At 36.9% G+C, this 53541-nt stretch overlaps 1 pseudogene across 1 annotated transcript; it reads right to left on the bottom strand.

Moving 5' to 3' along the window:
* Positions 1-4912: 4912 nt before the first annotated feature.
* LOC114266152 (TMV resistance protein N-like) lies at positions 4913-53297 on the bottom strand (annotated as a pseudogene). Its single transcript, XR_014341463.1, has 10 exons — positions 52863-53297; positions 52125-52209; positions 20676-21176; positions 17109-18240; positions 16719-17027; positions 15718-16605; positions 6392-6667; positions 5838-5925; positions 5715-5731; positions 4913-5521 (listed from the first exon to the last, which is right to left on the bottom strand). The product of XR_014341463.1 is annotated as a TMV resistance protein N-like (transcript).
* Positions 53298-53541: the final 244 nt, after the last annotated feature.

Raw genomic sequence — 53541 nt, 5'->3', positions numbered from 1 at the left:
GTGTAGAGTTCAAATAGTTCTTTGACCAACTTGGACTTTCCAGAGAGGCAATGATAGAAATCACCAAGGCTATCATCAATATAGCCGAGGGACACCATGAAGAATGCATGTCAACTGAGGGATCCATCCCAAGGAAGGTAAAAGAGTAATCTTGTGCCCTTACTTCCTCCGAGGTAAACCGAAATATTCCTTTTCTCATAACCGCCCGCTTTTTGTGACTATCTATATTAATGAGGTTGATTTCAAAAAGGCCTTTCTAAATAGTGGAGCCTCTATCAACATTATAACTCGGGGTACTTTAGAGAAGGATGAAATTTCTGAAGATCGCATTGTGAAGCAATCAATAGTTATCACTAGCTTTGGGGAGAAAAGAGAGTTACTATGGGATATGTAACAGTTGATCTAGCCGTCAGAGAGATTCGCTCGGCCATCAAGTTCCATATTATCGACTTTGAGACAAACTATCACATCATTCTAGGAGGACCTGGATGCATAGATATGGGGCTATCCCGTCAAAGTCATCATCAGTGTGTTAAGGCTAAGTAGGGAAAAAAGACAGTGACGATTCAGGCTACAGAAAAGCCTTTTGAGATTCATAAAGCTCATTATTCTGATGCTATCTACTTTACCGAATTGTCTGTTGAAGAAAAGCCTACCACTTCTAAGTTCTAGGGGGTCAAAATTCCTTGATAGAAGGATATCAAAGATGATAAGGAGCCGAAGGCAGATTCAAGTAAGCGGATGACATCCTAACCAGAAAGTCCTCATGTGCCTTAGAAGATGATGAAAGTCTGAGAATCAGGAAAGATGTTGTATTATTTATGAAGGTGTGCGAAGTCAGTTTCTCTTGCAGCCGACTCTAAGTCAAAGGAAGAGCCTCCTGGTGAGGATGTAGTGATAAAACCCGAAGTGGCTCTAGAATGCGTGTAGGATGGGCCAAAACCTCAACCCGAACAACTTGTTGAAGTAGATCTAAGTGACGGGCAAGATGCTCTAAGGCCGATATTCCTAAGTTCAAGCCTTAGCCCAGAAAAGTGGGAGCAATTGGTAAAGCTGATAAGCCGGTACTCAGATGTGTTTGCTTGGTCCTATTAGGAAATGCCTGGAAGTCTCCCATTATCTTGATGTGCTCCCAAACTCCAAACCGATCACGCAAGCTGCTCAAAAATATCATCCAAATCTTGAAGAGAAAAGCAATGAGGAGATTGAAAAACTCCAATATGCAGGTTTTATAAGGCCAATATAGTACCCTACGTGGTTAGCAAATATTGTGACGATAAAGAAGAAGAACGGTCAAATCAGGATGTGTGTAGACTTTCGAGATCTGAATTTCCTCTACCTTATATTGATACTCTCGTAGATTCCACCTCAAGACACCAGATGCTCTCATTTATAGATGGGTTCAATGGATACAATCAGATCAAGATGGCCGAGGAAGACGCATAAAAGATTGTTTTTAGAACACCTCTCGGAAACTTCTTCTATACAGTCATGCCTTTCAGGCTTAAGAATGCCGAAGCAACCTATTAAAGGGCTATGACTGCAATCTTTCATGACATAATCCACTATAAACTGGAAAACTATGTCAACGATCTGGTAGTGAAATTTAAGAAAGATGAAGAACATCTCCAAGACCTTAAAAAAGTATTCAAGCGATGTCAAAATTCAAAATGAGAATGAATCCTCTCAAATGTGCTTTCGGAGTGACGGCCAAGAAGTTTCTCGGGTTCCTTGTGCAAAGACATGGTATTGAGGCAGACGAAGACAAGGTCAAATCTATCAGAGCAATGCCTCCCTCATATTCTCAGAAAGAGTTAAAGAAGTTCCTAAGGAAGGTGTCCTGTATTCGGAGGTTCATTCCAGCACTTGCGGAGATCTTCGCCCCTTTCAGCTCTTTGTTGAAGAGAGATGCCAAGTTCGAGTGGAACCAAGAGCACCAAAAAGCCTTCGAGAGAATCAAGGTGACCCTGACCTTGCTTTAGACCATAATAGCCCACAGCCCTGGGTACCTCTAATGTTGTATCGAACTTCAACCCCCAAGTCCATAAGGGCATTATTGGTCCAAGATGTAGATGGAGTAGAACGCTCGGTGTACTACATTAGTCAAAAGATTTGAGAAGTAGAAGTTTGGTATACCCCAGTGGAGAGACATTGCTTAGCTTTGGTATTCACTACCCAAAAGCTTAGACATTACTTCTTAGCACATCAGATTCAGATTGTCACCATAAGTGATCCAATTCGTTACCTTCTCAGCAAGCTTGCTCTAATTGGGAAGGTGCAAGATGATTGCTAGCTCTGGGTGAATTCGAGATAACATATGTGGCTTCTAAGGCAATCAAAAGTCAAGCCTTAGCCGATCTCCTTGCCCAATTTCCAAGTGATGATTGCGAGCCAGTAAATGAAGAATTGAGGGGAGAAATATATACAACCATAGCTTTCGATGAAGGTTTCGGGACATTGAGCTTTGACAAAGCACAGCTTAAGGGAAAGGTGGAATCGGGATAGTCCTTACAAGCGAAAGTGGAAAAAAGTTGTACTTGTCTTACAAGCTGGACTTTTATTATTTGAACAACGAAGTCGAGTATGAGGCTCTTATTTTGGGCTTGATAGCAGCTGAGAAGCATAATAGCAAGAGGATTTAGATCCGGGGGGATTGAAAGCTGATAGTGAAGCAAGTTTCAGGACAGTTCGCCTTGAAAGAACCTGCTTTGGCCACATACCGAACGACGGTCCAAAGACTGCTTGACAAATTTCAAAAGGTTGAGATAGAGCTTGTGCCTCGCTTTGACAACAAATTTCTAGATGCCCTCGCAATGCTAGGGGCAAGAGTTGACATCCTAGAAGACGAGGCCACAATTGTTATCAAAAAGATAACAGAACCTTCAGTAGTACCTAAGAAGAAAGACATTCCGAAGGACTGGAGAAGAGAAGTCCTCGAATAACTCAGAGGCATAGTCAGAAAGTTGACTATGGCCAAGCTTGCATAATTCATCATTATTCAGAGTGAACTTTACTTCCGGGAAAGTACCAAATTCTTGGCCTGGTGACTAAGAAAAGGCAAACTTCCGGGTAAGACAAATTCATGAAAAGTCTTGCGGAGATGGGGATATTAGTTTGTACTGAACGATCCAAATACAGGGCTACTACTGGCCCAAGATGGAGAAAGCCTCAAACCAAGTACAAAAAGAATTCCCCAAGTGCTAGTCATGCATCCAGGAAGATGAGAGTTGTTTTGAGATTGATACCCTCGACTAGAGACAAGCCTATATCGACTATCTCAAGGAGGGGACACTACCAGAAAATCTGAGGGACATTGCACACCTCAAGAGAATAGCGAGACGGTACTTTTTTAATCAAGACAAGCTTTACAGAAGAAGTGTTGAGAGCACTCCCCTAAGGTGTCTTTCTAAGGAAAAGTCAAATCTAGTCCTTGGAAGAGCTCACAAAATTGAACATCAATGAGGGGCTTGACTGTTCGAGCAACTAATACATCTCAGGTATTATTGGTCGACCATGGATTCAGATGCCTCCCATTATGTGAAGAGATGCCAAACCTGTTAGAAGTACGAAACTTGATCTATGCGCCAACTGTAGACCTGCACAACATCCGAACACTGTGGCCATTTCATACTTGGGCTTTCAACCTTACAAGGCCAATCTCCCCACCATCCAAGGGATGTAATGGGTCCTTGTAGCCACGAAGTTGAGTAGAAAATGGGTCGAGGCAAGCCCTTTGAAAAATGCAACGGGGCCGCGATTGCAAACTTTATCAAGGAAAATGTCATCTGCAGGTTTGGAGAAACACCATATCCTTTTAGACAATGGCACACCCTTCATAAACAAACATGTAAAGAGCCTTCTAGGAGACTTATCAAGTAAAGCATCACAAATCTACTCCCTACTACCCCAAAGGGAACGGGCAACCTGAGGCCACAAATAAGACCTAGATCAGAATCCTGAGTAAAATGATGGATAAGTTCAATGGGACTTGGTTTGAGCAATTAATAGTAGCCCTATGGGCATATCATACCTTGAAGAGAAAGCAGACTCAAGAAACTCCTTACTCCCTTGTTTATGGGTCCGAGGCAGTGTGTTACCTATGGAGCTGGAGACGCCATCTGTCAAGATGCCCCTTGCCTCGGGAATGGTGCTTGAGCCTCGAACTACCAGACTTGAAGCATTGGAAGAAAAGCAAGACAGGGCTGCGAAAGTCATGGAAAGATATCATGAGTCCATCGCCCGAGCCTATAATCAGACAGTGGTGCCAAGAAGGTTCGAAGAGGGTGATCTAGTCTGGAAGATTGTAGACCCAATCATGCAAAGACAACCTCTACCCAAGTTCTCCCCAAAATAGAAGGGGCCCTATAGGGTGATCCGAGCAAGCCCGAGCGGGTACTACAGGCTCGTGAGAGTTGAAGACGGCTTCCGAACAGGCCTGCTCAATGCAAAGTTTATCAAGCATTATTACCCATAAATTGACTCATCTATGTTAATGCCCACTTTCATTCTCTTACTTTGTCTAAAAGTTTTATCTTGCTTATGTTATGAAGAAAGTTGGTTTCCATTCTGATTTATATGTCTGTTGCATCACTTGAGATGAAAATTTTGTATTTCTATTAAGAAAGTTGAGAAATTAATGAGAATACTTTAGTTTTTTTTATTATTATTATAAAAAATGTGCTTGTGATTGTTCTTTCCTTCGCATCATTGAAGATAAATGTTTTATTGAGTAGGACGAGAAAACAATGAGAAAGCTCCCAGAACTTTGTTATTCCAATACATTGTCCTCGATAAAACATTTTTATTGAAAGGGGAAAAAAAACAATGAAAAAGGAACAAACAAAAAATAAATAAATAAAAGAAACATACAAGAACTCAAAGGAAATCATACCTACATAATACTCAAAGAAACTCAATCTCTTCTGAAAACGCCATCGAAAAAGCTGCATGTCACATCTACATCCGAAGGACAGGCAACAAAGTTTTCCTCTAAAACTACCAAGGCCTGAGCATATCCTGCCTCAAGCTCACGAAGAGTCGCCTTTGTTTCATCTATAGAAGTTCGATAACAGGCAAGCACAGACAAAACCTCCACCCAGCGACTGGCATTCGAGGCTATATCTAGGCGCCTTCGAAGCCATGATAGATCTACCTGATGACACTCCATATCTGAGATCTCCTGATATGCTGTCTCGACTACCTTCTCGTTAAGGTCACATGATCGTTGTCGATCTAAGCTATACAGGATAGTAACAAAAGACTCGAGAAGAGTGGTCTGAATCAATGGGCATTGACAAGCAAAGGAAGCAAAGGTCTTAGGGTAACTCGAATGCACAAGCTGTAGAGCTAAGGCAAACTCAGGAGCTACCCAATAGTAGAGAAAAGACAATTTGCCAGAAATCAGGGGTCGAGCTGGGGCCAAGAAGATATTAGTTTCAGGAACCTCTCCAATCTCTATCAAGTAAGATGAACCATCCGGAGGGGCAACATCGAGGAGAAAGCTCAAGCTCGAGAATGCGGTCTAATGAGGGGGAGGACCAAAAGTATAGTTATCAAAATGAAAGTCGCTAAGATTTCGATACAAAACATTTGGGGCACTTGCAATGGAGAGCCCCTAGCAATCGTCTCAAAGGCAGATGTGTCCCCTCGGGAAGGTGAGCCATAAGGAGTCACAAAGAGAGTCAGAGTAGAGTCTGAGACAGGTGAAGGCAGACCTCAGTAGCGGTTAACACTGAAAAAAGAAGGGAACTCTATTAGAGGCAGGGAATAATAAGACCATTTGAGTAAGAAACTCTCACAAATGAAAATACTTAACAAGTTCCAGAGAGCAGGATTACCTAATAGAGGATCATTAGGCGGAGCCAGGGCAACCAGGGCCGAATCAAGTGGAGCATGAGGAACCCCAACATCAACGAAACCACTTGGCTGTACAGAGGGATCCCAGCATGTAAATAAGAATTTTTATATTTTTTTAATTAGTTTTTTGCAAGATATGTCATTTAAATTTTAATTTTTTCACTATTGACATAAAAAAAATTATTTATTAAATATTTAAATTTATTTATTTTTTATTTGGGGGGCAAATTGATTTTTAGGGTATAGTTTGGGAGTAAAATAAAGTTTCAAATGAAATTTGATACCACGTCAACAAGTTCCGTTTAATTATAGACAGAAACAAACAATGGAGGTTAAATTGATCAAATTTTAAGAAGTTTAGGGATCAAATAAAAATAATGCGAAGGCTGGGTGTCAATTTGAAAAACGCGTAATAATTTGTGAGCAAAATGATATTTCCTCTTTTATTTTATAATTTGCAGAGGGAGTGTGAGTTGATGACATTTTTTTTTTTTTTTTTTGAGCAAACTATAACTAAGTTGTAAGAGATATATACTTGCCTAAGCCTTTCTCTGTTGAGGTTGTTGAGGTGGTCCTCTTGATCATTAATTCTAGGACTTCCACTGAGTCCTGCTGCAGCTGCATCGTAGTAATTGTCGTTGAGGTCATGGTCGTGTTTTCTCTTGGATGTAGTAGCACTACTACTACTACTCAATGCTTGTTCATCAACTTCTCTATATACAACATGGACACCGACCTTTTCGACCTCTACTTTGGATACGGGCATGTAGACTTTTTCTCCCAGGTTTTCTTCTCCTCCAATTGAAGAAAGCTGAATTAGTTCATGTAAATAAGCTTACATTCAAATCCACCCTCATTTAATTGCTCTATATCATCTTCCGTGATTCCCGAAAATGCACAGCGTGGGATACACCTGACCACCATATGTCCAAATTTGACAAATGGAATGTGGTTACAACATTCTTCGACGATCCTCTGAGTAATGTGGCACTTGAAGTTCATTTTAATATGACAATAGTCCGATTTAGCCTCTTTGAATCCAACAGCGACGTAAGCAAATCCCAAGAAGCTGTTGTTAAATCAATGTGGAGGCAACTGAAAAGATGTCGAACACCCCCTACTTTGATGGCTGAACCACTTTGGAATCTCTCTCCCAGGTAAAACAATGTCCCAAGGACTCCCCATTGCACGAAAATTTCTCTGTACAATAGAGATTGGTCTCAATCAATGGCGGGCGCCTCCAAAAATTTTAGGTTTTTTTTTTTAAATAAAAAAAAATGTAAAAATGTAGAGAAGTAATGTAATATAAACATATATTAATAAATTGACTTTTTTTTTTAATTCAGTCTAAACCAACCCAAAGTTAGGTACACGTCCAAAATCTTAAATTATGATTTATATTAAGTAATATTATAAGAATAACGATAAAAAAAAATAAAAAAAAGAAAAAAGAAAAAAGATGCATAAAATCTTATCGCTCAAATGGTAAGAATATTCGTCAAACCTTAGTCACTTCATAATATAATTTTACATTTTTAAGACCTCCCTTTATATAATAGAATAAATAGATTTAAAAAACTAAAAAAATAAAAATGATAAATGATACTTTATCCTTTAATGTTGGGCCACTTTCTCACTTTGATCATTAATTTTTTTTTTTTTTTTTCTCACTTTAACCCTTTATACTTGAAATCTTTTCCACTTTACTCCTAAAACTAATTTTTGTTAAAAATTAAATAAAAAATACCACAATAACTATCACATAACATAAAAAATATAATATTATATTAGTCATTAAATTTATGTCAGATGCGTGAGTTATATATAATCAAATATTTTTATACTACGAGATTACTACTATGTCATTTTTTGTCTAATCTTTAACAGAAATTAACTTTAGGAACAAAGTGAAAAAAACTTGAAACATGACTTGTCAAAGTGGGAAAAAAAAAATTAAAGACCAAAGTGAGAAAGTGATCAAATATAAATAAGGCAAAATATAATTTACACAGAAAAAATTCACACTTATGTATAGGACTATGCAAAATACTGTTAAATCTGCTAAAATCGCATCAATCTGCACCGATTTATTCACTAATCACAGTTTAAACTTTAAACTTATAATCCACCTTCGAAAAAATGAGTGTAAGAGAGATTTAATATGTGAAATTTATAACAAATTATTAGTTATATATATATATATATATTATGTAAAATTAGTTTGTATTATATATATGAAAAATATTATCCAAATTAATTTTATATACTATGCAAAGACTTAATAATTAATTAGAATATTCTTCAATTCGCTAATTCACCCAAAACCTCTCAAACCATAATTTGTCAATCTGCTATTAGAATTATAATTCTACTCTTAAATTGTTTGAATCGTATCCACGCACATCTCTATTTATCTATATCTATCATTTTTCTTTTTTTGACAAAAAGACCCACAAGCCACACACTGGGCAATTGTTGACCAAGCGAGAGAAGTGGCCCATTAAAATACACACACCCAAACTCCCCCACCGATGTGGAAAGCTTGCCCCAAACCTACCCGGGCCAGAGAGCCCCACCCCGCAAATCTATATCTATCATTCGCTTTCCTTTAATCTATTAATTTAGACTTTGGTTTGGTTTCTCTAATATGGGAGAATGTGAGAGTTCTGTCCTTACTATCAATAATTAGAATTATTAATTTCATAAATTTTTTAATTTATATTATTTATGAAAAAAGATTAATTTAATATGATAATCGTAATATTTTTATTTTATCATATTTATTTCTGAAAAAATGAACAATAAATATATTTTTAAAAATAAACCATTCATTTTTTTACAGACAAACACGATAAAATGAAAATGTTACTGTTATCAGATTGACATAATTTTTTTTTCATGACATACATTAAGAATCTTACAAAATAAATTATTTGGATTATCAAAACATGACCCATGATGGATCTCACGAGCTCCTCAAATTTATGTTGAGAGTGAACATGAGAGAAATTTAATCTACTTTTTTGAATAAATTATAAATACACCCCTTGAATTTTGTTTAAAATACAAATCACCCATATGGCTTTGGAAATTATATTCCACCCATTGAAATTTCTAATTTCATAATAAATGGCTCATTTTATTAATAAATTATCGAGTCAATTAATAGTTTTTAATGACGTTAGAAATACATTTAAATTAATAATTCAGATAATTTTATTATTGTACAAGAGAATATTTAGAAATTTTATTTTTCAGTTTATTCTATTAAATAAAAAATTTTGATAAAAAATTATTTATAATTTTTCAAAGTACAAAGAGTAATCTGTATTTTAAATAAAATTCAGGAGGTGCACTTTAAATTTTTATGGGATTTTTATTGATAAATCCCATTTAGAAGTGTTTTAACCCAAGAAGTCCATGAAAGCATTTTTTAACCCATTTAGTCTCATGTATGTATAGTTTTATTCCATAAAGTCCTTTTTCTTGATTTACATTATTTTTTTGGACACTTATGCCCTTATATTTAATTTTGATACTCTTATAAATATTTTTTGAACGGTTAGCAATTTTATGATGTGAACATTCATATTTTAAAATTTACATTGGTAGGAATGTAAAATTGACCCGTGGGCGGCCCGAAACAAGACCGCGAGCCGGGGCGGGCCCGGCCCGTTGACAATGTGAATATTCACATTGACATGTTAACATTCACATTAATACGAGTGTAAAATTGGCCCGCGTCCCGTGGCAGCGCAAAACCCGCCTGCGGCCCATGGGCGGCTCGGGGCGGGCCTGGTCAGGCCCGTTGACAATGTGAATATTTATATTGACATGTTAACATTCACATTGATAAAAGTATAAAATTAGCCCGCGGCCCATGGGCGGCCAAAAGCCCGCCGCGGCCCGAGACGGGCCCGACCCGGCCCGTTGACAATGTGAATATTTATATTGACATGTTAACATTCACATTGATAGGAGTGTAAAACTAGCCCGCGCCTCATGGCTGCCCAAAACCCGTCCACGGCCCGTGGGCGGCCCGGGAAGGGCACGACCCGACCTGTTGACAATGTTAACATTCACATTGACATGTTAATATTCACATTGATAAGAGTATAAAATTGGTCAGCGGCCCAGGACGGGCCCGACTCGGCCCGTTGACAATGTGAATATTCACATTGATATGTTAACATTCACATTGATAAGAGTGTAAAATTGGCCCGCAGCCCGTGGGTGGCCCGAAGCCCGATCGCAGCCCGAGGCGGGCTTGACCCGACCCATGACAATGTGAATATTCGCATTGACATGTTAACATTAACATTGATAGGAGTGTAAAATTTGCCCGCTGCCTGAAGCTTGCCCGCGGCCCGGGATAGGCCCGGCCCGGCCCGTTGACAATGTGAATATTCACATTAACATGTTAACATGCACATTGATAGAAATGTAGAATTGGCCCGCGGCCCGTGGGCTGCCCGAAGCTCGGCCACGGCCCGGGGCAAGCTCGTTTGGATCCGGGCCCGGGCATGTCCGAGACCCTAGGTTAGGGCCTAGGCCATCACTTTGAAGCCCGGCCCGGCCCGGCCCATTGGCCCGCTTAAGGCCCATTCAAGGCTCGGTCCGAGGCCAGCCCGCCCGAGGCGCAATGTATTTTTTTGTGAAAAATAATAAAATTTTGGTAGAAAAAATTAAAAAGAATTAAAAAAAAATGGTCAGGCTCGCCCAAGCCCAACCTAAGCTCGAGGCTAGGCCCAGGCCCACCGACCCGACCCGAGGCTCGATACATCGGCCCGTCAAAAGCCCGAATACCCTTGTGCCAGGACTAGGGCCTGGGCCTAATTTTTTGGCCCGTGGGCTGGCCCGGCCCGACCCAAGAAAGGCTCGTTTGGTCCCAGGCTCGAGCCTAGTCCGAGACCCTAGGCTAGGGCCTGGACCATCACTTTGAAGCCCGGCCCGGCTCGGCTCGGTTAAGGCCCATTCCAGGCTCGGTCAGAGGCCCGGCCCGCGCCGAGGCCTAGTGTCTTTTTTTTGTGAAAAATAATAAAATTTTGGTAGAAAAAATTAAAAAAAATTAAAAAATATGGCCAGGCCTGCCCCGGGCAGCCCACAGGCCGCGGACGGGTTTCGAGCAGCCACAAGGCGCCGGCTAATTTTACACTCCTATTAATGTGAATGTTAACATGTCAATGTGAATATTCACATTGTCAACGGGCCGGGTCGGGCCCCCCCGGGCCGCAGGGGGGCTTTTGGCCGCTCATGGGCCGCTGGCCAATTTTATACTCTTATGAATGTGAATGTTAACATGTTAATGTGAATATTCACGCTGCCAACAGGCTGGGCCGGGCCCGCCCCGGGTCGCCCACGAGCCTTGAGCGGATTTCGGGTAGCCACGAGGCTCGGACTAATTTTACACTCCTATCAATGTGAATGTTAACATGTCAATGTGAATATTCACATTATCAACGGGTTGGGCTGGGTCCGCCTCGGACCGCAGGCGGGCTTTTGGCCGCCCATGGGCCGCGGGCCAATTTTATACTCTTATCAATGTGAATGTTAACATGTCAATGTGAATATTCACATTGTCAATAGGCCGGACCGGGCCCACCCCGGGCTGCCCATGGGCCGTGGGCGGGTTTCGTGCCGTCACGGGACACAGGCTAATTTTACACTTCTATTAATGTGAATGTTAACATGTCAATGTGAATATTCACATTGTCAACGGACCGGGGCGGGCCCGGCCCGACTCGAATTTTTCCGGGCACCCACGAGGATCGACATGGGCCGGGCCCCTACACATTGACGATATGAACATTCACATTGACGGTGTGAACATTCACATTAGGGGTATTTTGGTAATTATGTCGCCCATATGACTTATTGAAACACAAGAAAATAATGTAAACTAAATGGAACATAAGTAGATGAAAAGAGTATTTTGGTCTTCTTATCTCAAATAGGACCTAATGGAATTGTCAAAAAGAATATAGGTTGGATGGAATAAAGTTCTTAGAAAGTAGATTTATCAAAAAAGTTCCCAATTTTTATATATTTTTTTGGATGGGAGAAGATTAACCCTTTAAACTTCACAAATTATAGATAGTTTTTTTTCTATAAATATATTAATATTTCGGGACAATTACAATAATAATAATAATAATAATAATAATAATAATAATAATAATAATAATAATAATAATAACTTGTTATAAATTAATCCTAAATTTTTAATTTTGTCAATTTATATATTAAAATATTGATTTGTTTTCAATCTAAACTATTTGCCTAATTTTCGTAAGTAAAATCAATGAAAAAATAAATATTTTAATGTACATTTTAGACATTTTATATATATTTAAATTGAGTTTAATAATAATATTTTTTTGGGTCTGTTTTACTGAATGAAAATAAACAAATTGCATAAATTAAAAATAAATCAAAAGATTATGATTTAAATTGACAAAATTAAAAATTTAAGATTATTTGTTACAAAACTCAAACTCTGAATTTTTTTATTTTTTGTAATTATCCCTAATATTTTTGTTTCAATCCAACAAAATAAAATATGTAAATTGTTTTTGATAAGTTATACGACTCAGACCTAGTCTGGAGCTTAAAAGACATTTCTTTTTGAAAGTTTATAATTTAGTATAAATTTAAAAAAATAATAATTTCAAATTCATGAAAAAAATTTAAAATTTTAATTATTAATATTTATAAATTTATCGCTAATTAATAATTATTTTTAAAAAAATTATTAATGATTTAAGTAGTTAGGTCTTATAGAAAAATAGTACATATAATTATCCTTATCCTTAGAAAGGAACTCTCCAAGGTAATCTTTTGAATTAATATCACCAAAAAAAAAAAAAAAAACAGATCTAATTAATTATAGTCTAGACGAATTATAAACAATGGCGGAACAATAAAAAAAAAAATAATGAAATGAAATATAAAATAATATTAAAAATAGCCAAAAATCAGATAAAATGGATAATTACATATTAGAAAAAATAAATAATAGTCGAATAGAAATAGAAGAAGGCCTATATAAGTTGTGAAAAATATACTAATTATAAAAACACACGTGCAAATGATAATTAAGTTAGTAATAAATTAAAATCTAGGCCTAATCACAATTTTTTATAACCTTTATGTTGTGTTTGGTTCATGAATTTGGGGAGAAATTTGGAAAAAGAAATGAAAGATAGGTAAAATATATATGAATTATAATTACATTTCACATGCGTTTCACACATTTTACCTTTCTTTTTTCAAATCCCTTTCTAAATCAAAGACCAAACACAACCTTAGGCTTATGTTCTATTTTATATTGTCTTTAGGACTGAATTAATTCGAATTAAATACTTTAGAGACTTAATTGACAAATTGAAACTATAGGAACTTAAATGAAAAAGATATAAAATACACAAAGAAAAACGAAAACAATGAACTCAAATGCCAGTGCTCCTACATCATATATATATATATATATACACTAGTGAAAAAGGTCAGTGCTATGACCACTTGACTTTAATATTTTATTGAGTTTATTAAATGAAATAGAATAATATGATATTTTTTTGAAAATATTTATTTTATATTTGATTCATTCAAAAAATAATTAAAAAAAAGCATGGTAAAAAAAATAATTATTCCATAAAAAATTTAAAAAAATAATCATTTCATTTTATTGCACTTTATTTCATTCCACTACCAAAACTTTTTCTCGAAAAATAAGATTAGTTTTTTACAAAATTTAATAGAATCAATGATAAAATATATGATCAAAATTTTAATTTCTATTATAAAGTACAATTATGGAATAAATAAATGAGATAAAATTTTAGTTCAAATGAGTGAATTATTTTTCTTTTTAGGATGGAATAATCGAATGGTGATATTACATGCTAATGATCATATGGTATCACTGTTAAACTTTGATTTGGTTTCATTTGTAAAAAAAATATTTTTAGACCCCTGCCAGACACAGGCTATTCTTGTTATAAATTTATATTTCCAAAATACAAATCTTATAACAAATTATTTTGTTTGATTTGATTTTTTAAAATTATTTTTAGATGACTTTTCATTTGTTTTAATAAAATTTTTCATATTATTTTCAAATTATTTTTTTTTTACAATTTTTTTTCTATTTATTTGGTTAAATTAAAATTTTAATAAGGAATAGTTGTCATTTCTAGTATTGTAGGGACAGTTTATATTTTGAACAAATCTCAAGAGTGTAGTTGTATCAAAACCAATATATATTTATGTGAGCAAGAATCTTTGCATTATTAGGTAAACCCTTCACTCAAATTAGAACCACTAATATTGGTAAATATTACCAAAGAAGGGGATAAAATGAGAAAGTCAAATTATAGGTTACCATTAATAAATTATACAAAATGAAATGGCAAAATAGGAAAGAAAACCTTAGGGGTATATTTGTAATTTATCTAAAATCAAAATATTTATGTTTTATAACTGACCAAGATTTTTTGCATAATTACGAAAAAATCTTCATCCACATTAGTACCACCAATATTGGTAAAAAATACAAAATAAAAGAGTAGAATGGGAAAATTGAAATGTAAGCATCTATGGACAAATTACACTAATAGTCCTTCTAGTTTGGGACTCGCGTCACTTTGATCCCTGACTTTTCAATTATGACACATTTGACCCTGAACTTTGAATTTTGATCCAAATAAGAACAATTGAAGATACCATTGCTCAATTTCAAAGGCAAAATCATTGATTTGATAAAATCTAAACTAATTTGACAAAAATAAATGTTAAAAAAATATTTTTAAAATTTTAAAAATTATTTCTATCCACCAAAGATAAAATTATGTAAAATTGATAAATCTTTTACTCATTTATTTATTTATTTATTTTACTAAATTAATTTTTATTATGTGTTTGTATGATGATTATGTAATTGATGGTTGTTAGTAATCAATATATTTAATATATGAAATGTTTTTAGTTTTTGATTTTTTGATTTAATGGATTGGTTTAATAATGATATCAAAGTTGTCTCCATATTTGACTTTTGAAAAAATAGAAACTAATTTAATGAAAATAAAAACAACTACTCATTTCATGATTATCATCCAAACACATAATAAAAATTAATATGATAAAAATAAATAAATAAATAAATATGCAAAAGATTTATCAATTTTACATAATTTTATCTTTGGTGGATAGAAATAATTTTCAAAAATTAAAAAATATTTTTTTGACATTTATTTTTATCAAATTAATTTATATTTTATCAAATTGATGACTTTGCCTTTGAAATTGCGCAATTGTATCTTTAATTGTCCTTATTTTGAATAAGATTCAAAATTCATGGTCAAATGTGGCACAATTGAAAATACACAAGTCCCAAACTATAGGGACTGCTATTGTAATTTGTCCTAGTAAATAATTCCAAACCAAAGGGAAAAATCAAAAAAAATAAAAATAAAAATAAAAATATGACCCTAAAAAAACCTTCATCCAAATTAGTACCACCAATATTGGTAAATAATAAAAATAATAAAAGGGTAAAATGAAAAAATTAAAATGCAAATCTCTAATAGTAAATAATTTCAAACCAAAGGGCAAAATCGGGAAAAAAGTACAACTCTCAAGCAGGTAAGCACTTCTTACATATATATATATATATTAAATTCAAAAAACTCATTGTTGGGTGTTCAAAGTAGGAGTGACTGGGTGTTCAAAATTACAATAAGTGAACTTGTTGAACATATGTATTAGTATTAAAAAAATTATAAAAAAAAAAACTCAGGGTGTTTAATTGGCTAAAGAGTAGAGATGTCGCTTCACACAAAGAGAGAGAGAGAGAGAGAGAACCTGAAATATTTTAGGTGAAATCTGTGGCAATTCTTGAAGCTTCTTGCAACCATTCAAACGCAAGCCCGATAGCCTTGAAAGTTGATTTATGCTTGCAGATAAACTTTCCATATTGTTTCCATTTAGGAATAAAAATACCAATGAGTAGATGCTACAAATGGCTGTGGGGATAGATTTTAAATTACAATAACTAAGATCTAGTGTCCGTAAAGACTCCAACCTTGACAAAGCTGCTGCTAGTTCAGAAGTCATGGAATTAGATGATATTCCTTTACACCCTTTTAGCGTTAGTATATCAAGCTCCTTCAGACATCCAATGGAGGATGGGAGTTGTCTAATTGCAGTCCAATCTGCACGAAGCTCATATAAACGGTACAAAACACCCAAGTCTGGTGGCAATTTGTCAAGTTTGGAGCAACCAGAAAGGATTAAAGTTCTAAGATCTTTCAACTGACAAATGCTGTCTGGAATACTTCTCAAGTTTTTACAATCGCTCAGACTAATCAAACCAAGATTGGTAAGATGTCCAACTGAAGGTGGAAGTTCACTGATATCAGTCCCATCTAAACAAAGCTTTGATAAACATTTCATATATCCCAAGCTGATCAAAACGTTATCAAGCTTTGAACACCCAGAGACAATAAAAACTTCAAGAGATTCCAATTGAATGCCACATGGAAGACACTTGAGACTTTTGCAGTCCTTCAAGTTCAAACAAATAAGCCTTCTAACAACTACAATGGATGGATGAAGATTAACCAGACCTGTACAACCTTCAAGAATCAGTCTTTCAAGATTTAAGATCCCTATGAAGTCAGGGCTCTTCGTCAAATATGTCGAGTGACTAAGATTCATGATCCTTAATTTGCCAAGATGTTGTTGAAGAAAAATATAAATACAAATAAATTACAGAAATTATATAGAAATAAATTATGGAAATTATATTGTGTCACATACTTTGCATCTTATTCAAAGTAATTAAAGAGAATGCATATTCAAACCATTGTTCCCTCCCAAAGTTGTTCAATGCTGCTATAGGTTAAGTGAAGTTCAACAAGATGCTCTGGTTGAAATGTTGGAGGCATGTATTTCATAGGGTATCCTAACCAGTCAAGATACCTTAACTCGTTAGGAAGATATTTGAGTTGTTCTGAGAGGTACATACAACAAATTTTGAGAATCCTCAAGTTCGACATCTTTGCAAAAGCTTTAGGCCTCAACTTCAATTGTTTTAGAAACCGAATGTCCTTTGGATCTAGACCTCTTAGGTCACTATACTGCATAACTATGCCTTCCACTTTGCTTGTTCCCTAATAACCACAAGCAAATAACAAGAACACAATATTAGAAGGTTGACAAAATTATGCACAGCTAGCTTTTGTTAATTAAACAAATTTTGAGTGTTCATGCTTTTCTATAAGACCTCTTACTGTGTTGTCCATCAATACATGTTTTATATCTTCATCACACCATAACCTAGTGCGCTTTCCAGGCTCTTTATGTGATTCCTCACAAACAATATGCCACCCTAGTTCTTGTATCAAATCATGCATCAACAACTTATTGCCTGAGATAGTTATAAGAGACTTTTGAACAAGAACATCTATTCCAATAATTGGGTGGAAGCCACAACTTTCTAGTATTTTTGTTACATCATTTTTGTCCTTTCCTTTGAAAAAACATGCAATATCTAAGAATATGTCATTCTCTTCCGATTTTAGTGCATCGTAACTTATTCTAAGTACTTGTAGAACTTCCTTGAGAGGGCTTTTTTTCAATCTATTTAATGAACTTTCCCATTGATCTTTGTTTCGATCACAAAGGAAAGAACCCAAAACTTTGAGAGCTAAAGGAACTCCGTTAGCAGACGTTACTGCATGACGGACAAGCTCTTCATAGCCTCCCATTTGTCATTGTTTCCCAAAGGCTTTCGATTCAAAGAGTTCTATAGCTTCATCTTCTCTTAATTGCTCAACCTCATAGATATGTTTTATGCCATAACTAGTTAACGCATGTTGATTTCGAGTCGTTACAATGATTCTACTTCCAAAACTGTACCAATCGTGCTCTCCTACCAATTTTTCGAGTACGGTTGATTCATCCACATCATCAAGCACAATAAGAACTTTTTTATGACATACAGTGTTCCTTATCATATGTACTGCATGACCATTACTTCCTACTTTCAAATCCTTTTCCATTAAGATTTCAGAAATGAGTTGTTCTTGCAAAGTTTTTAAACCACATTTTTCTAAAACTTCTCTAACATTCTCAATAAAGCTGCAACCTTCAAATTGGCAAGAGATACAGTCATAAAAAGCTCTGGAAATAGTAGTCTTGCCTATTCCACCCATTCCCCAAATACCTACAACATGAGCATCATCCATCCCTAAACCTAGCAATTCAGTCACTTTCTCCGTATGAGAAACCATCCCAACTAAGTCTTTGCCAATGCTGGAATATGTACCAATTAATTTTCTAAAAAGTATCCCGACAACTTCTTGGATGAACATTGATTCAGACCTGTGCAGATTTAGGGGAACAGTAATAAATTTATTCATCAAAACTCAAAAGAGCTATAAGAAGGAAAAGTGTCATTAGTTTGGTAAAATGGTGATTACTTTTACTCATTGCAATTGAATAGCACATATATTTGATATGATCATTAAAAAAAAAAAATGAAAAGTCCTTATTTGCTTTATTTGAATGGCACATTGGGTTTCTAAATTTTCCTCCAATTGATCTACTTTTATTAATTATTGAACTGCATTTGTTCAGTTCTACTCTAATTTGTTGTCAGAAATCCTTAGGAAGATTTCTATTTATAGAGTTGTTTATAGTATTTTTTTTTTCAAAAATTTGTGTAAGAGTGTTTGATAAAACTGTTGGTTACATCTTATGAGTCATAAATAGTTTAAATAAACAAGCAAGGGAAGACATTTCGATTATTAACTTTTAGCCTGCTAGAAGCCGCATCAAATCAATTAGACTATATTTTTAGCCCTTCAACTTTAAGACAAAGTTGTTTTTGGAATTTATGAGTTTGGTACGGATTTGTAGAGGGAAAAAAAAAGAGTGCAAGAAATGTAAATAAAATATAAGTAAAAAAATTTCACCCTTCCTTTGATCTTTTTCTTTCCTCCATGAATTCATGTCCATACAAACCCTAGATCCAAACACAAAGGTTAGATGATGATTTTCTGTTTCTTTAATGTAATTAAACTTGAGAACGCTTATTTCACGCATATTATAATGTTTCTTAAATCATTATTTTTACAAACATATTATAATGTTTCCTAAATCATTATTTTTACACACATATTATAATGTTTCCTAAATCATTATTTTTACTGTGAAATTTATTATTTCTTGAATATGATAATATTAAACATCATATAAAATTATGTTATAGAGTTATTTCAGTTGCATTAAGATTATCCTTCCAAATCAAATATGTTTTTTTTTTTTTTTCCCCTTTTTAATCAAATCTTACATCGCATATGCTGCAACCTCTTCTTAAATAATTTTATAATTGTATCTGCATAAACATAAGGAAAAATTGGTGAAAGTGTTCTGAAAGGAAGGTCAACTTTGATGGTTACAAGGAGACATAGCACTTCCTGATTGGTAAGTACAAAAACAAGGTCATAAGAATAATTTTGGAGATTTTGTTAAAACTTTTTCATAATAAAATTTTAATACATTAAGAATAAGCATAAAAAAAAATTCTTGAAAAATTTAACACATATCACTTTTATCAAAATATTAAATTTTAAAATAATATAACTTTTGATATAAATGTCGATTTTTAATAAATTTCACTCTGTTTGGTTTCCATTTCCATAATTCGCTTTTCAAAAAATTTTACAATTTCATTTTTTGTATTTTTTTCTTTTCACTGAATTTTTTAAATATTTTAAGAATTTTTTGAATTTTTAGACACATCTAACATAAGTACACTTAACAGTATAATATTTGTGAAAAAAATCTTTTAAAAATTACTAAATATCAAAAATAAAAAATAAAAAAAAAATTCAGTATATTTTTCATATTTTTATATATTTATTAATTTTTTAAAATATTTTTTTCACAAATATTTTATTATTTAGATACATCTAAGTAAGATGTATCTAAAAAAGTAAAAAAATTACTTAAAATTTTAAAAATATTCACTATAAATAAAAATAAAAAACACAAAAAATAAAAAACTAAATTTTCAAAAAATTGAACTCAAAAAATTGAAACCAAATACACTAATTAATATTTTTTGAATCCTCTCATCAATATCTATCAAATAGATCCATATTAACTATGAAATTCTTAAAAAAAAAAAAAATTTATTACCGTCGAAATAGATGTAAACAGTGATAGTAACATGTTACTCTGTTTGACAATAACTCTAGTTCATAGTAACATGTTATTCTGACAATATTGTCAAAGAAAATATATATATATATATATATATATTTTACTTTATCCTTACTCAATTATGTGTTCTCTGCTGAAGGATTTACGAGGTAAAATAAATTGAACTATCATTTTCACTAAATAAGTATCCAACAAAGGAGTTTTGACTAAATTTTTCAATAATTTTTTATATTTTTAGTCTTTTTATATTTTGTACTAATTTTTTTTTTTTTTTTTTAATCTCATAAGTTCAATTCACAAATCTATTTTTAACAAAATTGATATATGTGAATTTAACTTTTTGAGATGTTTCAAGATCAATATTAGTATTTAAAACACATATTGATAAAAAGTGAATATATGCTATCACAGTTTGCCCACAATGATACACAATTAATGATATATGCCAAATTATTTTCCGTTGTACCCAAAAAAAAAAAAAAAAAAAAAAAAAAAAAAAAATTATGATATATGCCAAATTTTGTCACATTATTTTGAAAGAATATGTGGGATGTATATCATTACACAAGTTTTATCTAATTAACAGTTACCTGACGATTGTATCACTGAGGTAAGGCCATCCTGATAAATTGGCAACTTGCTCCAAAGCATTCCTCCACCTTGGAACATTCTCCATCCCCAATACTCCCTGTTTGGAAACCAATTCATCAAATCCCACCCCAAAACTCCCTTTTTGCCTTCTCACTTCCGATGGATCCACATGATAGAAAATCGGACAAACCGTTGTGTTGTTGCATTGAAGTGCCTCCACAAGTTCATCCAAACACCATCTCGAAGAAGCATAATTCTTCGATAAAACTATAATTGAAAACGTCGATCCTCGAATCACTCTCCGGAGCTCCGGCGAAATCGATTTTCCTCTCTCGAGCTTTTCATCGTCTTTGAAGGTGCGAATCCCCTTGTGAGGCAACGCAGTGTAGAGATGACTAACGAAGTTGTCGCGAGTGTCTTCACCTCTAAAGCTCAAGAACACATCGTATGTGTATCGAGGTCGAGATGAAGATGGAACAGAGGAGGAAGCCATGGTTTAACTATTTGGTATAAGGAATTAGTAGAGAGAGATAAAATTGGGAAATTGAAAACACAAGTAGAAACTAGGATCTCTGTTTTTTTTTTTTTTTATAATGTGACATTTGCGTTATTTGCAAGAAATTTGGTACAGACAAACAACCAATTTTCTTTGTAACTTCCACAAATTTCTTCGAAGAACGCGAGAAGGTCCACTGCTGCTACTTTTTGGTCCTATTTGTTGCGTGGAAAATAAGCGAGAGCACTAATTAGTGCTATCATTAATGGTGTGGCAGTGGGTCCTTGTGCCTGTTTGTTTTTTTTCTTTTCTTTTCTTTTTTTTTTTATAATGGTTGCCAACTCATTAGTGCTAGTTTAGATCACAACTTTTAGTGATCTCTATCATTGCTGATACGCGTTTCTTTTGAATAGGTCCACGGGTTTACTATTAATTTAAAATCTATTTTAAAAACATGCATTGAATTGTAATTTCTTTATAAAAGAAAGCATAAGCAAGAACAAATTTTTTTTTGTCACATGTCAGCAAATAATCAGCCAAACACGGCCCAGTGGTAGGAATGGTCACTGACCCAGAAGGTATTTCGAATGATTTAAACAAATGTATTTTTTAACTTTTTATAAAAAAATATTTAAAAAAGTAAAAAAGTGATGTGATTAAAAAAAAATATACTTTTTATATCATAGCAAATAGTCCCCTAGTAATGAAGGTTGTTAAAATCATAATTTTAGACAGAATCGTTGGAAGAAAATAATAAATCAAATCAAATCAAATTTAAAATGAAAAAATTTTTACTTTTAAGACAAAATAAAATAAAATAATTATTACTTCATATACTAAGTTAAGTGATCGGGCTTCACATGATAAGATTAGACTTGAACCCAGCTTATGTTCATCTCTACTCAATGGTACTTGATGGCGATTAAAGGTTGTAGAGAGTTTGAAATTAAAGTCCAAATCAAATATGGACCTAAGTACGGAGGTCGCCCTTTTTAGGAGACCAGGAATGACTGAAGGAGTATGGGCTAAAGCGCAAGGAAAGTAGGTCAACAGTGTGCCGAGGCAGGTCTGACCCGCGAAGGGTCCGAGCAGACATCATGAGAGAAAAATGTCTCAATCAAGTTGCAGAGGCATTGCTTGCAACGGTCAAGTTACTAAGGCACTTTTTAGATTTTTAGTATGTGGTTGGAGGTGGCATTTTTTTTCCCTCAATCCCCAAATCTTTCTAGAATACTAGGTATATAGTTGTCTCAAATGCTTTGAAGTTTGTTTGTTTGTTGGTATGAATTTTTTGTTGTCTCATATGCTTTGTTACTTATTTTTTAAAGTAAGATGGTTCATGGTCTATTTGTATTTTTTATGTTCTTTCCTTTTCTTTTCTTTATCATTTATGCACTTGATTGTTTTTGGAATGAAGGGACATGAATGGTTGACAAATTGTCCCATTGGTGGGTAATAGGGACTTTGACTGTAACGCCCTCAAAATAACAACATTAAACCCATCAATAAAGATATGCATTGATATGTAAAAGTTCCACATTCTTCCATTTATCAGAGTTTCATTACAAAAAGTATTACATGTTAACAACAAAAGCAAATGCCCTATGGGCTTACAGCTTTCCAAGTTAACACTTGGTTACAACAAAAGAGTACTAACTCGTTTACACATTAAGCCCCTGGCTTGAATTTACATGTAATACATCAAAAATAAAACGACAAAAGTATGCCCGCCTCTAGCCTCCCAAGCTATGTCCTTGGAGGTGGCATGCTACCTGTACCTGAAAATGATATTCCCATATAGGGTGAGCCACAGCCCAGTAGAAATACACTAAACCAACCATGAACAATGACTAAAAGATTAGCAATTGATAGATGGCCAACACTGATACATTCACATAAATCATATATTTATGTCATACGACTTATGAGTCCAAGTTACTTTTCATTTTCCCTTTTTCAACAGATAAGCATGTTAGCTCTATCATTATTTCAACAGATATGTATAAAAACTATATCCCACATTCACAGATAAGCATATAAGCTATATCCATACTTCACAAAGATAAGCATATGAGCTCTATCTTCACTTCTCTAGACAAGCATATGAGCTGTATCTATGGAGTTCATCCCCTATCTTCTCCCAACACTATCCGGTTTAGAGGTACATCCCCTATCTTCCCCTAAACCGCGGAGTACATCCCCCATCTCCTCCTCTACACGTAACGTATACAAACACATTGGTTCTATATACAATCACTCAATACATACAGTTAATGTATTTTATTAACCGTCAAATTTCATGACACATTCCATTGATTAGTTTCCGTTTGCCTAATCATCATGCATTGTCTACAACAATCACGACTATCCTCTACCGATAGCCCAAAGCAGTTATCTCTAAACAGAAAATAAATGCACAATGGATATTCAATCAACATTTCATTCCGGTGAGTGATAAATAATTCAACTACACCCTTTAACCCCATACATTCCCACTCTCAACAATTCCATTTCTCTATGCCAAACATGCATCTAGGTTTATTATGAATAAAACCCTAACTTTTGTAAAATAACACAAAAGCCCCAAACTTTCACCAAATTACCAAACCAACCCCAACATCTCAAAATACTAAAATTTAAAGACAAAATCCATAGAGAGGAGTAGGATATCCCTACCTCAAAGTTTGAGCCAAAAAGGAGATGAAGACTCGAAGATCAACGTGCTCCAAATCCAAACTTTTTCAGATTAAGTCGAAACTCTCAACGCCCTCTATCTTTTTAACAAAGGCCCTAGGCTAGATTCACACTCTAGGGAGATCAAATCTTAAAGAGAGTGTAGGTTTAGAGAGAGAGAGTCTCGGATCTAGGGTTTGAAAGAAAAAGAAAGTGAAAAACTGATGTTCAAAAACGCTACTGCCCGTTGATATAAAACACGCTCGCTCGAGCGAAGCCTTTGTCGCTCGAGCGACCAGACACAGAAAACTCTCGCTCGAGCCAAGAAGTTCTCGCTCGAGCCGAAAAGCTAGAAGTGCGCTCGAGCGAAAGAATGCTCACTCGAGCTAACAACTCAAATCCTCAGGTCTGCAACCAGAAGCACGCTCGAGCGACAGACTTCTCGCTCGAGCGAAGAACAAACCAGACCGCTCGAGCAAAGAAAACTTGCTCGAGCCAAGAAATGCAACTCTCAGGTCCAGAACCAGACGCAATCGCTCGCTCGAGCGAAGCCACTCTGGCTCGATCCACCAGACACGAACTCAACTCTCGCTCGAGTGACCAACTCCTCGCTCGAGCGAAGGTCCAAAAATCTGGGCAGCAGCACTAGGCTCCCAAACACAACCAACCTATAACAAACCTGCCCAACACATCCTATAACTCAAATACGAAGTAAAAAGGATGCAAACAAGATAATAAACAACTACCAACATCCACGGACACATGTCCGGATCACTGTACAACAAGGGTAAACCCGGGATCGCTATAACCTCCCTCCCTTAAAGAATTTCGTCCCCAAAATTAAGCACAAGTTTTCAAAAATAAGCTTTTCCCCATTTTAAACAATGTTACATTTTAACATTCAACAATTCGACCCATTACCAGTCATCCCATCCCTTTAACAAGAGGCATCTCACAATATGTAAACAACATATGTACTTTCAACATGCATCAACATTACGCATTATCTTTCCAATTTCAACAATATAATCAACATATATGGTGTTACATTCAACTTCCATATGAGGCAAGTTCCAAAACATACTTCCAATAAACCAAAACATTTTTAATGTTTCACAACTTAAGACATATATAAAAGCTCTTAAGTTCAACAAAAGTTCAAAATTTAAATACAAGATTACATATCAACAAATAAGTCCGGATATTTCTCATGGACTTCCAACTCACGTTCCCAAGTGGCTTCTTCCACTCCGTGATGTTTCCACAAGACTTTCACCAAAGGAATGGTCTTGCCACGCAGGACCTGATCCCGCCTATCCAAGACCCGAACCGGTCTCTCCTCATACGAGGCATCCTCACCTACCTCTAAATCGGTCCAATCCAACACATGTGATGGATCTGGCTCATATTTCTGAAGCATACTCACATGAAACACGTCATGCACTCCGGACAACTGCGGTGGTAAGGCTAACCGATAAGCAACCTCGCCAATCCTCTCAAGGATCTCAAAAGGACCAATAAAACGAGGGGATAACTTCCCACTCTTCCCAAACCTCATCAAGCCTCGCCTAGGTGATATCTTCAGAAAGACATGATCACCTACCTCAAACGCCAAAGGCCTCTTTCTACGGTCGGCATAACTCTTTTGTCGACTTTGGGCTGTAACAAGCCTCCTACGGATAAGCTCAACCTTCTCCGTCGTCTCCCTAACCAACTCCGGTCCCAATAAAGGTGCATCACCCACCTCGGCCCAACAAACTGGAGACCTACACGGTCGGCCATACAAGGCCTCAAACGGTGCCATACCAATGCTAGACTGAAAACTGTTGTTATAGGCAAACTCTACCAATGGCAAGTGCCTCTCCCACGTCCCGCTAAAGTCAAGGACACAACCCCGAAGCATATCCTCAAGGATCTGAATAGTACGCTCGGACTGCCCGTCAGTCTGAGGATGGTAAGCCGTACTAAAGGTCAACTTAGTGCCCAAGGCACTCTGCAAACTCTGCCACAACCTAGCGGTAAAACGAGGATCTCTATCTGAGACGATCGTCACTGGGACCCCGTGCAATCTCACTATGTCCCGAATATACAAGTCGGCAAGATGATCCACCGAATCTCTCACGCGCATAGGAATGAAGTGCGCCGACTTAGTCAACCGGTCTAGAACCACCCAAATAGCATCACTACCCCGCTGAGTCCTCGAAAGACCTACAACGAAGTCCATAGTGACATGTTCCCACTTCCACTCGGCAATAGGCAAGGGTTGTAACAAACCCGCTGGCCTCTGATGCTCAGCCTTCACTTGCTGGCAAGTAAGGCACTTCGATACGAAAACAGTCACATCTCTCTTCATACCCCGCCACCAAAACTGGCGACCCAAATCCCGATACATCTTAGTGCCTCCCGGATGCACCGCAAGGCGCGAATGGTGAAACTCTCGGAGTACTTCCTCTCGGCAAGACTCCGGCACAAACAAACGGTCTCGGTATCTCACACTCAGGTCGGGATACACCGTCAAACCCTTCTCAACTTTCCCACTGGAGATCTTCTCTCGGAGGGATTCTACCTCAAGGTCACCTCTCTGTGCCTCTAACACTCTAGTCACAAGTGTAGGCTGCGCAACAACGGAAAACAAGACCGCAGCCTCAACAGATTCGCCCAGTAGCAAATCAAACTCGCCAAGTGCTCCCAACATCTCCCATTCCCGGATGGCTATACAAGCTACATCACTAATGGATTTCCTACTAAGGGCATCGGCCACAACATTGGCCTTTCTCGGCTGATAGTGTAACTCAAAATCATAGTCCTCAATGAACTCCATCCATCTCCTCTGCCTCAAATTCAAGTCTCTCTGTGTAAACAGATACTTCAAACTCTTGTGATCCGAGAATACCTCGAACCTCTCACCATAAAGGTAGTGCCTCCAAATTTTCAAGGCAAAGATCACTGCTGCTAACTCTAGGTCGTGTGTAGGGTAATTCTTCTCGTGTATTTTCAACTGACGTGAGCCATAAGCTACCACTTTCCCCTCTTGCATCAACACACAACCCAAACCCTCTCGTGAGGCATCACAATCAACCGCATAACCCAACCCTCTCTCCGGAATAATCAACACCGGAGCGGTGGTCAATCTAACTTTCAGCTCTTGGAACGACTTTTCACAAGTCTCACTCCACACAAACTTGACTCCCTTCCGAGTCAGTCTAGTCAACGGTGACACTAACCTGGAGAAATCTTTCACAAACCGACGGTAATACCCAGCTAATCCCAGAAAACTGCGGATCTCGAACACACTCTTAGGCTGTGCCCAATCCTGCACTGCCTCTACCTTGGATGTATCAACAGACACTCCTTTCCCGGATACCACGTGGCCTAAGAATTTGACTTCCCTCAGCCAGAACTCACACTTCCCAAACTTGGCATACAGCCTATGGGCTCTAAGCAACTCAAGCACCACTCTCAAGTGTTCCTCGTGCTCCTCCTCAGAAGGCGAATAGATAAGAATGTCGTCCACGAAGACAACCACAAATCGATCTAAGAACTCCCGGAAAATTCGGTTCATCAAGTCCATAAAGACTGCCGGTGCATTGGTAAGCCCAAATGACATCACTAGAAACTCATAATGGCCATACCGCGTACGGAATGTCGTCTTCGGAATATCTTCTTCCCTGACCCTCAACTAGTGGTAACCCGATCTCAAGTCTATCTTAGAGAAACAACGGGAACCCTTCAACTGGTCAAACAGGTCATCTATACGGGGCATAGGGTACTTATTCTTAATCGTAGCCCGATTCAACTTCCGGTAGTCAATACACAATCTCAAGGTACCATCTTTCTTTTTAGCAAAGAGGGCCGGCGCTCCCCACGGTGAAACATTAGGGCAAACAAAACCCTTATCTAGCAATTCCTGGAGCTGAACTTTCAACTCAACCAACTCTGCTGGAGCAAAACGGTAAGGTGCCATAGAAATCGGCGCCGTGCCGGGCACCAAATCAATAGAGAACTCTATCTCTCGGTGAGGTGGCAAACTAACAAGATCTTCGGGAAAGACATCCGAATACTCACAAACCACCCTCGACAACACAAGCTGGGTCTCACCACTCTCAAAGCTGGCAAGTAGACTACTAAGCTCACTTCGCCCTCACGAATCATACCCCGGTGGCAACACACAACCAACCCGGTCTCCCAAGAAATGGAACCACTCCCCGCTCAAGGTACATAACGTGACCCTCTGGCGGTAGCAATCGATAACAGCCCGGTATGACGATAGCCAGCCCATACCCAAAATAACATCAAAGCCCTTCATGGGCATGACAACGAACGGAAAAGGAAGCCTATAGTCGGCGACCTCTATATCACAACCTCTAACACCTTGTTTCAAGATCAACTCACTACCCAAAGGCGATACCACACAAATAGGAGATGCTAACTGTGCCAACTCCAATTCTAAAACAGATGCAAATGCAACAGATACAAAAGAATGAGATGCACTCGTGTCAATCAACACACTAGCAACCGAGTTGCAAAACAAAAAAGTACCTCTCACTACCGATGGAGCCGGTACTAAATCCTGCGCGGTAACAGCATACACGCGCCCCGTAGGCCCCTGGTCTACCTGCTCACCTCTAGGAGCATACGACTGTTGCACTGACTGGGACGACGAAGCCCCCGGATTGGCCCTCGAGGCCTGCACAGACTGAGCTGGCTGAAATCCCTGCGTCTGTCTAGAACCCGATGCTCCCGAAGTGGCACTCAACTGCGGGCAAAACCTCTTCAGGTGCCCAGGCTGTCCACACTGATAACAAGACAAGGGCTGCCCCCTGCCCAAACTCTGACTCTGCGGTCTAGCTGAAGAAGAAGCAGCTCTCTGACCCCCACCTTTCTGCGAGCAAACAGAAACCTTGTGACCCAGCTGGCCACACTTGTAACAAGCAAACTCCCCCTGGTTGCCTCTCCCTGAGCCTGCACTCGGCACTGGAAAGGTCGATCTAGAAACTGCTCCCTGAGACTGCTGAGGGTTATAACCCCTCTGTCTCCTGCCATCACCCTGACCATCCTGGCTCCTCTTGGAGCCCCTCTGTTCTTCCTCCTCTTCCTGCATCATAATTTCCATATGAGCAACGGCATCTACCAGGTGTCTATACTCTCGGATGTAAGACCCACCAACTCTCAACTTGAGGCCCCGCCTCAACTTCCGCTCAAACTCATAGCAACGGCGTTCCTCAGACGCCACTAGTTCCGGTGCAAACCTGGACAGACTGGTAAAAATAGCCTTAAACTCGGCCACTGACAAGCCCTGCTGTTTAAGCCAGCTAAACTGGTCCCTCAGCTTCTCCCTAGCTGCTGCAGACAAAAACCTCTCCTGAAAAGCATTCACAAACGCCTCCCAAGTACCACCAACACGAGCCTTCTCGTACTTCCACCATTGACCCGCATCTCCCTTTAGCTGGAAGGATGCCAAGGTCACTTTCAGTGCTCCGTCCTCGATGCCAAGCATCTCGAACGTCTTACTCATTTGCTCTAGCCACTCATCAGCCTTCAGTGGCTCCTTCGGATCCCCGATAAACTCATCCGGATTTGACCGGAAAAACTCTCTCTTCAAGAAAGAAGGCCCTGCCTCAGCTGCCTGATTCCCAGCTCTAAGAATATCCAAAGCTCCTCCTATCTCTCTGGCCAAGGCACCCATAACCTGCTGACCTGCTGGCTCGGCCACATTGGCCTGGCCAACTCCCTCCTGCACTGCCGGAATCTCACCCGGTAACGGTACTTCCTGTCTCGCAGGTCTACCACGCCTAGCACCTCTTCCTCGTCCTGACATCCTAATAAAGGTAATACAGAACGTTAGCACATTCACAAATGTGCCAAAACTAAACACTCACGTCCTAATGCATGGACAACTGTAATTCACTCCACGTAAGCACATAAACACATAAGCACTTACGAATTTCATTTCCGGATAATGATAGTCCCGAGGCGTTACTAGAGCTCCGGTTAGAAATAGCATTGATCAAGTGCCTTTCCAACAAGACTCCCAGAAACCCAAGGATCCAATCAACATCCTAGAAATTAAATCCCATACCCACATAGTCACATAAGCATGTTATCAATTAAGCACATAGCATATGACACTACATCTAAGTCTCTATCAAGCGAGACAAACCCATTGTGATCCTAATCACTTCCCACGTACCCAAAGTATTCGAACCCGGTACGCTCTGATACCAAGTTGTAACGCCCTCAAAATAACAACATTAAACCCATCAATAAAGATATGCATTGATATGTAAAAGTTCCAAATTCTTCCATTTATCAGAGTTTCATTACAAAAAGTATTACATGTTAACAACAAAAACAAATGCCTTATGGGCTTACAGCTTTCCAAGTTAATACTTGGTTATAACAAAAGAGTACTAACTCGTTTACACATTAAGCCCTTGGCTTGAATTTACATGTAATACATCAAAAATAAAATGACAAAAGTATGCCCGCCTCTAGCCTCCCAAGCTATGTCCTTGGAGGTGGCATGCTACCTGTACCTGAAAATGATATTCCCATATAGGGTGAGCCACAGCCCGGTAGAAATACACTAAACCAACCATGAACAATGACTAAAAGATTAGCAATTGATAGATGGCCAACACTGATACATTCACATAAATCATATATTTATGTCATACGACTTATGAGTCCAAGTTACTTTTCATTTTCCCTTTTTCAACAGATAAGCATGTTAGCTCTATCATTATTTCAACAGATATGTATAAAAACTATATCCCACATTCACAGATAAGCATATAAGCTATATCCATACTTCACAAAGATAAGCATATGAGCTCTATCTTCACTTCTCTAGACAAGCATATGAGCTGTATCTACGGAGTTCATCCCCTATCTTCTCCCAACACTATCCGGTTTAGAGGTACATCCCCTATCTTCCCCTAAACCGCGGAGTACATCCCCCATCTCCTCCTCTACACATAACGTATACAAACACATTGGTTCTATATACAATCACTCAATACATACAGTTAATGTATTTTATCAACCGTCAAATTTCATGACACATTCCATTGATTAGTTTCCGTTTGCCTAATCATCATGCATTGTCTACAACAATCACGACTATCCTCCACCGATAGCCTAAAGCAGTTATCTCTAAACAGAAAATAAATGCACAATGGATATTCAATCAACATTTCATTCCGGTGAGTGATAAATAATTCAACTACACCCTTTAACCCCATACATTCCCACTCTCAACAATTCCATTTCTCTATGCCAAACATGCATCTAGGTTTATTATGAATAAAACCCCAACTTTTGTAAAATAACACAAAAGCCCCAAACTTTCACCAAATTACCAAACCAACCCCAACATCTCAAAATATTAAAATTTAAAGACAAAATCCATAGAGAGGAGTAGGATATCCCTACCTCGAAGTTTGAGCCAAAAAGGAGATGAAGACTCGAAGATCAACGTGCTCCAAATCCAAACTTTTTCAGATTAAGTCGAAGCTCTCAAAGCCCTCTATCTTTTTAACAAAGGCCCTAGGCTAGATTCACACTCTAGGGAGATCAAATCTTAGAGAGAGTGTAGGTTTAGAAAGAGAGAGTCTCGGATCTAGGGTTTGAAAGAAAAAGAAAGTGAAAAACTGATGTTCAAAAACGCTACTGCCCGCTGATATAAAACACGCTCGCTCGAGCGAAGCCTTTGTCGCTCGAGCGAAGCCTTTGTCGCTCGAGCGACCAGACACAGAAAACTCTCGCTTGAGCCAAGAAGTTCTCGCTCGAGCCGAAAAGCTAGAAGTGCGCTCGAGCGAAAGAATGCTCGCTCGAGCTAACAACTCAAATCCTCAGGTCTGCAACCAGAAGCACGCTCGAGCGACAGACTTCTCGCTCGAGCGAAGAACAAACCAGACCGCTCGAGCAAAGAAAACTCGCTCGAGCCAAGAAATGCAACTCTCAGGTCCAGAACCAGACGCAATCGCTCGCTCGAGCGATGCCACTCTGGCTCGATCCACCAGACACGAACTCAACTCTCGCTCGAGCGACCAACTCCTCGCTCGAGCGAAGGTCCAAAAATCTGGGCAGCAGCACTAGGCTCCCAAACACAACCAACCTATAACAAACCTGCCCAACACATCCTATAACTCAAATACGAAGTAAAAAGGATGCAAACAAGATAATAAACAACTACCAACATCCACGGACACATGTCCGGATCACTGTACAACAAGGGTAAACCCGGGATCGCTATATTGACACTTTTTGCTAGACAATAAATGTTTGAGTTTTTTTTTATTAATTTCTCGTGGTTATGAATTTTTTGTATTGTCTCATGTTTTGTTGTTTATGTTTTTAAAAGTAAGATAGTCTATGGTGGACCCATTTGTGATTTTTTTTTTTTTTTTTGGTCTTATTTCTATTATTTGTTTGAAGTAAGATAGTCCATGGTGGTCACATATCTATTAACGGTTTGCATTGGAGACTGTCTATATGTGGCCATATGCTTCATTGGTTTTATTTTTAAAAGTAAGATAGTTCATGTGGTCCCATTTGTGATTTTTTGTTTTTTTTCTATTTTTTTTTATTAAAGCAAGATAGCCCATGATGGCTCCATTTCTATTATTGTATTTGTTTATAGAATTGAGGGATATGTAGGCTTGATTAATTGTCCTATTAGTGAGTAATTATGACTTGGGTGCTTTTGCTAGACTTCGGTGAGTAATCTTAAGAGTATATATATATATATACAATATTTATAGAATGCAATGAAAGAACACTACGAAAAAATAATGATATTAATAGTATGGTGTGTGGGTAATTTTCCGACCACACTGCCCGCTTAGTGCTGGAGAGCACTGGCAGAACAGATGGCACCTGACTGACCTTAGACCCATGGGGGTGCCTCTCTTTTATAGCCAATATAATCCTAGTCCCAATAGGAGCCTGGCCCTAATGAACTTAGGATTACTGCTAATCTGGGACTCCCGGTAGGATTTGGATAAACTCTCTAAGAATCTTATCTTTACCCAAACTGAAGTCTTCTCCCAATCTAGGACTCTTGTCCATATCCAAGTTGAGTTCCCTCTTCATTCTAGGACTCTTGTCCCTTATCCGCTTATCTCGGTTTCCAATATCTTCGGAGGCAACCTCGGCCTAGCCGAGATGACCTCGGCACAACGACCAAGACACGTGGCACCTCGGCTGACACGTCGGCGTCACCTTGCCACGTATTGGTACTCAGAAAATATATCCCCACAACTGCCTCCTAGGTTTTATTACCTCGGCATTCTGAGGTGATGGAACCTACATTGTTCGTTCATCTGTGCCCCTCTGTCTGAGATCAAACTTGCCGACTTCAAAGTTCCCTGGACTTTGCTGTCCACTGGTGCCAAGAATCAAGTTTCATGCTTTCCAAGCTGCTTGAAATCGTTCCTCCTAGCCGAGGTTCTGATTCCATTAATTCGTAAACTTCAAGAACTTTGCAACTGTTCCACCCACACTCTCTGGTGAGTTCCCGATTTCCAGTCATCTATTTGACTCCGGCGATTTTCATATCGGCGTTCATTTGGTAGGTTCATAAATTCTTACTTTTTATTAAGCTCAATCTTTCAAAACTCTTCTGAATCTGTTTACTTGCCATCTGTTGCCTTCTATTTTCGTCTCTCATCAAGTTTGGAATTGTTTGAATGCCTGGCACTGTTCTTGTTATATCCGCTTTCTGTTGCTAGCATCGTGTCTGGGTCATTACTTTCTTGTTCTTCACATACTTACTTAGTGCCTGTGCACTTGGCGTTATTCTTGAACTTTGTCGTCTTCTTGACTATTTTTTTCTTTTTTCATTTTAATCCTCTGGCTTCTTCGCTTTCTAGCTCTTTTGCTTAAATCCGTCATTTGTTCCAAGCTTTCAAGCTTCTGCAACTGTCTTCATTTCTCTCCTTCGGTGAAGCTTTACGTCATTCTGTCATTGTCGTCAGACTTCAGCGATTCTTATTCCGGCTTCCCTCTTTCTGGTAAGCCACTGTTCCTCCTGATTTTATTTCTTATTGCTTTCCAAGAAGCTCTGCTTCATTGTTTAATCACCATTGCTTGTTTTACCCGTTATTTCTAAATCTTCTTTTTGAATACACACTGTTCACATATCTGTTGATTTCTACCACTGTTCTTGGCTTGACACGCTTGTGCAATCTTTTTTTTTTTTGTCTTGATTTCTTGATAGTCTCATCACCATTCTTGATTATGAATTACATTCTTGTTTCTGTTTTCTGTGTCTTTTTCCAGATTCTTGCTTTCAATCTTTGCCTTCAAACTCCGAGGTGCCAATCGCTAAGAAGAGCTTTGATCAAACTCTTCAGGTGGTTGATGCTGAGCTCGTGGCTGAGAAGGCTGCTGAGAAGTTCTTTCCAACTGTCTTCTGGGGGTGAGACACAACCTACCGCTGATGCCGAGTAGTTTGCTTTCTTCTTGAAATTGATGCCGAGGTAGCGGTAGAGAAGCTCCTCCAACTGACTGCCGAGGCTGAACCATTGTCGTCTGTCGAAGCAGATTAGTCCGACGTTCTTGCTTTCAGTCCCTAGTTCTTTAGGGTCTTCATTTTTGTACTTGCCAACCTTCTCGGCTCTTAACAAGCTAGTTGGTCATCTCGGTTGATCATATCTCGAAAACGTCTTTCAGTGTTTATCTCGGCTATACCAAATTTGTAAATTGCTACAAATTTCAACAAGTAGTAGACTTCATAATCTTCGGTTAACTCATTTTGTAATTTGCTCAAAAATTTCAACAAGTGTTAACATTTCTTGCTCCTTAATTATCATTCCTTCCCCCTACACCTTCTCCCTGCCCCCTAATGTGAATGCAATTTGCACTTAGGATCACATTAGGGAAGTGGGCTTCGTGCTGTAGTCACAGACCTGATGTGTTCTTCTTTCGCCGATGTATTAAGACTTCTGGTATTTAATTCACCCCCTTTAGACCCTCTTTCTCTTGGCCTTTGCAAACTATCATCGCTGTTTCTTGAAGCATTTATTCCTTTCACAATTCTGGTCACCACTTCTGGCGTGCACTTAGTGGTTCTAATCAAAACGACGTTTGACTCTGGCGAATCTTTTGCCGACATTTAACTTTGTGCACTCTTTAGCTTGTAAATTCTCTCAGAATTTCAACAAGTGTTAAACATCATTTCGGTTTAACTTCGGTTAAGTATCATCTCAGTTTTTGAAGTTTTTCCTTTTTTTGTCGCTTGTACTCTTGTACCTTTTTGTTCTTTAGATAATGTAAGCTCTGCATATGGCCGATGTGCCTCCTTGTTCTTGAATGTCTAATTCAACTTTCCTTCTCTGAATGAAGCGCTCTTCGTCGCCCTCCTGGACGAGGATTTTCTTCAGTGTCTCTTTACTCTTTTTGGCTGGCTCCTTGCCGACATCATCTAGGACCTCCATGTCCTCGTCTTCAATCTCTGCCTTCCCTGGTTCCCGAATGGAGCAATTCTTTACCTGCAGTTGGTCTCCTCTGACTTCTTCAATCCCATGTTTCTGTGGGGAACCGCAATAGTTGATGCAACGTTGAGGGAACTGCCCCCATTGCATGCAACCATGGCCTTTCCAAGATGATGTTGTAAGGTGAAGGCGTGTCAATCACGACGAATTCTATTTTGATCTTCTTCTAACTGCTCTTGCATGATTTTATATTTTGCATGTTTTCCATATTTTGCCTCCTTTGTGCGATCTTCTCGGGGTTACATACCTCGGGTATAATAGCTACAAAACTTTTACTTCGGTAGGATACTGACCTGTAAACTTTTCATAAATTCTAACAAGTGTGAAACATATACTACTCAATGTTAACTTTGCAAGCTTTTTCTCAAGTTTGAACAAGTTTCTAAACGGTGATCTCGGTCTAGCCTACTTGTAAATTGCTACAAATTTCAACAAGAATTAACATATACTGTAACAGGGATCAACAAGGATTAACATAACAAGTGTTAAACAATAATCTATTTGTAAATTGCTACAAATTTCAACAAGTGTTTAAACAATATACTTAGCTTTTACATCAACCTGCAAATTGCTGCAAATTTCAACAGATGATCACATGTCGGCTTAACATTATCTTGTAAATTGCTACAAATTTCAACAAGTGTTAAGCATCTTCTTTGGTTGGACCAACTTGTAGATTGCTATAAGTGTGCAAACTATAACCTCGGCTTCACTTCGACTTGTAAATTGCTACAAATTTCAACAAGTGAAGAGAAATAGTAATCTCGGCTTAACTTCAACTTGTAAATTGCTACAAATTTCAACAAGTGAAGAGAAATAGTAATCTCGGCTTAACTTCAACTTGTAAATTACTACAAATTTCAACAAGTGAAGATAAGGAATAATCTCGGCTTAACTTCGACTTGTAAATTGCTACAAATTTCAACAAGTGAAGATAAGGAATCAGCTTAACTCCAACTTGTAAATTACTACAAATTTCAACAAGTGAATTAAGGAATAATCTCGGCTTAACTTCGACTTGTAAATTGCTAAAAATTTCAACAAGTGAAGATAAGGAATCAGCTTAACTCCAACTTGTAAATTGCTACAAATTTCAACAAGTGAAGATAAAGAATCAGCTTAACTCCAACTTGTAAATTGCTACAAATTTCAACAAGTGAAGATAAAGAATCAGCTTAACTCCAACTTGTAAATTGCTACAAATTTCAACAAGTGAATTAAGGAATAATCTCGGCTTAACTTTAACTAAGCATCATCTCGGCTTAACTTCGGTTAAGCATCATCTCGGTTTAACTTCGGTTAAACATCATCTGGGCTTAACTTCGGTTAAGCATCATCTCGGCTTAACTTCGGTTAAGCATCGTCTTGGTTTCACCAACTTGTAAATTGCTATAAATTTCAACAAGTGGTAAACGCATTCTTCTTCTCTCTGCCCCCCCAGTGTGAACTAAAAATCCACTTGGGTTCTCATCATACATGTAGCTTCGACCTTGTCGCCGAGGTTTAATTCAAGCCGAGGTTGTTCGGCCTTGGTTTCTCTATTGATCTTACTTGGCTCCAACCTGAGTTTGATTTTCGGCCTCGCATCGGCGAGCCGTTTCTCTTTTCTTGTTCCGATGCCTTTGTTCCCGGCATGTCCTCCTCGGCCCTAGTGTACGTCTCAATTCTGGCCAACTTTAGTCTGATTTTGTGTGTTTCCTTTTTATCTTCTGGGATCTGAGATCTGCTCATTATGCTCTTCTCTTCTCGAACTCAGGTGCCGAGATCTTATCTTCTGGAATCTTGGATCTGCTCACTCAGGTTGAGCTCTTCTTTTCTCGGACCTACTCATCTAGGCCGAGATCATGTCTTCTGGGATCTGGGATCCGGGATTTGCTCACTCAGGTTGAGCTCTTCTATACTTGAATGTTATCTCCTTGGGAGCACTCATGCCCCCTGTCTTTGCATCCCTTCTGGAAGGGTCTTCGTTCCTCCGCAGGTATCTATCCTTCCATACCTGGAGGTCATCTTCGTTGTAGTATCCACTTCGATCTGTTGTCTTTTGTGCGTCACCTTCCTAGCCGGCGTCTTTCACTCCGTGACTCTGGTCACGAGTTTCTGTGTTGCGATCATTCCCTTCAATGTCGAGATCGATAGGTCTCCCACTCCCAGTAGGAGCATTGTCTCTAATCTGATCCTTCTGTCCGTCATTGGCCATCTATTCTTCTTTCTTTCCCACAGACGGCGCCAAATTGTGTGGGTAATTTTCCGACCACACTGCCCGCTTAGTAACCAGCTGGAGAGCACTGGCAGAACAGATGGCACCTGACTGACCTTAGACCCATGGGGGTGCCTCTCTTTTATAGCCAATATAATCCTAGTCCCAATAGGAGCCTGGCCCTAATGAACTTAGGATTACTGCTAATCTGGGACTCCCGGTAGGATTTGGATAAACTCTCTAAGAATCTTATCTTTACCCAAACTGAAGTCTTCTCCCAATCTAGGACTCTTGTCCATATCCAAGTTGAGTTCTCTCTTCATTCTAGGACTCTTGTCCCTTATCCGCTTATCTCGGTTTCCAATATCTTCGGAGGCAACCTCGGCCTAGCCGAGATGACCTCGGCACAACGACCAAGACACGTGGCACCTCGGCTGACACGTCGGCGTCACCTTGCCACGTATTGGTACTCAGAAAATATATCCCCACATATGGTATAATTGTAGTGTTTTAATATAGGATTAAATTTTCATAGTATGTTTTGGAATTTAAATTTGGTCTAATGTATTTGTTATTATTGTGTTTAGCTAACCATGACAACTCGGACAGCATTGAACTCAGATTATGAGTTAATGCAATTGCTTCAACCATTACAAAAAAAAAAAAAAAAAAAAAAAAAAAAAAAAAAAAACTATCAAATCAATTGGTTTTGGAGGCTTATTCGAGCTTAACTGCACAAGATTGCCACGACAACTCTGTGAATGGTTAGTTGGTTGTTTCTGTTAGGTTTTTATTCTTGACAATCCTGTTTGACAAAACTTCTTTTAGTTGTAATTTTATTCGTTCTTTTATTTAAGTGAGGCTATGAGTTTTAGATGCGAATCCAACCCGAATTGTGTCTTGCAGAGAAGTTTGTGATGTCTATTCTTTTATGTTTTCCACTTCGCTGACTATGTTGGGGATTGAGCTGCTTGGTCAGCTTGCGGGGGTCCAGGGGACAGCACCCCTTGGCAGGCCCGGGGCAGCTCCCAAGCGGGGTAGAGAGGCAGCAGCCCTAAAGTAAAAAGAAAAATTACAGTCGAAATTGTTTGTCCGTTTGAGCGGCCATTCCTGTGCTCGAGCGGAGATCGGGACCTTTCAGAAGTTTCACTCGCTTGCAAAAAGTACTGAGAGTTATTTTTTTCCGCTCGAGCAGCCATTCTTGTGCTTGAGTGTAGATCCGCTTGAGCGTCCATTCTTGCGCTCGAGCGGAGATCACGGATCTGTTTTCTATAAATATGTGTTTCAATGAGATTTTAGGGTACGACTTCCAGATCTTGTTCTTGGGTATTAGGGTTTTCTTCTAGGGCTTCTTTGCTTGTTTTCTTTGATATATGTGGAAGTTTAATCATGAATTGAGTGAATTATATCAAAGGGTTTGTTTAGTTTGGTTTATTAAAAAAAAAAAAAAAGAGTTCTTCTTCGATGGATTCCATGAAATTTGGGCCTGAAGCTTTGGTGGATTCTAGACTGGCTCATTGTTGTGGATTCAATATCGACGTTGTAGATTCAATGTTGGGCAAGACAATTCCGAGGTGAAGACTGTGGTGGAAGAGGCATATAAAGGTTGATTCAATTCGGGCATGGATTCACTAGGTTATTGAGAGTACACTTGTGTAATTACTTTTGTCTTCTTAGTGGATTGTTTTGTGGCTTTGGCCCATGATTTTTTTATCACAATTGGAGACACTTCAATTATGGTTTTTCCACGTTGAAATCGTTGTGTTGATTTGTCTTAATTGTTTGATTGGGATTGTTATTTATTGCTTAAAATTGATACATAATCACAAATCAATATCTAGGGAATTTCTAGATTTTTTCAGTTTTGATCCTACATCTCGGTGTTTATTGGTGCATGGTAAAAGAATAATGATAACACCATTTGATGTAGCCACATATTAGGACTTCCTTGTGAGGGATCAATTATAAAAGTAAATGGGAACCACACTGATGTTGAAGAGTTGTCGAACAAGTATGGTGTTAAGAAGTGTGGTTCTATTTCATTAAGCTCTTTAAGGAATGAGTTGTCTAATATGAAAGTAGACGGGGATGATTTTAAGGGAAGATTTGTATTGTACATTCTCGGTTCCCTTTTGTACCCTACATCGGACTTGTCAATAAATCGTTGTTTTCTCCATACCTTGAAAGATATGTCTACTTTACATAAATTAAATTGGTCAAAACTCGTCTTAGACTTTTTAGTCGATAGTGTGCAAAAATACAAGGACAAAGGAGAAGGAAAGGGACAACGAGGAATTCGAGGTTGCTTGTTTTTTCTCATGGTATGTTTCTGAATCATGGTAAACAAATGATTGTCTATTTAGTGCATTCTTGAACTTACTAATCATTACATAACCATATCATGTGATTATTCTACGTTGAGCATGTGACACTTGTTGTGGATTTTGTTAGTCCATGTGCGAGTAGACAAGCACCTCGTTTAGTACATTCGATAGATAAGGTTATTAAAAAGAGAATCTCCATGTTGGAAAACCTTCAATACCAAAACAACAAGAAGAAAATCTTATGTTATATAATTTAATTTGTATGTGTGTTGTAATTAAAGAATTCATTTAACATGTTTGTTATTATTTTCTTAATAGGTTGGTTTTGTCGTTGAAGACAATGATGTGAGTGTAGAGGCAAACATGGTGCACAGCTAAGCAATGTTGAAAAAGAAGTGACAGATTTGAGAGGAGACTTAAATAACTTAGTCGTTGGTGTCAGTCAATTAATAGAATCTGCAAAAGAGGATATTTTGATAGCAATTGCAAAGGTAGCTAATGGATCATGGGCCATTGAGAATAAGAAACACTCATGATATTGATCATCAATTGGAAAAGGAAGATATCTTTGAAAACAAATGGAGTCCCCCACCTTATGATTTCCAAGATTGTAAGTTTCCTATGGATAAACAGCTCAAAGAAGAAAATGAGAGATTGCCTAAGACTCCATTATATGATCAGTTCACATTGTCCGTATCTCCATTTGCCTCCCTTTTTAGTGAACATGAGCTACTATCACCAAAGGTACCAAAAGTGATTTTAAAAAGGTCAATTTCGGTAGATGATGGTGTCGAGTCTTCAACAGCCTAATCATATGAAGCTTAGGAGGGAAAGCAAACGGAAAAAAAAAAAAAAAAAAAAAAGAGAAGAAGAAGCAAAAATATACTTTCACCCTATGATGTTGAACTTGACAAGGTAAGATACATTAAATTTTTTTTTTTTTTTTTTTTGGTTAGAATTGAAAGTAGTTGTTGATTTATTTGTGTATGCAAAAATATAATATAACAAGCAAACAACTTGACATGTTGCCCAAATATGGACAAAAGGTAATAAATATTATTTGTACACATAACATTTTTTGAAGAATAATTCATTAGAAATGAACTTAGTCACCGACTTATTTATGTTATACAGGAAGCCACCATGAAAAATAAACAAGTAGTTGTGTTTCCTAAACAACATTCGAAAAAGGTATACTTATGTTTTCTTATAGAAACTCATTTTTAGGAGAATAATCAATTACATACTTTATGAAAATATTATTAATTATTGGTGAAAAACAGATTTCTACGTTGTTGAGTATGCCGACTCTTATGAAAGGATTTCATTTGCATTACTTTTAGTTGAGGATAAATTGATAAGAGACTATTTGTTTCATCGTAGTAAATTGGAAAGGTTCTATTTCTTTCAAGAAATATTTTGTTTTATGTTTCATGTGCTTATATTGTCACATTGACATGTATCACTTAATTAATATGATAGTAAAATTTTTATTAACTTTGATATTCAACATGGAACGCACAAGAACATATGGACATTAGATTGTGGTAGTTGGCTTGATGAACAAGTAGTAAACCGTTGCACAAATGAATTTATAATGTACAAGATAATTGCATTTATTGATGAGTTGTTGTTTCTTAGATAATCACTTTAGTGTTATTCCCACAAAGGGGTGTGTGTGTAAATTAAATGTATAAGTTAAATAAATAATAAAACAAAATAATTCAAAAAATAATTATATAAATTATTTTTTGAATTAAATGCTTACAGAAATTAATGTCGAGGCTTGTGTTGGACACAATCTCCTTAAAGTAGATTTCACCCTCACTCCGGTGCTTCAAGTTTTACTGGCGTCTACTTCCCAGGATGCAACGATTAACACTTAAATTTGCAACATTACAAATTTAAGTCTGGCGAACCAAAACTCTATTGTAACTCTTGCTTTTTCTTCCTAAAAAATAAATGCAGAAGTAGATGCAAGAGCACGAGAAGAACAGAAGAAAAATGATGAGATTCTAAGGGAAAAATTTAATGAAATGAATTGCTAGAAACAGGCTGTATATAGGAGAAATGGTAGCTATTCCGAACAAGTAGAAACCTATTCTTACAGATTGAATAGGTACCAGACAGATTTGAATCTGTCCAAACAGATTCAATTTGAAATGAACAGTTATGAACCTATTTTGAACCCTTTGAACCTGTTCAAGTGGGTCTGAACCTGTCAGGGATCTGTTTGGGTGAAGGAAAAATTATGGACCAATTTATTTTGATTTTTGAAACCAAAATATAAATAAAAAAATAAAGTTTAAATGTTTTTAGCCCAAAAAGATAAGTATTGGGCTGGACAAGCCCAATCCAACCTCACACCACACACCCACGCTCAAGCCCAGGCCCAGTCCAACCTGCCCGACCGACCAGACGGCGGCGGCGCACACGTGTGGTTTTTGTTTTGTGTCCAATGGGTCTAGCCCACTTTACTCATAACATCACCCTTCCACAAACTTGGGTACCCTTGGGGCCCATCCCAAGTATCCTAAGCTAAGGTATATAAACTCATTCAAATCCATAAGCCTTTCCAATGTGGGACAAGCACGTTTCACAAATGTGTAGGAAATCCACCTAAATCTATTTCCACAAACTCGCAAATGCATGTTGAATTCTCATTCATCCGAAAATGCTTTTGAGCAACCAAATATACGGTTTTATTCACTACACGGCATTAAACATGAACGCAATTAGAAATGTTAAAAATAACGCTTGGGTCCCACCTTAATTAATGCTCAAAGTTAGCAAAAAATAAGGCTTTTTCAAAAGTTTCAAAAGCCATTTTCCAACAATCCCCCACATGAATGGAATTCACAATAATGGACATGCAACAAAATGCAGACAAAGAAAGAATACATTAAGAAAATATACCACATCGAGATAGGTAGCTTTTAGCTTTGAACCTCCTCTAGTAAAGGCCTATCGGACTTACTGACTAACCAGTGGACGCGATGCCTTGAACTGTTCAACTATTTGTGTAAGCCAAGACAATAGACTACACATAGTGTACCCGCAGACACAGTTTGGTTCTTATGGTTGTGTTCATTTTGGCCCTGAGCAACGTCTAGTAATTCATGAGTGCTCTAGAGAATTTGGCCTTCTCAATTCTCACAGAACCGGCCCAATTCACACTCATATAGGTGACTTCTTATTAAGAGTATCCTGTTATACCCCACTTGGATGTCCAAGCTATAAGAATCATTAAAAACAAAACTTATCCTACTAACGCTACAGGTATCATTCTTCGTATCATAGAAATGGGTAGGAGTAAACCTCCTTAGTGATACGTGAAGTCATTCATAATTCGGTTGTCCTTTTAAACCTAGATCTTAGGATCTCCAATCAACTAGGTTAGGTTGCCATTATGGCAACTTTTAAGTAATAGGCTGTAATCACATTCCCCTTGATAAATAGTACACTTGCTCTCTGGCTAGCCCTTTAATCAATGGATCTGCAATATTCTCCTTTGACTTTACATATTTTATGGAAATTATTCCTTGTGAGAGCAAATGCCTAACAGTATTATGTCTTCGACAAATGTGTCGAGACTTACCATTATACATATAATTCTGTGCCCGACCAATTGCTGTTTCACTATCACAGTGAATGCATATAGCTAGCACAGGTTTAGGCCACATTGGAATGTCTTCCATGGAATTATGAAGCCATTATGTTTCTTGTCCTGTTTTATCTAATGCGATAAACTCAGATTCCATTGTCGACCTAGCTATGCATGTCTGCTTGGAAGATTTCCGAGAGACTGCAGCACCTCCTTGGGTAAAGACGTATCCACTAGTGGATTTTGAGTCTTTAGTATCTGACATCCAATTTGCATCACTATACCCCTCGAGTACTGCTGGATATTTGGTATAATGAAGGCCATAATTCTGGGTATGTCTTAGATACTTAAGTACCCTAATTATCGCTTTCCAATGATCGAACCCTAGATTACTTGTGGACCTATTCAATTTGCTTACAGAATAGGCTATATCTAGCCTAGTGCAATTCATTAAGTACATCAAGCTTCCGATTATCCGAGAGTACTCTAATTGTGATATGCCTGCACCTGTATTTTTTGACAAATGAAGACTAATGTCAACAGGTGTTTTGGCAGGACGGTCGTCATGCTTTCCAAATTTCTCCAGAATCTTCTCAACATAGTAAGACTGAGATAAAGCATATCCTTCAGATGTTCTAGTAATTTTTATTCCTAGAATTACATCTGCTACTCCCAGATCTTTCATGTCAAACTTTTTGTTCAACATTTTCTTTGTGGATTTAATCACATCATTATTGCTTCCAATAATGAGTATGTCATCCACATAAAGACAAACTATGACATAGCCTTTGTCTGTGTTTTTAACATAGACACATTTGTCACATTCGTTTATTTTAAAACCATCCGAAAGCATAGCATGCTCAAATTTTTCATGCCATTGTTTCGGAGCTTGTTTTAATCCATAAAGGGATTTGACAAGTTTACAAACCTTTCTCTTTTGGCCGGGAACTTGAAACCCTTCCGATTGTTCCATATAGATTTCCTTATCTAATTCGCCATTCAAAAAAGATATTTTAACATCCATATGATATATTTTCAGATTATACAAAGCTGCAATCGCAATCAACATGCGAATAGATGTTATTCTTGTCACTGGTGAATAGGTGTCAAAATAATCAAGGCCTTCCTTCTGCCTGTATCCCTTAACAACAAGCCTAGCCTTGTATTTATCTATTGAACTATCCGCTTTCATTTTTTTCTGGAATATCCACTTATGTCCAAGAGGTTTATACCCTAGTGGAAGATCCACCAGTTCCCAAGTATAATTTTACAGTATTTATTCAATTTCACTATTCACAGCCTCTTTCCACAATGGAGCTTCAGGACTTGACATTTCTTCTTTGAAGTTTTGAGGCTCATTTTCTAATAAGTATGTCAGAAAATCTAGACCAAATGATATAGAGATCTTAGCCCTCTTGCTACGTCTAGGTTCATCTGATTCATTATCATTGTGGTCTTCACTGCTGCCTATAGTAGTATCAAAAGTTCTTTTATTTGAACTTTTCTCTTCAGTTTCCTTACTAGGAAAAATGTGTTAAAAAAACAACGCATTCCTTGACTCAATAATAGTGTTTATATGCATAATCGGATTTTTCGATCTGTGAACTAAAAATCTATATGCACTACTATTATTTGCATAACCAATGAATACACAATCAACAGTTTTTGGTCCTATCTTAGTTGTTTTGGGACTAGGGACTGCCACCTTGGCCAAACACGCCCATACTTTGAGGTAACTGTAGGTAGGTCGTCGACTTTTCCATAATTCATAAGGTGTTTGATTGAGTTTCTTGTGGGGTACCTTGTTAAGGATAAAGTTAGCAGACAAAATCGCCTCCCTCTACAAGTTCTGATGTAATCCTGAACTAATCAACATGGCATTCATTATCTCTTTAAAAGTTCGATTCTTTCTCTCAGCAACTCCATTTGACTGAGGAGAATAGAGTGTAGTGGTTTGGTGAGTAATACCATGTTCAGAACAAAATTCCTCAAATGGTGCATCATACTCACCACCTATGTCACTCCTCACTATCTTAATAGTTTTGCCAAGTTGATTTTTAACCTCAAGTTTATATTGCTTAAAAGCTTCTAAGGCTTCATCTTTACTTCTCAATAAGTAAACATAGCAATATCGCATGCAATCATCAATAAAAGTAATAAAATACTTCTTACCTCCTTTAGTTTGAATAAATTTTAAATCACAGATATCTATGTGAATTAAACTTAGAGGTTCAGTACTTCTTTCTACTTTATTAAATGATGCCTTAGTGAGTTTTTCCTTAACACAAATCTCACATTTATGATTAGGATCAAATTCTAAGTTTGGTAAACATTCTAAAACAACAAGTCTACGCAAAGAATTAAAATTAGCATGTCCTAATCTACCATGCCATAAAAAAGAAGACTCGGTAATATAAACAGAAGATGTGTTTTTATTATTAATAGTCAAATTTGGTACAACAGTATTTACATTGAGCTTAAAAAGCTCATCACTCATATAACCTCGCCCCACATACATTCCACTCTTGGAGAGTGCAACCTTGTCAGATTCAAAGACTAATTTAAACCCATTCTTGATCAATAATAACCCAGAAATCAAATTCTTGCGAATCTCTAGCACATGGAGTACATTGTTAAGAGTAAGTTCTTTCCCCAAGGTCATTTTTAGCACGATCTTTCCTTGTCCTTCTACAGTAGATGTAGAGGAGTTTCCCATAAAAAGTTGTTCCCCATGTTCCATCACTTTGTAGGTGGTGAACATCTTTTTATCGGTATAGATATGGCGGGTTGCTCCAGTATCCACCCACCACTCCTTGGGATTGCCCATCAAATTTGCTTCAGAGACTACTGCAACAAGATTGATGTCTGCCACTCCATTGGAAAGATACAAATCCTTGGCGATGTTGGCTTATGCTAGCTTTTTGCTCGAACTTCCTCCGTCCTTGCGAACACGACAATCCTTAGCGCAATGCCCATCTTTGCTGCACACAAAACACTTGCCTTTGAACTTTTTATTGAACCCGTTGTTGATCCCTTTTTTGATCTTACTAATGGATCCTTGTTTAGGACCATTGCCATCGTGCTTCCACTTCTTGTTGTTAAACTTTAACCCTTGTCTATGTTCCATAACATTTGCTTTAGCCTACATGACATGGTTTGCTGACTTCTTGTCGAAACCACAGTTGTCCTCCTCAATCTTGAGCCGCACTATTAGTTCCTCCAATTTCATCTCCTTGTGCTTATGCTTCAGATAATTCTTGAATTCTTTCCAGGATGGTGGCATTTTTTCAATGATTGTCGTTACTTGGAAAGATTCACTGAGAACCATCACTTCCGCATGTATGTCATGGAGAATTAATTCGAGATCTTGAACCTGGCTAATAACTATCTTGAAATCCATCATTTTAAAATCTAAAAACTGGCCGACAACAAATTTCTTTGTACCGGTGTCTTCTGTCTTATATTTATAATCTAGAGGTTTCCACAGCTCTTTAGTAGTGCTTTTGACGCTATACACATTATACAATGTATTGTCCAATCCATTGAGGATGTAATTCCAACACAGAAAATCACCATGTTTCCATGCATCAACTGCAGCAACCACTTGCTGATCAATTTCTCCCTCGTTTAGTGCCAATGCTTTTTCATGAGTGAAGTGAGCCAAATTCAATGTTGCAAGATAAAACATCATTTTTTGTTACCATCTTTTAAAATCATTTCCATTGAATTTTTCTAGCTTCTCCCCATGATTTACCAGTACTGCCGGAGTCATCACTGGCACAATAGGTGTGGGGGTCGGAGTAATAACAGTCTTAATACTGTTTATTTTAGTTGTCATAATTCTAGCGAAATATTAAGACACTAATCGCAAATTTATACAAAAAAGAATTTACACACAAAACATACAGAATAATATTGTAACAAAATTCCAATAATAACTAGTATATTACTACTATATTATCAAAGAAATCATTAAAAAGTATATTACTACTATATAAGAAATTGAATAGTATATGACTACTATTTAATTTCTCAAAACAAAATATTCGTTTGTTTAACACAGAAAAATAAAAGTTGGGAATCTACTTTAAGATTGTTATTTCCACAGAGGAGTGTGTGTGTAAATTAAATGTATAAATTAAATAAATAACAAAAAATAATTATATAAATTATTTTCCGAATTAAAAGCTTACAGAAATTAATGTCAAGGCTTGTGTTGGATACAATCTCCTTAAAGTAGATTTCGCCTTCGCTCTGGTGCTTCAAGCTTTACCGGCGTCTACTTCCCAAGATGCAATGATTAACACTTAAATTTGCAACACTACAAATTCAAGTCTAGCGAACCAAAACTCTGTTGTAACTCTCTTTTTTTCTTCCTAAAAAATAAATGTAGAAACAGATGCAAGAGCACGAGAAGAACAGAAGAAAAATGATGAAATTCTGATGGAAAAATTTAATGAAATGAATTGCTAGAAGCAAGCTTTAAATAGGAGAAATGGTAGCTATTCCGAACAGGTTTCTACCTGTTCGGATAGATTGAATAGGTACCAGATAGATTTGAATCTGTCCAAACAGATTCAGTTTGAAATGAACAGTTATGAACCTGTTTTGAACCCTTTGAACCTGTTCAAGTGGGTCTAAACCTGTTAGGGATCTGTTTGGGTGAAGGAAAAATTATGGACCAATTTATTTTGCTTTTTGAAACCAAAAATAAAAATAAATAAATAAAGTTCAAATGTTTTTAGCCCAAAAAGATAAGTATTGGGCTGGACAAGCCTAATAACCTCACACCACGCATCCGCGCCCAGCCCAACCCGCCCGACTGGACGGTGTCGGCACGCGCGTGTGGTTTTTGTTTTGGGTCCAATGGGTCTAGCCCACTTTATCCATAAGCTCACCCTTCCACAAACTTGGGTACCCTTTGGGGCCTATCTCAAGCATCCCAAGCTAAGGTATATAAACATATTCAAATCCATAAGCCTTTCCAATGTGGGGACAAACACATTTTACAAATGTGTAGGAAACCCACCTAAATCCATTTCCACGAACCTGAAAATGCCCGTTGAATTCTCATTCATCCGAAAATGGTTTTGAGCAACCAAATACACGATTTTAGTCACTATGCGACATTAAACATGAACCCAATTAGAAACGTTAAAAATAACGCTTAGGTCCCACCTTAATTGATGCTCAAAGTTAGCAAAAAATAAGGTTTTTTCAAAAGTTTCAAAAGCCATTTTCCAACATTTAGTTGCTTTGCAATTTACATTAAAGCAAAGGAATTGTATCCCAGATGTGAAATATCCAGCGTGGTATCTACCTACATATTTTTCGGTAATTTACTTATGCATTTATAATTGAAAGCATTTGACTATGTAGCATGTCATGTTTATATATACTAAGCTTGTGTTATTGATATTTATTCTATTTTTTATGAGTTGTAGCAACATATTTTGCACCACAAGGTTCATAAGCCAAACATGCTCAAGTCCTATCTTGGAACAGAACAGTACACGGGAAAAATTGAATCATGTGAAAGGGTATTGATTTGTTATTATCTCACTTTATTTTCGTTTAATATGTTAATGAATATGATACCAATGATTATTGATTTAATATAGATGTACATTCCAATTACTGATGCGGGTGAACATTGGTATATGTGTGTGGTATACATGCAACAACGAGTGGTATATATCCTTGATCCATATATATCAAGAAGTAGAACTCGGCCAACTAAAGTAAAAAAAAAAATGGTATACATCCTTATACAATGTTATTTGCATTTTGCAGTGCATGTTTTTGTACTAATTAGTTATGTAAATGACAGGTTGAAGTGTTACATGACTTAATAGGAATTCAATACAAGAATGCATATACAAATAAAATCATCGAGTTTCTAATTAGAACACTTGAATGGCTTCCACAATAAAGTAATGACTATGATTGTGGAATGCACGTCATCAAGTATTTTGAATTGGTGCAATTTATTGATTCTGAAGGTTGTTTGCTACAATTTGACTCGTGGGATGCAAGACAAAGATTGGCACTGGGCTTAGTTCGAGATGCAAACAATAAAATTGGGTCAAGAGTGATAGAATTGGCTTGCGATAGATTATTGTCATGTATTATTGATGTTGTTGCATGTTGATACTTGAATTATAGTAAATCAAGAGTAATGAAATAGTAAGTAAAATCTAATAAAATAGTAAGTAAAATCTAATAAAATAGTAAGTGCAATCTAATGAAGTACAAAGAAAATGTCATTGTAGTATAATAAAGTGGTAAGTGATAATTAATTCAAATTTTGCCCATGTACAATCCAAATCCAAATTACTAGAAAATGACAAAAACCATATGACTAAAATCCATTTGCTCTACATCCTCCCCAAAACAAATTTAGTTGAAATTCACATAATTCAAGTATCAACATGCAACAACATCAATGATACATGACAATTATCTATCGCAAGCCAATTCTATCACTCTTGACCCAATTTTATTGTTTTCATCTTGAACTAAACTCAGTGCCAATCTTCGTCTTGCATCCCACGAGTCAAATTGAAGCAAACAAGCTTCGGAATCAATAAATTGCACCAATTCAAAATACTTAATGATGTGCATTCCACAATCATAGCCATTACTTTGTTGTGGAAGCCATTTAAGTGTTCTAATTGGAAACTCGGTGATTTTATTTGTATATGCATTCTTGTATGGAAGTCCCAATAAGTCATGTAATACTTCAACATGTCATTGACATAACTAATTGGTACGAAAACATGCAATGCAAAATTCAAATAACAATATTGTATAAGGATGTATACCACTTTTTTCACTTGAGTTAGCCGAGTTTTTTTTTTTTTTTTTGGGATATATATGGATCAAGGATATATACCATTTGTTGTTGCATGTATACCACACATATACCAATGTTCACCCGCATCATTAATTAGAATGTACACCTATATTAAATCAATAATCATTGGAATCATATCCATTAACATATTAAACGAAAATAAAATAAGATAATAACAAATCAATATCCTTTCACATGATTCAATTTTTCCTGTGTACTGTTCTGTTCCAAAATAGGACTTGAGCATGTTTGGCTTATGAACCTTATGGTGCAAAATATGTTGCTACAACTCATAAAAATTAGTATAAATAGCAATAACACAAGCTTAGTATAGATAAACAGGACATGCTACATAGTCAAATGCTTTCAATTATAAATGCATAAGTAATTACCAAAAAATATATAGGTAGATACCACGCTGGGTATTTCGCATCTGTGATACAATCCTTTTACTTTAATGTAAATTGCAAAGCAACTAAAGTGATTATCTAAGAAACAACAACTAATCATTAAATGCAATTATCTTGTACATTACAAATTCATTTGTGCAACGGTTTACTACTTGTCCATCAAGCCAACTACCACGATCTAATGTCCATATGTTCTTGTGCGTTCCATGTTGAATATCAAAGCTAATAAAAATTTCATTTTTATATTAATTAAGTGATACATGTCAATGTGACAATAAAAACATATGAAACATAAAACAAAATATTTCTTGAAAGAAATAGAACATTTCCAATTTACTACGATGAAACGAATAGTTTCTTATCAATTTATCCTCAACTAAAAGTGGTGGCAAATGAAATCCTTTCACGAGAGTCAACATACTCAACAACTTAGAAATATGTTTTTAACCAATAATTAATAACATTTTCATAAAGTATGTAATTGATTATTCTCCTAATAATGAGTTTCTATAAGAAAATATAAGTATACCTTTTTCAAATGTTGTTCCGGAAACACAAAAGCTAATCTAATTGGAAAACTGATTGTTGAGCACAAAGCCTAATCTTCAATACTAACCAAACAAATAATTTCAAAATCCAAAGAATTAAACAAAATCCTAAACCCCGATTGTAGGAATTAAAGCAAAATACCTGAGACCCAACAAGCTTCTCAAACTTCTTTACCCAATCCTCTATCATAACATCCTTTCCAAAATCCTCTACACCAGGTTTCAATCATGGAGGTTTTAGAAAAGACTGAAACTACTATATAACATTTTTCATTGTAGAGTACTTGACAAACTCTTTAAAGCCTCCAATAAAATTGAAGAATCTTTTTGACTTTACACAGTAACACAAAGCCTCCACCTTGGGTAAAGATTTTAAAAGTTTCCACTCAGATTGACAACTTTAGATTTTTGATAATCCAATACTCAGTGTGGAGACTTTAATGTTGATCTAGAAGAATTTTCATTTACCTCAAACATAAAGGCAACTTTGCTAAGACCTTTGTTGGTAACCTTTCTTGAATTTCAATGTGGCTTATTATTCATGGGATACCCATCTTAATTGGTTAGAAAAAAGTATTTATGCCATTAACATTTCTAGGGAGATGGTATTGATTGAAGTGGGGCACATCAGATGATATTAGCCTCCAAGACTGTCATCCATGACAATAGACCATAAACAATCAGGCCCCCATACATGGGAGGCATAGTGCGCCCCTTCAATCAATACCACAGTAGCTCCTAAGCATTTAAGCACCATTTGGATATGACAATAAAATTAAATGTGTAATCAATCATCTTAGATAAAAGGAGTGCCGAAATTTGCAAATACACATCATCCTTACCTCTGCATATATGTGTATCATAACACATCTGTTTCCAAGTGTCTCTGAGGAATATCTTCAAACATCTGACATGCAGAATTTGTCCCAAGTTAAAATGGACAGGTTAGTCAAATCTTTCAGTGGAAATAAAAAGTGAAATGATTGAATCTGCATACCATATGGACAACTACTAACAAACTAATCATAGCTCAAATATATACCAGAACAAAATTTATATCTATGTCAAACCTTAGGTTCTATACATAACAAGAGATACAAAGAAATGAGAAAATGGACAAATTGGATCGTCTACAATGAACTAATACTTGCAGGCTGTGGTTTAAGCATATGGCTCACAGCCTTGGACGAGTAGCTTTGGGTTTCAACCCATGGATGAGTAGCTTGAGGGAGCCTCAAGAGCAATTTGAAAGAACCAAGTGTGCGTTAGATTCAATTTACATAATTTTGGTGATTATGAATTTCAACATGTAATTAAGTTACTATAAAAATTTCAGTTCAAAATTCATCTGTTTGATATGATTTCTTAATTTTTAAAGTTTGTGATTTTGTGCAGAATTCTTATCCAACGACTTTAGCTCCTTAATTCGCTTTAAAATTTTGCATGATAATAATATACACAAAACACTATCCCAATCAGTCAATCCGTTCCTTTTTCTTCCAACAACTTACAATACCCACATGCACTATAACTATGTAAACAATATACTATAATAGAACAATAATAGATTGATTGTTACCTTAGAGTTGTTGAGCCACAAAGGTGCTGGAAGTTTCTTTTTCTCCCTCTTTCTTTTCTATCTCTTGCTCTCTCTTCCTCCCTCACTCTCACAGCTGCCATGAAAAGAATAAGAGAACTTATATAGCGATTCCAGTTTTGATCCGACCTTTGTTGTATCCCGGACTCGAGTTAGATGGTTTCACATTGTTGTTTACATCTTGCTTCCTTTGTACCTCTTTCAGTTTGGCTTTTGGATTGTTGTGGTTGCGTTTAGGATAGGTTGGTTGCTTAGTTTCCAAACTCTTGTTACCCATCTTGCTTCCTCCGCTCGAGCGGCACTTCTTACGCTTGAGCGGGCTTTGTGAACTCTCAGTACTTTTGCAGGTCTACAAAACTACTGGGAGGATGTGTTCTACGCTCGAGCAGCGTTTCCTACGCTCGAGCGGTAATGACCTTTGGTTAAAGACTTTCGTCATAAATTTATTTTAGGTTTAAAATTAATTAAAAGACCGTTCAATAATATTTAATTTGCACCTTAAGATTCACAAGCAAAATATTTGAGCTTTGTAAAATTATTATTACTTAATTATTTATTTTTAATTTTATATTTGGGTTCTTACAATCTCTCGTCTTTACTAAATTCTGGCACCACAGGAAAGCTTCACCAATATAAATTAGAACAATGTTAAACTAATCTTT

This window comes from Camellia sinensis, chromosome 10 (genome assembly GCF_055761805.1).
Source record: "Camellia sinensis isolate YWXY chromosome 10, ASM5576180v1, whole genome shotgun sequence".
Classification (NCBI taxonomy): domain Eukaryota; kingdom Viridiplantae; phylum Streptophyta; class Magnoliopsida; order Ericales; family Theaceae; genus Camellia; species Camellia sinensis.
Note: the sequence above shows the minus strand (reverse complement) of the source record. Positions and strands in the feature narration are given on the sequence as shown.